Below are 64,887 nucleotides of genomic sequence, written 5' to 3' on the forward strand. Positions count from 1 at the left end.
GTGGGGGTGGGGAGAAAGTAGCATAGAGTATAATAGGTGAATGGGGATGGGGATGGAGGTGATAGGTCAGGGAGGAGGGTGGAGTGGATAGGTGGAAAAGAAGATAGGCAGGTAGGTCAGGTCATGAGGTCAGTGCTGAGCTGGAAGGTTGGAACTGGGATGAGGTGGGAGAAGGAGAAATGAGGAAACTGGTGAAGTCCACATTGATGCCCTGGGGTTGAAGTGTTCCAAGGCAGAAGATGAGGCATTCTTCCTCCAGGCATCAGGTAGTGATGGAGCGGCAGTGGAGGAGGCCCAGGACATGCATGTCCTCGGCTGAGTGGGAGGGAGTGTTGAAATGTTGGGCCACGGGGCGGTGTGGTTGATTGGTGCGGGTGACCCGGAGATGTTCTCTAAAGTGCTCTGCTAGCAGGTGCCCAGTCTTCCCAATGTAGAGGAGACCGCATCGGGAGCAACAGATACAATAAATGATATTGGTGGATGTGCAGATAAAACTTTGATGGATGTGGAAGGTTCCTTTGGAGTCTTGGATGGAGGTGAGGGAGGAGGTGTGGGCACAGGTTTTGCAATTCCTTTGCTGGCAGGGGAACGTGGCAGGACAGGAGGGTGGGTTGTAGGGGGGGCGTGGACCTGACCAGGTAGTCATGGAGGGAATGGTCTTTGCGGAAGGTGGAAAGGGGTGGGGAGGGAAATATATCCCTGGTGGTGGGGTCCGTTTGGAGATGGCGGAAATGTCGTCAGATGATTTGGTTTATGCGAAGGTTGGTCAGGTGGAAGGTGAGCACCAGGGGCGTTCTGTCCTTGTTACAGTTGGAGGGGTGGGGTCTGAGGGCGGGGGTGCAGGATGTGGATGAGATGCGTTGGAGAGCATCTTTAACCACGTGAGAATGGAAATTGCAGTCTCTAAAGAAGGAGGCCCTCTGGTGTGTTCTGTGGTGGAACTGGTCTTCCTGGGAGCAGATACGGCGGAGGCAGAGGAATTGGGAATATGGGATGGTAATTTTGCAGGAGGTTGGGTGGGAAGAGGTATAATCCAGGTAGCTGTGGGTGTCGGTGGGTTTGTAAAAAATGTCAATGTCAAGTCGGTCATCATTACTAGAGATGGGGAGGTCCAGGAAGGGGAGGGAGGTGTCAGAGATGGTCCAGGTGAATTTAAGGTCGGGGTGGAATGTGTTGGTGAAGTTGATGAATTGCTCAATGTCCTCACGGGAGCACGAGGTGGTGCCAATGCAGTCATTAATGTAGCGGAGGAAGAGGTGGGGAGTGGTGCGGGTAGAATTACGGAAGATGGACTGTTCTATGTAGCCAACGAAGAGGCAGGCATAGCTGGGGCCCATACGGGTGCCCATGGCTATCTTTGGTCTGGAGGAAGTGGGAAGATACGAAGGAGAAATTGTTAAGGGTGAGGACTAGTTCGGCCAGACGAATGAGAGTGTCGGTGGAAGGGTACTGTTGGGGATGTCGGGAGAGGAAGAAACAGAGGGCTTGGAGGCCCTGGTCATGGCGGATGGAGGTGTAGAGGGATTGGATATCCATGGTGAAGATGAGGCGTTGGGGGCCGGGGAAACTGAAGTCTTGGAGGAGGTGGAGGGCATGGGTAGTGTCTCAAATGTATGTGGGGAGTTCCTGGACTAGGGGGGATAGGACAGTGTCGAGGTAGGTAGAGATGAGTTCAGTGGGGCAGGAGCATACTGAGACAATGGGTTGGCCAGGGTGGTCAGGCTAGTGGATCTTGGGAAGGAGGTAGAACCGGGCAGTGCGGGGTTCCCGGACTATGAGATTGGAAGCTGTGAGTGTGAGATCTCCTGAGGTGATGAGGTTCTGTATGGTCTGGGAGATGGGGTGGGAGATGGAGGGGTGATGGAGGGGTGGGGTCATGGTCGAGGGGGCAGTAGGAGGAGGTGTCATCGGGTTGGCATCTGGCTTCAGCGGTGTAGAGGTCAGTGCGCCAGACTACCACTGCGCCCCCTTTATCTGCTGGCTTGATGCAGAGGGCCAAATGACCTACTTCCACATTGCAGGGATTCATTAATAAAGCATATATTGGTTATAATGCGATTCCAGCCCCATGAGTTTAAATGGGGACGCTCTTACACGATTTTCTTATAACCCAGGAATTACCCAAGAATGGAACAATTGCAATATAGCTGAAAATGTGTTCTGGAAAAGCTCAGCAGGTCAGGCAGCATCCAAGGAACAGGAAATTCGACTTTTCAGGCATAAGCCCTTCTTCAAGAATCCTGAAGAAGGGCTTATGCCCGAAATGTCGAATTTCCTGTTCCTTGGATGCTGCCTGACCTGCTGCGCTTTTCCAGCAACACATTTTCAGCTCTGCTCTCCAGCATCTGCAGACCTCAATTACTCCTCGAAGACAATTGCAATATAGCAGAATGGACAGTATCCCTTTTGTAAAATGTCACTACGTTGCATCTCCATGGCTGATATAGATAGTTATTAACAATCATCTTGCTGCTTTAAGTCTGCTTTTTGCAGTCAGATGTGTTCCATTCTCACCTATCTTCCCAAAGGATCTCAGCAGAAGATGGTTGCTGACATGTGTGGTTCAGCTGAGGACAATGAGAAGCTTTAACAGAAACAAGTTAGAGTTGGCACTCTGAAGGTTAAGATGAACAGATCTTCTTCATCTGATGCTATCTGGCAAACTTGTGAAGTTTCATACTTGTAAGGGCCAGCAATCTAATATCAGTGGCTCATGCTGCTGCCTTATTTCTCACATGCTCACCAGTTTCGAGGACGTAAAAACCCTGTTTACAGCTTTCGTCTGTTTGCACATTGCACAATCAGCATCTTCATTCATTGTTTCAGCCAGCAATACAGAAACATCGAAAAGAGGAGTAGGCCATTCAACCCTTTGAGCCTGTTCCACCATTCATGATCAACCACCTGTTCCTGCATTTCCCCCATTCCCTTTGCTACCTTTAGCTCCAAGTTTAAAAGGGCCCTAAGGGGCAACCTTTCCACGCAGAGGGTGGTGCACGTGTGGAATGGGCTGCCAGAGCAAGTGGTGGAGGCTGGTACAATTCCAACATGAAAAAGCATCTGGGTAGGAAGGGTTTATAGGGATATGAGCCTAATGCTGGTAAATGGGACTAGATTAGGTTAGAATACCTGGTTGACATGGATGTGTCAGGCCGCAAGGTCTGTTTCTGTGCTATGCAGCTCTACGATTCTAAGTGCTTAGAAGAAGGGTCACAAATCAGCAAAACGACATAGAAATCAATCTGATTTCATCTCTAGAGGCAGGAGGAAGGGAATAGAGGAGGAGCAGGGTATGGTAGAAGGGAAAGATAAGGTGTGTTGGAGGAAAGGATGGGAGAAGGAAAGAGGGCAGGAGAGATTGTGGAACAGTATGTGGTCATTTGTGCTCTAGATCCACAAGAAGATGTTTTAATACTGTTTTAAACTTAGAAGTGATTATTGAGTTGTCATATGTAATCATATGAGTACAGAGAGAAGTTTACAAGTCACCACGTACAGCGCCATCTTAAGGACAGAAGTACTCAGGTACAGATTCTGGTACAAAATAGAAAAAATAATTTGAAAAAATGTTTAGCATAAGAATAAAACAATCTTTTTTTTTTAGAAAGTACATAGTTTGAAGTCCTTCCATCCCAGTACATGCCAGCACCTAACCTCCAGACCACACCGGGCCAAGTGCAAGACCCACATTGGGTCAAGTCTCCAGATAGCACTGGGCCAGATCTGCAGACCCAAACCAGGCCAATTCTCCAGACACACATTAGGACAAGTCTTCAGAACCGCACAAGTCCCTTGAAAGTGGAGTTGCAAGTAGATAGGATAGTGAAGAAGGCGTTTGGTATGCTTTCCTTTATTGGTCAGAGTATTAAGTACAAGAGTTGGGAGGTCATGTTACAGCTATACAGGACATTGGTTAGGCCACTGTTGGAATATTGTGTGCAATTCTGGTCTCCTTCCTATCAGAAGGATGTTGTGAAATTTGAAAGGGTTCAGAAAAGATTTACACGGATGTGGCCAGGGTTGGATGATTTGAGCTACAAGGAGAGGCTGAATAGGCTGGGGCTATTGTCGGAGGCTGAGGGATGACCTTAAAGAGGTTTATAAAATCATGAGGGGCATGGATAGGATAAATAGGCAACGTCTTTTCACTGCAGTGGGGGAGTCCAGAACTCAAGGGTTTAGGGTGAGAGGGAAAAGATATAAAAGAGACGTAAGGGGCAACTTTTTCACCCAGTGGAAGGTGCGTGTATGGAATGAGTTGCCAGAGAAAGTGGTAGAGGCTGGTAAAATTCCAACATTTAAAAGGAAGCTAGATGGATATATGAATAGGAAGGGTTTGGAGGGATTTGGGCCAGGTGCAAGCAAGTGGGACTGGATTAGGTTGGGATATCTGGTCAGCGTGGACATGTTGGACCAAAGTGTCTGTTTCTGTGCTGTACATCTCTGTAACTCTATCACTCTAAGTCTCCAGATCGAACCAGGCCAAGTCTCCAGACCCATAGCAGGCCAAGATTCCAGACCCACACTGGGCCAAATCTCCCGGGATTTGCAAGCTATATAGATTAACCATAGTTGGTGCAGGGTAGGGTGGGGGATTTTGTATGGGTGGGATGCTTTTCAGACAATCAGTGCAAACTGAATGGGCTGAATGGCCACCATCTGCATTGTAGGGATTCTTTGAACATGGCATGGAAGTTATACAACACATCATTCACCTCCTCAGATTTATATTTAACCTCTTTCAACGTCTTTCTATTCCTTTCTCTCTTCCTGAGATCACCCTTAAATGCACCTATACTCTTATCATGGAAATGTGTTCTACATTTGAAACACTGTCTGGTTAAATTGGTTCTGAATTTCATACCATATTTATTGTTGATGATCGCACATTGATGGAGCATAGCTTTGTGGAAATATCTTCTCCATATCTATCCTAATAAATCCTTTGTTTTTATTCATTAATGAGATGTGGGTGATACTTGCTCGGCCTGAATTTATTGCCAATCCCTAATTGTCCAGGGGGCAGTTAGGAATCAACCACATTGGGCTGGACTCAAATTTAGGCCAGACCAGATATGGATGGCAGATTTCCTTCTCTAAAGAACAGATGCATTTTTCCTGACAATGTTTTCATAGTCATCATTAAAATCTCATTCCCAAATTATTATTGGATTCAAACTTCATGGTGGGATTCTTCTGGATTAATAGTTTATCAATGATATCATTAGGTCATTGCCTATCCTACCCATAATCCTAAATACTGCTACAGAATCATCCATTTTCAAAAAGGAAGGCTGTCCACTATCACAGCAGCTTGAGAAGGAATGAAGGGGAAATCTAAAGTGACTTGTCTTCTCTTGAGGTGACAGTACTGCAACTAGAACCATAGAGTTCCTATATTGTGGAACCAGGCCGCTCAGCTCATTGAATCCACACCGACCGTCTGAAGAGCACCCTACCCAACGCTGCATTTCCCATGGCTATTCCATCTCACCCTCACACTGTGGGCAATTTAGCACAGCCAATCCATCTAACCTGCACATCTTTGGATTATGGGAGGGAACCGGAGCACCCAGAGAAAACCCATGCACACACAGAGAAGTCATCTGGGTGGAGTTTGCACAGTTGACCAAGGTGGGGGGGGGCATTGAACCTGGGTACTTGGCAGTATGAGGTAGCAGAGCTATTCATTGAGCCACTGCACCCAGGTAATGAAATGCAGTAACTAGTAAAACCAAATGAAATCAATTGATTACAAGAGTATAGGAGAGTTTGACAGCTTCTTCCAAGCAACAAGTCAAACCAGTACTCCAATACATTGTGGTACTATCAGTTTGATCTAAATCCAACTTGTGAATCAAACTGTTAAGTGTTGTGCCCCTGACCATGGAGGATTCTCCCTTTATATCCATGTCAAATGAAACACAGCTGCCTGGGATTTCCCCAGGGGAATGCCCCAAATAAAAATTTTTTAGAATATCGGAAGAAATCCAAGAATTTCTTCAGGGTTCCCTGCTGATGTTCCTTGTGTGGAAGATCCTTACTCACCCTCCTCATCAACATCAGCAAAATACTGTGGATACTGCAAATCTGAATTAAAAGTAGAAAATGTCATGAAAACATAACTTTTCACATTTCACAGATCCTAGCATGTTCTGTTTATATTTCTGTCCATAAATGTACTGCATGTTTGATGTATTTCCCATTGCCTGACATAGGCATAAGCTGACACCTAGTGGGTGAAAATGGAATTGCTCCTGCGAAGGCTGCTGGAGGATCTTTCCAAATTAATCCAAATATACTACAGATTTATTCCTTAAAGCATTTAAATTAAATAAATAGACTTTAATAAATCACCCAGAGCAATAGAAAGATAATAGAAAAATTTGAAAATCATTTCCAGAAATAACCAGATGGCACAGGGTGGAACTAGAACCAATTTTTATATAGTTACAAAGTACAATCAAGGCCGTGGCACAAATGCTCAAAAGAGGAAATAGTGTAGATGTGGTGCCACAGACTCAATGGGCTGAAGGGCCTCTTCTGTACTGGAATCTCTACAGTGTGGAAACAAGCCATTCAGTCCATCAAGTCCAACATCCCACCCACACCCCTACCCTATCTCTGCACATCATGGCCAATTTAGCACAGCCAATTCATCTAGTCTGTGCAGTTTTGTAACATGGGAGGAAACTAGAGCACTCAGCGGGGACCTACATATACACAGAGAGATTGTATGAACTCTGGACAGTCACACAGAGTCAGAAACAAACTAATGTGCCTGGTGCTGTGAGGCAGCAGCGCTAACCATCATGCCATATGACTCTATTCTACAATCTATACAAACAAGAAACTCCTCACCCAAAACCCACAGTCTACTCCTTTACAAAATAAAATTCAACCAACCCAGTTAGATATATTTTTCACATCCCAGTACAGGTGAAATTTGAACTAGGGACACTACCACTGCACTACATGACCTTCCTGTTCCTTTCTGAAGGGCCAAATCATAATATCAGTTGCCTGTAAACAGTTGAATACAATTAATATAAAAATCAGAACTGTATGCCCACATTAAAAGTTAATATTATGGTGATTTACAAAGAAAGACTGTGTTTTGTTCTCCTTTCCTCCTGTTCGCCCTTTATTGAAGATGAAATCCCAAAATAAATGTTTTTTAAATTCATTTTGGCATATGACTATCAATAGTAAGGCAACGTTTATTATCCAACCATGCAGTGAGGACAGGAGTTGCAGGAGTTTGATTCAGGGACAGTGAAGGAACGGTGATATAGTTTGAACAATAATCAATAAACATCAATCAAATGCAGAGTGCAGTAGGTGATCAGTTTTGTCCTTTAAATTTAAGGTGGCCTGCACTGTGCAATGTATTAACACTTTGGTCAGTTTCTCTGTGAAATGTGAAACATAGTGTGGAAGCACAGTCTCTGAGCTGTGGTACACCCGACCATACAGTCTCTGAGCTGTGGTACACCCGACAATACAGTCTCCGAGCTGTGGTACACCCAACCATACAGTCTCTGAGCTGTGATACACCCGACAATACAGTCTCTGAGCTGTGGTACACCCAACAATACAGTCTCTGAGCTGTGGTACACCTGACAATACAGTCTCCGAGCTGTGGTACACCCAACAGTACTGTCTCTGAGCTGTGATACACCCAACAATACAGTCTCTGAGCTGTGGTACACCCAACAGTACTGTCTCTGAGCTGTGATACACCCAACAATACAGTCTCTGAGCTGTGGTACACCCGACAATACAGTCTCTGAGCTGTGGTACACCCAACAATACAGCAGTGACATTGTTCAGTACTGGTTGCTGCTGACTATAGTGCTCATTTGGTCATTGCCATGCAGTTTACTGGCAAGAATTTTCACAAATGGTGTAGAAGGCAACTGTGTGGATTCACAATGGAAAACATTTCAGCAACATCAGCAGCTGAAATATATTTACATCTCACCGTGCTCACACAGCAGGGGAGGTGATGGCCTGGTGGGGTTATTACTGCACTGTTAGTCTAGAGACCCAGGCAATGTGGGCGGCACGGTGGCACAGTGGTTAGCACTGCTGTCTCACAGCGCCTGAGACCCGGGTTCAATTCCTGACTCAGGCGACTGACTGTGTGGAGTTTGCACGTTCTCCCCGTGTCTGCGTGGGTTTCCTCCGGGTGCTCCGGTTTCCTCCCACAGTACAAAGATGTGCGGGTCAGGTGAATTGGCCATGCTAAATTGCCCGTAGTGTTAGGAAAGGGGTAAATGTAGGGGTGGGTGGGTTGCGCTTCGGCGGGTCGGTGTGGACTTGTTGGGCCGAAGGGCCTGTTTCCACACTGTAAGTAATCTAATGCTCTGGGCAGCTGTGTTCTAATCTTGTCAGAGTAATAGAGATATACAGCCCAGAAACAGACCCTTCGGTCCAACTCGTCCATGCTGACCAAATATCCCAACCCTAATCTAATCCCACCTGCCAGCACCCAGCTCCAAACCCTTCCTATTCATATAACCATTCGGATGCTTTTTAAATGTTGCAATTGTACCAGCCTCCACCACTTCCTCTGGCAGCTCATTCCATACATGTACCACCCTCTGAGTACAAAAGTTGTCCCTTAGGTTTCTTTTATCTTTCCCCTCTCACTCTAAACCTATGCCCTCTAGTTCTGGACTCTCCGACCCCAGGGAAAAGACTTTGTCTATTATCCTATCCATGCCCCTCATAATTTTATAAACTTCTTTAAGGTCACCCCTCAACTTCTGTCGCTCCAGGGAAAACAGCCCCAGCCTTTTCAACCTCTCCCTGTAGCTCAAATCCTCCAACCCTGGCAACATCCTTGTAAATCTATTCTGAACCCTTTCAAGTTTCACAACATCTTTCCGATAGGAAGGAGACCAGAATTGCACGCAATATTCCAACAGTGGCCTAACCAATATCCTGTACAGCTGCAACATGACCTCCCAATTCCTGTACTCAATACCCTGGCCATTAAGGGAAAGCATACCAAATGCTTTCTCCACTATTCTATCTACCTGTGACTCCATTTTCAAGGACCTATAAACCTGTACTCCAAGGTCTCTTTGTTCAGTAACACTCCCTAGGACCTTACCATTAAGTGTATAAGTCCTGTTAAGATTTGCTGTCCCAAAATGCAGCACCTCGCATTTATCTGAATTAAACTCCATCTGCTACTTCTCAGCCCATTGGCCCATCTGAACAAGATCCCGTTGTAATCTGAGATAACATGCTTCGCTGTCCACTACACCTCTAATTTTGGTGTCATCAGCAAACTTACTAACGATACCTCTTATGCTCACATTCAAATCATTTATATAAATGATGAAAAGTAGTGGAACCAGCACCATCCTTGTGGCACTCCACTGGTCACAGGCCTCCAATCTGAAAAACAACTCTCCACCACCACCCTCTGTCTTCGACCTTTGAGCCAGTTCTGTATCCAAATGGTGCGTCCTACCTGTATTCCGTGAGATCTAACCTTGCTAACCAGTCTCCCATAGTGAACCTTGTTGAATGCCTTACTGAAGTCCATGTAGATCACATCTACCACACTGTCCTCATCAATCCTCTTTGTTACTTCTTCATAAAACTCAATCAAGTTTGTGAGACATGATTTCCCACGCACAAAGCCATGTTGACTATCCCTAATCAGTCTTTGACTTTCCAAATACATGTACATCCTGTCCCTCAGGATTCCCTCCAACGGCTTGCCCGCCACTGACATCAAGCTCACTGGTCTATAGTTCCCTGACTTGTCCTTATCATCTTTCTTAAATAGTGGCACCACTTTAGCCAACCTCCAGTCTTCTGGCACCTCACCTGTGACTATCGATGATACAAATATCTCAGTAAAAGGCCCAGCGATCACTTCTCTAGCTTCCCACAGAGTTCTAGGATACACCTGATCAGGTCCTGGGGATTTATCCACCTTTAATCATTTCAAGACATCCAGCATTTCTTCCTCTGTAATCTGGACATTTTTCAAGATGTCACCGTCTATTTCCCGACATTCTATATCTTCCATATATTTTTCTACAGTAAATACTGATGCAAAATATTCATTTAGTATCTGCCCCCATCTCCTGTGACTCCACACAAAGGCTGTCTTGCTGATCTTTGTGCAGCCCTAGTCTCTCCCTAGCTACCCTTTCATCCTTAATGTATTTGTAAAAACCAGTTGGATTCTCTTTAACTCTATTGCCAAAAATATCTCATGCCTTTTGCTCTCCTGATTTCTCTCTTAAGTATACTCCTACTGCCTTTATACTCTTCTAAGGATTCACTTGATCTATCCTGTCAAAGCTAACATATGCTTCCTTCTTTTTCTTAACCAAACCCTCAGTTTCTTTAGTCATTCAGCATTTACTATACCTAACAGGAATATACTTTCTCTGGACTCTCTTTACCTCATTTCTGAAGGCTTCCCATTTTCCAGCCATCCCTATACCTGTCATCATCTGTGCCCAAACAGCTCTTGAAAGTTCTTGCCTAATACCGTTAAAATTGGCCTTCCTCCAATTTAGAACTTTAACTGTTAGATCTGGTCTATCCTTTTCCATCACTATTGCAAAGCTAACAGAATTATGGTCACTGGCCCCAAAGTGCTCCCCCATTGACACGGCTGATGGTGGAATATGAATCCAAATTTAAAACTGCTGTTCTGGACCAGGCCAGACCCCCTCAAAGCATTTCAAGAAAGTAGCCCACACCCTAACTATGTGAGTTGTTTCTAGCAGATGTAATGCGGCTGTTCCAGAAGTGATGCAGCTGGTCAAACCACTTAGTTTTAAACAAAACAGACTTTATTTACAAGATTACCAAATGAAATACAAACAAAAGAGAACAGAATACTGAATAACTTAACCTCTCCGAAAACCCAACAGATTATCCCAAATTAATGATGCTGTTCCGATATTTGCAACATTCCCCATAAACACGCCTTGGCACAAAAGGTAAAATCAGACACAGGGCCTTACAGGAGAGATGTCAGAGAGACAGGACCAGCCTGGACCTGATTCTTTGGGTCCAACAGCTTCAAAGACTTTACTGTGCTAAAACCAATTCAAACCAAACCAGAGAAAAGCTGAACTGGGAGCACTGGCCACTCTCCTTTCATTGTACAACTTTTATTTAGAAAACTTGAAAGCCTTTTGTCTGAGGCAATATCTGTGAGCTATAATCAAACTGGCCCCCACACCCATCCAAACCCAGACTTTTCAGAGTCTGTGTCTTTTACAACATCTCTGAAAAGAAACCTAAGAACAACACAACCTTGTACAAAGAGCAGCCTCATCATTCCTCCCCCCTTAAAAAATGAATCATCAATTAAAAATGAAGAATGGCTTCATTTTAAAACCTCCTAATCCTAAATTGTTAGTACACTACAACACATGTACACATTACATTGATTATAAACATGCAAACACGCACAACCACAATACACCTCAGTATGTTGTACCCCGCCACTAAATTTCTCATTCAAGTCTCGACAATGCGTCAGCAATCACATTTTCTTGTCTTGTTACATGCACAATTTTCACATTGACTGGCTGTAACAACAAGCTCCACCTGAACAGTCTGACATTTTTGTCCTTAACTTTCTCCACAAACTTCAATGGGTTATGGTCAGTGTATATGATTGTCTGAGATATGTTAGTGGTAACATAAACATTGAAATGTTGTAATTCCAACTCCAAGCTCAAAGTCTGCTTCTCAACTGTCAAATATTTCAGCTATTGAATGTTCATTTTCCTGAAGAAATAGGCCTGTCTATCTTCTCGTCATCTTCCTGCAGGAGCACAGCACCCACACCCACATCACTTACATTGATAGCCACGTTGAATGGCTTTGTGTAATTAGGTGTGGCTAATTATGTGGCAGTGGTTAACCAGCTTTCAGGCTGTCAAATGCTTTCTGACCATCTACTGTCCATCTTTTTTTAGCAATTCAGTGAATAAAGTAGCCACACTGCTAAGATTTGGTACAAATTTCCAATAAAATCCACTCATTCCCAGGAATTGTAGTACTGCTTGTTTTGTCAATGATGTATGAAACTCCCAATTACCTTTGTTTTTGCATTCCCTGGGGCCATTTGTCCATGTCCAATAACATGGGCCAGGAAGGTAACTTCTGAAGTTGATCAGACAAGTCTGATAAACGTTGCAAATGTTCCTTCCATGTGTGACTAAAAATCATGATGTCATTGATATATGCGACACAGTTGGGTAATCGGACAATGACCTTGTTGGCTAGTGTCTGAAATGTGACTGCTGCATTTTTCATTCCAAATGGCATGACTTTAAACTGATACGAAAGCTGAAATTGCCTTTGCTCTTTCTGACAAAGGTGCCTGCCAGTATCATCTGAGCAAGACCACTTTAGAAATGTAAGTTGTTTCTCCCACATCCTCAACACAGTCTTTGTAACAGCATTGACTTGGCGATAGTCTACACAAAACCGTTGGGTACCATCTGGTTTGGTACGATTACTTCAGGTGAGCTCCAGTCACTGTAACTCACTTTGATTATGTCTTTTTGGAGCATGTGTTCAATCTTGTTTTGAACCTGTGCCAAGTTTAGAGGGTTATGCCTGTAAGGTTGTTGCTTAATTGGTACAGCATCTCCTTTATCTACATCCTGCATAATTAGGTTCATACTTCCCAGTTTATTTCCATATATCTCCCTATATGATGGTAATAACTCTTTCAGGTCATTTCAATTTTCCTCTGGAAGGTAACTCAATAAATTATCCCAATTTTGACAACTTCCTCATTGTCCAATTTAATTTGAGGAATGCCTAATTCAGAATCTTCTGGATTTGGTTCTTCCCTCTGTGTTGTAATCAATAATACATTCCCTTTCGGCTTTCCTTCTTAGTCAAAATACGTTTTGAGCATATTCACATGGCACACTCTGTGAGATTTTTTTTCTGTCTGGAGTCCTTATCAAATAGTTCACCTCACCAATTTCCTTTTGTCTTGATGAGGTCCACTCAACCTTGCTTTTAAAGGTTCACCTGTTACCAGAAGTAACACAAACACCTTACCTGCGATAACAAAATGGTGAATTTTTGATTTCTTGTCGGCCTCCTGTTTCATTGTATGCTGTGATACTTTTAAATGCTGTCTAGCCAACTCTATTTACTCATTCCTGAAAATTTGACACATAGTCCAAATATGTGGGTCTCTGAATTCTGACCAATTTCTCCTTAATCAATTGTAGCATCCTCTCACTTTATGCCCATAAACTAATTCAAATGGACTGAATTTTGTCAACTCCTTTGGTGCATTTCCAATTGCAAAAAGCACAATTGGATTTCCTTATCCCAATCATCTGGATAGTCCTGAGTGTAAGCCCTCAACATGGTCTTTAAAGTCTGATGCCACTTTTCTAGCAATCAATGTGATTCTGGATGGTGCGCAGTAGATTTGAGTTCTTTTATTCCTAAACTATCCATAACTTCCTTGAATAATTCAATGTGCAATTTGACCCTTGATCTGATTGTATTTCTGTGGGAAATCTGTATCTAGTGAAAAATCTGATTAATTCCTCTACAATCCTTTCAGGTGGGATATTGCATAATGAGATAGCCTCTGGAAATCTAGTCGGCACATCTATTATTGTTGATAAATACTGATACCCACTTTTCCTTTGAGGTAAGGAACCTACACAATAGGTCTTGTAAAAGGTTCCTGAAATGCAGAAATAAGTGTTAATGATGCATGTTTTATTACTACCTGTGGTTTCCAATTACCTGATGTGTATGACATGTCTGGCAAAATTCAATTACATCCTTGTGCAGCCAAGGCCAGTAAAAATGTTTTATATTTTAGCTCCTAAATAACCCCTTAGTGGTAGCTCATACGCTACTTGCAACATTTATACTCCACTGGTGATACTATTTGATGAACTTCTGTCCATGTCTCGCCTACCTGTATGTGTGATGGTCTCCATTTCCTCATTCAGACATCATTTTTTAAGATAACACCATTCAGGAAAATATTTGGATTCTTTTTCTGTGTATGCCTTTTGATAAAATTGCGTTAAATTTTTATCTTTCTGCTGTAACTCAATTAATTTGTCTGAACTAAAGATGTCTTTATTGTCATCCATCTGCTCATGCTTCGTCTCCACGATCTGATCAATAGGGTCTCTGCTAATTCCACTTCAACTTCCTTATCTATACTCTTTGATCTTTACTGTTTCAACTAGTGACTTTGTAACCTCATTACCACACAGTCCAGAAAAGTCCCAGGATATGAGTCCTGCAGTGGTTCAGTTGCCTGGGTTTCCACTGGCTTTTCAACCACAGTAGGCAGCACTCCTACCTGTAAACCAGCTGTATTCCTGGAGCTGAGAGTTTGTCCAGTACTCCTACCATGAATTCTCCACTCTTACTGAACACTCTAACCTCACTTTACATAACTGAGTGCTTCTTGTCTCACCGTGAATTCCCATTACTCATAACTTTTCTGGCAATAATCCTTCAGAGGGGCACGTCTCCTCATCTTTGAGCATCACCAATTCAAAGGATCTTGTGTCTCTTAATGTTGGAACCTCTTTACCTGCTGCTCCTGGCCTATGCGAGGAAACTTTACCTTCGGAGGTTTCTGGTTTAAGATCTGGCACTTGCTCCATAACCAACCTTCAACTAGCTTGTACATTCTGATGCAGCTTTCTAGCCTCCACATGCTTTCTCTTACCACTCCAACAAAATTCGCTGGTTTATCCTATTTTCCTACATCTGGCCTCCCAGTGCTTTTCCTAACCTACCAACACTGTGATTTCATGTGGCCTACTTTATTGCAGTGAAAACACCGGAGCTTTTTAACTTCTCTGGTCCCTTCAAGGGTTTCCTTTTTACCCTGTGGCACATTTTCCATATGATCTACATTTCCCTTTCCATGTGAGAATTTCTCTTTTCCCTCGTAATTATCCCTCATGGATTGAAATTGATTGTGGAAACCAGATGTTGATTTATGGTCCAATTCATAATCATCAGCAATTTCAGCTGCTAATCTTGATGGTTTAACTCTGTTCTTCCACAAGAGTTCTCACTACTTCAGGAAGTGGACGCTTGAACTCCTGTCTAAGTGTCAAAATCTGAAGTTCAAACTCCCTTTCTTTCTTCCTTTCTTCTCTCTCTCTCTCTCTCCTTTTTGACCTGTGAAAGCAATTTGTTCTTTTTCTCTTTCCTCACAATTCAAACTGTTTCATTTCTGTTGTATTTTCCTTGTCTTTTGCCTCTAACTCAAGCTACTTAATTTTGAACTGAATTTTAGACCACTCTAAAGATTCTGATGGCATTTTCAGCAACTTTAAGTGCTGAGCTATTGCTGAAATTATCTCTCCTTTCCTCTCGGAAGGAGGCAGCTCCAGCCTGGCTGCTATCTCCAGCAGCTTGGCCTTAATCACCTTTTGTAAAACCCCCAAGGTCATTTCTTCCACCCCCATAAAACTCCTGGTGGCTGAAAGAGCCATTGCTATCTCAAGCACTGTTTAAACCAACCACATTCAACACCCAGAATAAAAGAAACTAATACCTACCACTTGTTGCCTTTGAGTCAAACAACCTAACCCCAATTTGTAACTATAGAACAAATCCCACAAAGAGCTCCCTATCTGTTATGGACCAGGCCAGACCCCCTCAAAACATTTCAAGAAAGTAGCCCAGACTCTATTTTTACAGTTGCTTTAAGCAGGTGTAATGCGGATAATCCAGGAGTGATGCACCTGGTCAAGCCATTTAGTTTTGTCACAAAGCTGGTCTTTTTTTTCTAAAAGCTGTTCCTTTTCTCAAGGATACTGTGTCCTTTGTTCTCCACAGAGGGGTTGTAAACAGGCCGGGCTCCTATATGGATGCGTTTGGTACAGAGGTGAAAAGTCTTTTGATTTTCCATAAACAGATGAGTCTTTAGGCCAAAGCTTTTATGTTTTTAGAAGTAACCTGTCTCAGTTAAGGGGATGTGAACAGCTTTCTAACTGAGCAGGTGAAAATGGGTACTGCAGATGCTGGAGATTAGAGACAAGATTAGAGTATTGCTGGAAAAGCACAGCAGGTCAGGCAGCATCCAAGATGCAGGAAAAGGTACTGGTAACAGGAATTCATGGTGAGACAAAAAGTGCTCAGTTATGTAAAGTGAGGCTAGATAGGTCAGAAAAGAGTGGACAATTTGTGATAGGAAAACTGGACAAACTCTCAGCTCCAGGAATACAATTTGTCCTCAGTAATGATATAGCTGGTTCACAGGGAGTCGTGCTGCCTACTTTAGTTGAAAAGCCAGTGGAGACTCAAGCAACTGAAGAAATGCAGGGCGTTTATTCAGGGATCTTCTCAGATTGTGTGGTCAAAAGATGACAGAGTCACAAACTGAAGCAGGAGAAAACCAAAAGACACATATAAGGAAGCTGAAATAGCTTTATCAGAGACTTTCTTTGATCAGATAAGTGGTAGAGAGAAGGAGCAAATAGGTAAACATGCACGTATCTTTAGCTCTGCTAAGCTTATTGAGCTACAGAGGAAATATGAGAGCTTAAAACATTTGTATCAAAGGGCATATACAGAAAAGGAGAGTGAATACATCCCTATGTGTTAATAAATGATGTCTTAATGAGGATATGGAGACCATCACACATTCAAGCAGATGAGAAATGGGCAGAGATTCACCAAATTGCTTTGTCAGTGGAGTATAGAAAGGAGGTGCTGCGAGTAGCACATGAGCTATCACATGGAGGTAATTTAGGGGTGAGGAAACCACAGGCTAAAATACAAATCTATTTTTGCTGGCCTGGACTACACACGGATGTGGTTGAATTTTGCCAGACATGTCATACATGTTAGCTAATCGGAAAACCACAGGCAATAATAAAACTTGCACCTTTAATATTTATTCCTGCATTGGAGGAACCTTTCACAAGAGTGTTGATTGATTGCGAAGGCCCCCTACCTCCATCAAAAAGTGGGAATAAGTATTTATTAGCAGTAATGGATGGATTGACCAGATTTCTAGAGGCAATCCCATTACAGTTCGGGAGTTCAGCAGTGGGACTGTGTTGAAACAGGCTGCTAGACTCTCTCCCCTTCTGCCCTTCTAACATCAACCTGTAAGCCTTTGTTTCATTGTTGCTCTGTTTAAGGGGTTTGTTTACTGGGACTGTTGTGTATGTTCACAACAGCATAATTAAGTCCAGTTTGGATAGACTGAATTCTGTAGGGGTTCTTTATTCTGTTCTTTGATTTTCATTGCGTAATTTTGTGAATAAATTTTTGTCTGTTTTAAAACCTGGTAGTCAACCTAGCTAACTTACTCTGAGTAATTTTTAATGGACACTTATGAAACAAATTGCAAAGTTATGGTCTGGGCTGCCTGCTTAAGAATAGTTTGAGTGGTCTGGCCTAGTCCATAACAGTTTTAAACAGATTAAATTAGATTAGATTCCAGACAGTGTGGAAGCAGGTGCTTCGACCCACCAAGTCCACACCGACCCTCCGAAGAGTAACCAACTCAGACCCATTTTCCTCTGACTAATGCACCTAACACTTTGGGCAATTTAGAATGCCCAATTCACTTGACCTGCACATCTTTGGACTGTGGGAGGAAACCGGAGCACCCAGAGGTAACCCATGCAGACACAGGGAGAATGTGCAAACTCCACACCGACAGTTGCCCGAGGATGGAATCGAACCAGGCTCCCTGGTGCTGTGAGACAACAGTGCTAACCACTGAGCTACTGTGCCGCACAAAACAGAATTTATTTACCAGATTACACAAACAAAAGAGACTAGAATACAGAATAATTTATCCTGTCTGAAACCCAACAGATCAACATAACTTAATGATGCTGTTCCAATATTTGCAACAATCCCCATAAACACCCCTTTGCACAAAATGTTAAATCAAATATGGGGTCTTAAAGAAGAATGTCAGAGAGAGAGTACAGCATGGACTTGTTTCTTTGGGTCCAGCATCTTCAAAATCATTGCTGTACTAAAAACCAAACCAAATCAGAGAAAAGCTGAGTTGGGAACATTGGCCACTCCCCTTTCAAAAGAACTTGAAAGTCATTTCCATGAGGCAGTATTTGTTAGATATAATCAACCTGGCCCTGAAACCCATCCAAGCCCAGACATTTTTGGAGTCTGTGTCTTTTACGACCTCTCTGAAAAAAAAAATCCAAGGACAACCTAGCTTTGTACAAGGAGCATCTTCATCACAGAGTCTGTTGGCAACCTTGAGCTGATTGTTGGAAAAAAACCATCTGGTTCACTAATGCCCTTACAGAGAAGAAAACTGCCATCTTTACCTGGTCTGGCCTACGTTTGACTCCAACCACACAGCAATGTGGTTGACTCTTAACTGCCCCCTGGGCTACAAATGCTAGTCCCTCAATGAATGTAGAAAAACAACCTTACTTCAAAGTTGATTCACAGGGAGGGTAGTTAATACTTTGAATGGACATGGTGATTTTTATCTCTTCACCCTTCAGGCATTCTGCCTGTATTCCTGATGAAGGGTTTCTGCCCGAAATGTCGATTTTCCTGCTCCTCGGATGCTGCCTGAACTGCTGTGCTTTTCCAGCACCACTCTAATCTAGAATGTGGTTTCCATCATTTGCAGTCATTGTTTTTACCATAATGATTTTCGAATAAATTTTGGAAGACATAGTCTTGTACCCACTGACATTCAGAAGAGAAAGAGGCAATTTAATTAAAATATAAGTTTCTGAGGAGCCTTCACAGGGTGGATGTGGACAAGGTGTCTCCTCTTATCAGAGAGTTAAGAATATTTGTCTAAACATGTTTGTTCAATTAAATCAAAGATGAGGCATAATTCTTTGGAACTCTCCTCCTCAAAAACCTTTTAATATTTCTCAGTCTGAAGTAGGTAGATTCTTGATAAGCACAGGGAAAGATAATAGGAGGGTTTTAAAATCATTTCCAGAGAAAGCCAGGTGTAATGGATAGAACTTGAGCCAATTTTTGTGCAGTTTTACAAGCGTCTTTTATATAGTCACAAAGTACATTCGAGGCTTTGGGCTATGTGAAAGGTTGTTGAGTGTGGAGGGAATTGGGGAGTAATCAGGTCAACCGTGATCTCATTAAATGGCGAAGACAACTTGAGGGGCCTTCACCCAGCATAAGAGATTGTTTGAACTAGAGTTGTCATGAGATGCAGTGGAAATTGTCAATCTTAGTGAGCTGATTAAATTCAGTCTAGGCAGGTGGATTCTGACCTTGCAGCTGAATGTGTTCTTATCCACCTACCAAAGGATCTGAGGAGATAGCAGGAATCGGGTACTGATTGGATGATCAGCTCTTGTCATATTGAAAGATGGAGCAGAGTCGAATAGCCTTCTCTCGCATCTATTTTCTATGTTTCTGTTTTTAAATTCAAATTTATTCTGCCTGAAAACCTTCAATGTAGTAAGTGCACTGCTATGACATAGTTAATAATAGTTTCAAACATTTTCTGTCTGATAAATCTGCAGTTTCCTACTTTCTGCCTCCCTGTCTTTTGTTTGAAAAAAATTAGATTTACTATCTTCCAATCTAATGAATCCCTGAATCTGGAGAATTTTGAGAAGTTAATTCAATCCATCAACTGTCTTGCTATCCAGTCACCTTATCCAATGTTCCCATCCTGGGGGGGTGTAGACCATGTGCATAAAGTGGAGAAATTACATTGTCCATTACCTGATCTGCTGCAGAGTCAGTAGTTTGGTCTCTAGTTCATAAACTCTGATACCCATAGCCATGTCCGTGACTTGGAGAAAGAGACTGAGCTAAGGGAAACTTTGTTCAAAGGAAGAACAAGCTCAGGCAAAGGAGAGTAATGGCAGATGAAGAAGAGGTGGCTCGGGTTAAGAAACTGGAAATTGTGGAACTGATGTAAATCATCGGAAGAATAAGTGGGAAGTGAAATAACTCCGACAGGGGGCCAGCAACCCATCACCAAGATATCCTTTATTTTACATATGCATGGTATTTGACACTGGCCTGGCTTCCTCAGAGCCTGCTCCTAGAGTGAACAGAACCTCTGACAGCCCGGACTCCCCTCTTGGACCAGCCCAACAGCCTAATCAGGGAACTCTTACTCTATGAGGCCCACCTGGCTGACCACATTACAATCACTACACCCCTACCGCTCTAAGTCTGTTGGCATGGGCTGTTCTTTTCCTGTAGCATCTCCTGGGGTGTCTTTGCATCAGGTCCATTTCTTCTGACTCAGCCAGGGATACAGGCAGTGTATAGAGGACTGTAGCCCTCCTCTTGTGCCCTTTTGCGTCTTGGAGAAAATTTATCCTCTTCTCCAGGCAGTAAAGGCCCCGAGGCTGTGGCATACGCTGTGTCCATCTCAAACTTCAACGCTTCTTCGATACTAGATGGAGGGAGCTGGTCAATAGGTTCCAACAATGTTCCTGGCTGTTCTGAGAGGCCAGGTATGTTTTGCTATTGCACCATTTGCGAGTTTGCCATTTTCATGTGGTCAACGTGCTTGTTTTGAACCACCGCATCTACCCCAACGTTGCATGTCATGGGACCTGACCATGTCACTTACCCATGCAGGGTCATTGCCATGGTTTCAGACTAAACTTCATCCCCTGAGGTGAACTGTCAGTCTCGCTCAGAGGAGTGTTGTGTCCAGCATTGGTGATCCTGATGCTGTTTTACCATCCCCAGCCCCAGGTCTCAGAAGATATATCTGGTGCAGAGTCTTCTCCCCATTAGCAACTCCTCTGGAGGTATCCCTGTAGTTATGTGAGAGGTGGTCTGATAATCAACTAGGATCTGGGACATGGAGGCAGTAAGGACTGCAGATGTTGAAAACCAAAGTAAATAGGTGTGAAGCTGGAAAAGCACGGCAGGTCAGACAGCATCTGAGAAGCAGGAAACCTGCCAAGACATTGAATAATCTGCTTCTCTGATGCTGCCTGACCTGCTGAAGTTTTCCAGTTTCACGTCCATTGAGTCAAGAATTGGGACAGTTTGGTATCGAGTGAAGCTCTCGGCTGTTTCTTTAAACCTACCTTCAAAATTGCAACTGCTCTTTCACCAGACCATTGGATGATGGATGGTGTGGACCTGTCCTTACATGCTGAATGCCATTCAACTTTAGGAAATACTCAAATTCCCTGCTGATAAGATTAGACACCCTACAGTATGGAAACAGGGCCTTTGGCTCAACAAGTCCACCCGCACCCATTCCTCTACTCTAGTGCACCTAACAATATGGGCAATATAACATGGCCAATTCACCTAACCTGCACATCTTTGGATTGTAGGAGGAAACCCACGCAGACACACTGGGAGAACATACAAATCCCACACAGACAGTCGCCCGAGGTGGGAATCAAACCCAGGTCCCTGGCACTGTGAGGCAGAAATGCTAACCACTGGGCTACCGTGCCACCCAAGTGACACTTCTAGGAGACTGCATGCTGCAAACGTTGCTTGCAGCTTTCCTATTGTCATCCGAGTTTGACAAATGAACCGTATGCTCATCCAACCACTGTGAGTGTGCATCCACGATGGTTAAGAACATTGGGTCAATGAAAGGGTCGGCATAGTCCTGGCAATCTGGATTAGTGGTGCTGGAAGAGCACAGCAGTTCAGGCAGCATCCAAGGAGCAGCGAAATCGACATTTCGGGCAAAAGCCCTTCATCAGGAATAAAGGCAGTGAGCCTGAACGTGGAGAGATAAGCTAGAGGAGGGTGGGAGTAGGGAGAAAGTAGCATAGAGTACAATGGGTGAGTGGGGGAGGGGATAAAGGTAATAGGTCAGGGAGGAGAGGGTGGAATGGATTGGTGGAAAAGGAGATAGGCAGGTAGGACAAATCCGGACAAGTCATGGGGACAGTGCTGAGCTGGAAGTTTGGAACTAGGGTGAGGTGGGGGAAGGGGAAATGAGGAAACTTTTGAAGTCCACATTGATGCCCTGGGGTTGAAGTGTTCCGAGGCAGAAGATGAGGCATTCTTCCTCCAGGCGTCTGGTGGTGAGGGAATGGCGGTGAAGGAGGCCCAGGACCTCCATGTCCTTGGCAGAATGGGAGGGGGAGTTGAAATGTTGGGCTACGGGGCGGTGTGGTTGATTTGTGCGGGTGCCCCGGAGATGTTCCCTAAAGCCCTCTGCTAGGAGGCACCCAGTCTCCCCAATGTAGAGGAGACTGTATCGGGAGCAACAGATACAATAAATGATATTAGTGGATGTGCAGGTAAAAGTTTGATGGATGTGGAAGGCTCCTTTAGGGCTTTGGATAGAGGTGAGGGAGAAGGTGTGGGCGCAGGTTTTATAGTTCCTGAGGTGGCAGGGGAAAGTGCCAGGATGGGAGGGTGGGTTGTAGGGGGGTGTGGACCTGACCAGGTAGTCATGGAGGGAAGGGTCTTTGCGGAAGGCGGAAAGGGGTGGGGAGGGAAATATATCCCTGGTGGTGAGGTCTTTTTGGAGTAGGCGGAAATGTCGGCAGATGATTTGGTTTATGCGAAGGCTTGTAGGGTGTAAGGTGAGCACCAGGGGCGTTCTGTCCTTGGTACGGTTGGAGGGGTGGGGTCTGAGGGCAGAGGTGCGGGATGTGGACGAGATGCATTGGAGGACATCTTTAACCACGTGGGAAGGGAAATTGCGGTCTCTAAAGAAGGAGGCCATCTGGTGTGTTCTGTGGTGGAACTGGTCCTCCTGGGAGCAGATACGGTGGAGGCAGAGGATTTGGGAATACGGGATGGCATTTTTGCAAGAGGTAGGGTGGGAAGAGGTGTAATCCAGCAATGTCAACCAATGTCCATTAGAACTAGGCAGCCATTTAACAAGATATTTATTTTGATTGATTCTGACTTGGATATTGCTAAGCAATTTAACTTTGGGTGTGCACTCTCCTGGATATCAGCCTATGAGATCTCTTACTCAATTCAGGCCTAGTGGGACTTTTTGGCTGCTTGGGTCCGCATACCAGCAGCAACTACAATGGCTCACTGGCCCAGATCCTGAAGAAAATGTGAACTGGTTGGCTGAGGCTTGAGTTTGTTTTAGGGTTTGCTGTGGGCCCTGACTGAGGCTATGCAATTGCCTTTACTCAAGTGGTGTTCCCCAAGCTCAATTAGACAAAGGGGAAGCTCACAAAGGCAGATGCTGGAGATTAGAGTTGTGAGTGTGGTGCTGGAAAAGCACAGCAGGTCAGGCAGCATCCGAGGAGCAACGGAATCAATGTTTCAAGCAAAAGCTCTTCATCAGGATGAAGAGTTTTGACCAAAACGTCAATTCTCCTTTTCCTTGAATGCTGCCTGACCTGCTGTACTTTTCCAGCATCACACTCTCGACCCCAAACTCAATTAGCCTGGCGAGGGTGTCCACTTCCATCCGCATACCCTCTAATGCACATGCTCCACTTGCTGCAATTTCTAATAACAAAGCCAGTTGTAGTGCTTGTTCAAAGTCCAGTGGAGTTTTAAGAATAGGTGCTTTTGCATGGTTACATCATTAATCCCACATAGCAAATACTCTGTCACATCTCATTAAGGGTTAAACCAAAGTCACATGCCTCTGCCAGTCACCTTAATCTAGTCAAAAATCCCAGGATTTCCTTGATTCTCGAATTGCTGAGTAAAACTGATAGCATATTAGAATTAGCAGAGGCTTGAGGTCACAATATTCTGTAACTAAATCTGTCAACTCTTGAAAGGTTTTGAATCTGGTGCTTCAAGTCTCCTAATAACCAAAAAAGCTATGGGTCCACAAGCTGTCAGGAGATTTATCACAGCACCCCTGCAGTGTGGAAACAGGCCTTTCTACCCAACAAGCCCATACTGACCCTCCAAAAAGTAACCCACCCAGACCCTACCTTATTACTCTACATTTACCCCTGACTAATGCACCTAATCTACACATCCCTGAACACCATGGGACATGAGCATGGCCAATTCACCTAACCTGCACGTCTTTGGACTGCGGGAAGAAACTGAAACACCCAGAGGAAACGCACGCAGACAGGAGGAGAATGAGTAAACTCCACACAGACAGTTGCCCAAGGCTGGAATTGAACCTTGGTTCCAGGTGCTATGAGGCAGCAGTGGTAACCACTGAACCACCATGCCACTCCTACTCAGTGTTTTCATCTGCCCCAAAGTCACTTGTCTGGAAAAAGTATTACATTCTTTCCACATAAGAGGTCCAATCTTCAATGGCAGGTTTCAATGAGTCAAGTTTCTCAAATAATAGCATAATGCTAAAAATGATTATCCCAACTCAAAGATAACTTTTATGAGTGAATTTCTTCATGTGCAATTTTTTTCTCTCATGTCGCCACTGAAATGATTCCATAAAGGCTGGTAGCCTGTCACCAAGTCACAATTTTTTTACATGTACATATTACTTGACACTAATCCTGTTCACTCAGAGTCAGCAGACTCCTGTTTGTATCTGTCAGCCAGGGCTCCCTGATTAGACCAGATTAACAGACCCAATCAGAGAAACACGTACTTTATGAGGTTCACCTCGACCCTGTCACCGGTAGACACTGAATAAGGAGGGAAAATGGAATAAAAATAGCAAGAAATACGTTCAGTGGAACATTGCTACCCTGATTAGCAAGTTTGATAATAAAGATGTGCAGGTTAGGTGAATTTGCAAAACTCAGTGGGAGACAGGTTTACTTTAGCTACTTTACTCATTTTACATACTGTAGCTACTGTAATTTAGATTGAATTGAACTTTGTTAAAGTTTAAATAAAACTGTAGCGAGCCGCCTTGTGATTTTGTTTTAGTTTTGTGTTGTGTGGAAGATCTCTGCTGGTTTTAGGATTGGAAACATGTTGGCCACATGTTCTTATTCACCTGATGTCAACACTCGGGTATGATCGGGCACCTTCGTGTCTTTTCGGCGACATCACCGCCCCTCATAAAGATGGCGCCAATGGGTGGTTGATCGCGAATACGCATGCGTATAGTCCATACGCCCCTCAGCTCAGATAGGCCCCCCCTCACACTGACAGGATTTTTGGCTGTCTGACAAAACCGCCTTGTGAAACGCGACGGTCCCGGGTCAGGCGGAACGACTGCCCTCTCGGGATCCTCTTTATTCGGGCACACGCGAGAGGAAGATCTCCAAGAAATGGGGTCGGGGGCGCGATGTTGCGGTGTCGAATGGATCAGGCGCGCTCTGGGGTTGCTTGTTTCTGGGGTCCCTCCTGAGGCCGGTCGCGGCGGCGGTGGCTGCTGACAGGAGAGGCCTCCAGCAGGTTGCCGGCTCCCGGCCTGAGGTTACCCACCCTGCCCCAGCTTCATGATACGGTAGGTCGTCAGAAAGCAGCTTCCCATGGAGGCCCTGAAGGCATTGGCTTCCTGTATCTCGCAGCTCCCGCGGCGTTCTGTAGAATCAGTTGGAGATTTCTGCCCGAGTTACAGCGTCGCAGGTTTTAACCACATAATGTTTGTGTTTTGATAGAGTTTTTTTTATTGTTATTCAACCGAGAGACGTGGGCATTGCTGGCTGGGCCCCACACTTTGTTGCCTCTCTGAGTTCTGAAGAAGGAGCGCTGAATACCCAAATATTATAACTGTGCTCTCCTTTTCTCTCTGCACAGATGCTGCCTGACCTGTTGAGTTTCTCCAGCAATTTGTTTTTGTTTCTGAATTCCAGCATTCGCAGCTTTTCTGTTAAACTCCATTGCATTCCATAGCTACCCTTGCTAAGCTGCCTTCTTTAAGCACTGCAGTCCACATGATGTAGGTAGATTGCAACACCCTGAAGGGGGGGGGGGGGGGGGGACTTCTGGATTTTGACCCAGTGATACAGAAGGGTTACACCTAAAACTTTGACTTCTGCATCTTCTGATGTTGCCTGGCTTGCTGTGTTCTTCCAGCCACCTCCTTGTTTACACAATTCACCTGACCCGCACATCTTTGGACTGTGGGAGGAAACCGGAGCACCCGGAGGAAACCCACGCAGACACGGGGAGAACGTGCAAACTCCACACAGACAGTCGCCTGAGGTGGGAATTGAACCCGGGTCTCTGGCACTGTGAGGCAGCAGTGCTAACCACCGTGCCGCCCATGTATCTGATGCTCTTGGCTTTCCAGAAGTTTGTGGGTTTGAAGAGGTTGTCTAAAAATAAGAGACAAAAAAATAGATATTGCTGAACAAACTCAACAGGTCTGGCAGAGCCAGTGGAGAGAGAAAGATGTAGAGATGGTGCCAGACCTACTCAGTTTCTCCAGCAATTTTTGTTTCAGATCTCTGACATCCACAGTTCTTTGTTTTATAATAGAGTATTGAGATTGGGGTATGTGCACATAGATTTGAATGAACAGCAAAATACTGCGGATGCTAGCAATCTGAATTTTAAAAACAAATTGAAAATGTTAGGGAAGCTTAGCAGACCAGATAGCAACTGTGGAAAGAGAAACAGAATTAATGTTTCAAGTCCAGTATGATAATTCTTCTGAATTGATAGGGGTTGGAAAATTAGTTGAGTATGACAGGATGTGTTCTTCTCCAAGCGACACATCATTCTGACTTGAAAGTATATCACTGTTCCTCCACAGTCAATATGTTAAAATTCTGCAGCTCTCTCTCTAGCAACATTGTGGATCTATCTGTATCAAATGGACTGCAGCGATTCAAGAAATTCAGCTCACTGCCATTTCTACAATGGCAATTATGGATTGGAAATAAACGTTGACTTGGCCAGTAGAGTCTACACCCCCTGCATGAAATTAAAAATGTATTTCATTATAGATTTCTAAGTACCACGTGGACTGAAGGCTCAAGAAAATACCCCACTGCTCCCTTCTCCATGTTAAAGTGGAAATGGGCGATGAATGCTGGGCTAACCTGCTGCATCAATATCCCAAAAACAAAATTAACTTTTAACAAGTTGAGAAGGCTACTTAAATGCCAGCTGACTTCCCTTGGCTTGAGTTAAAGGATTTGGAAGCAAGGGATTAATAGTAAACCTTTACAATCACTTGCCTCAGTTTGTGTTGCGTCTGTTCCGTGGATGTGCACACACTACATGGATTGTACACGGCAGCTCACCACTGTCTTCTCTAAGCCAGTTAGGTATGGGTAATAAATGATGGCCTAGCCAGTGATGCCCATATCCTGTGAAGGAATATTTTAAAAATTTATCTGGTCACTAGATTTATTGGAAGGATGCCAAGACCTTAAAGAATGATCTGAGAAAGTTTATTGGAGTGATATTGGGAGTAAGGTATTTAAATTATGCAGAAGAAATGAAGAAACTTGTGTTACTCCCTTTATTGCAGGGAAAGATAAGTGGGGCTTCAATAGAGGGTTTCAAAATTGAGTAATTTTGATAGATTAGATCTGGAGGAACTACAGGAGAGTTGAGAGCCAGAAGAAGTACTGATTTTGTACTTATGTGAGTGACAGTAAAAGAGCTAGTGGGAGATGAGTTTTTTTACATGATCTGTGTGTGTCATCTGGAATTCACAGCTTGTCAGCAATTTAAAAGATATTTAACAGTAACTTTCAACAAGGAATTGGATGTATATTTGAAATCAAGAAAAATTGAGCAAAGAGCAAGGAAATTCAATGAATTGACTAACTCTTTCAAAGAGCCAAATTTTTCCTTCTGTGATGTATGATTCTGTGGTGCAAAGCAGAACTGAAATTATTCATATCTTTAATAATTTACAAATGCTCAATTGTTGATGATACAGTATTTTTATTTGGGTGCCACCAACATCCGATGCAGTTCACCTGCAGAGATCTGCCATTTTAGATGGAACTTTTACAACTTGTCAACCGCTCACCCATAGCTCCAATCATTTCCTGAAGAAGGGCTTATGCCCGAAACGTCGAATCTCCTGTTCCTTGGATGCTGCCTAACCTGCGCTTTTCCAGCAACACATTTTCAGCTCTGATCTCCAGCATATGCAGACCACACTTGCTCCTCATAGCTCCAATCTCCCAGGTGCACTAAACGAAAAGTTCCTGAGTACTCTCTCCATGGGCAAAGCTCAAGAACATGCACTAATGTGGATGGAGGTTTGCTCGCTGAGCTTGAAGGTTCATTTCCAGATGTTACGTCACCCTACTAGGTAACATCCTCGGTGGGCCTCAGGCGAAGTTCTGCTGATAATTCCTGCTTTCTATTTATATGTTTGGGTTGATTATGTCATTTCTCATGCGTGCCTTTGTTTGGCTTGTCCTTGCTCGGTATAAACAAACTAATGTCATTTACAAAATGCCATGCAAGGACTGTAACAAACACTACATTGGACAAACAGGCAGAAAACTAGCCACCAGGATACATGAACACCAACTAGCCACAAAAAGACATGACCCTCTCTCACTAGTATCCTTATATACAGATGAGGAAGGACACCACTTCGACTGGGACAACACATCCACCTTAGGACAAGCCAAACAAAAACACGCACGAGAATTCCTAGAAGCATGGCATTCCAACCGGAACTCTGTCAACAAACACATAGAGTTAGACCCCATCTGCCACCCTCTGAGAAAAGGAACAGGAAGTGACTTCATCACAGGAAATGACATCAGAAAACCAAACACGCAAATAGAAAGCAGGAATTTCCAGCAGTGCTTTTTGCCTGTGGCTCATTGAAGATGTTACCTAGTAGGGTGATGAAACGTCTGGAAATGAACCTTCCAGCTCAGCGAGCAAACCTATATCCAAAGTCTCAACCTGAGCTACAAAACTTCTCAAAACTCGCTAAAATCCACTATATGACAATGTTAAATATTTTGAAGAATCTCTAGTAAATTATTCAAAGTATTGTTTTTGGTAAATTGGATACCACGAATACAAACATGCAATGATGAGAGTATTTTACCAAAACCTGCATTGTATTTTTCTGTTAGAAAGAAAGAAAAGATACAATTCAATATCATTCCGTTTACTAGCTGTATAGGCAGGATTTCTTTCCAGATTGGATTTCAGTGCATGGTCTCGATGAGGTTTTGTTTTTTTTCTGCTGGTCATCTGCTAACCTCTGTTCATTAATCTTGGGTGTAGAATGTGATGCACATTCTGTTTCTCTCTGGGGAAGAAAACTGAAGGGTAAATGACATTGACCCACTCTGACACAGAGTGAAAATAGTATTTTGGAAGAAACTAGGGTCCCTTGTGCTTTGCATTCCAAAATGTAATTACAACTGTTAAATTCGTGGTATTTTAATTAATGGTATTCAACTGCATCGATGAAAGGAGATTTGCATTTATCTAGCGTTTTCCTTGATTATGGGACATTTCACAGCATTTTATGGTGTAATCTCATGTGTTGCAGGAAGTATAGTAGCTAATTTATGCATAGTGTTGATTTTTGTTTGGTTTCATGATCCCAGTTACCTAATATAGCAAGTGAAAGATTCATTGCAATCTTCAGAGAGTTTGAGAAGCAGCAGTTTAGACATGATACATTTGTTAATTAAACAAAGAAAGAACTCTTGACTAATGAGAATGCTTTACCAACGCTGGAGCCATTCTGTGGAAGGAGGAATGGAGATAGCGCCCTCCCACGTCCCAATTGACCTACCATCTTTTTGTGATGGTCTGGGTACTCAATGGGCTTTGCTCTTCCCTCTTGCTGATGCTGCAGAGCTCCAGGTTTTCCCCTAACATGGTGTGTCTCTTCCCCCTGTCTCCCTGCCTGTCCCTGTTAATCAACCTTTCTTTGGGGGCTGGCTATAAATGTATGTCAGTCACCTGTTTGACCCCTCTTGGCCCAACAGTCATGCGATAGATACTCATGAGTCAGGTGACTTGTCCCCCTGTCATTGAAAGTTAGTTTTAATTCCTTCCAATAGCAAAATCATCTTATTTTCAACATGCTACATAGATAATTGTGTAGGGTGAGGCATGAGTCAAGACCTTCCTAATTCTTACGACCTCTCATCTGATTTCATGGAGAAATTTGTTTACATTTTCAGAAGACTAGTTACTAATGTGACACTCTTAGTGACATCCCAAACTCTCAGGAAATATAAGTATTGTGTGCTGTAAGGGGGCTTCTTGACAGCAAACTCCCTGAAGCAGCAGTGCCACAATAATCAAGGAAAATGTTTGTGATTCTCAAATCATGATACTGGCAATGACTCCTGTTCTTTGCTGCACTGAGATCACTTGTGTCCACCAGAGAAAGCAGGAAATTCCAAACAGTCTTGATCATTGGAGAGGAAAAAAAATGTTTGTCTTAAATGGACGTCCCCATATTTTGTAAACTCTGACCCCTCATTCTAGATTGTCTCCCAAGAGGAAATGTTCTTTCAAAATCTACCAGGGGCACTAAAAGAAAAGTTCCTGAGTACTCTCACCATGGGCAAAGCTCGAGAACAAGCACTAATATGGATGGAGGATTGCTCGCTGAGCTTGAAGGTTCACTTCCAGATGTTTCGTCACCCTACTAGGTAACATCCTTAGTGGGTGTCTCCCTCTCCCTCTCCCTCTCCCTCCTCTTCTGTGAAGCTGTTGCACTTTATTCCACAGTCTCGCCTGCTGTCCTGGTGCCATTTGTATGGTACAATCTGTCTGTATAGCATGCATTTGTGACAAGAATAAGTCAATTAATTAATTATTGTCCATGTCCCATGAGTAAATATATATTTGAAGTTGAGAAAATTTATTCACAATAATGAGGACTTAACGAAGGGTCTTTCGGCCTCTGTGCTGGGTTGGTGAAGGGCATTCTCTGGTATTTGACTATTATGCCGGGATGCTGTTGGGGTTAATTGGGTTGTATTTTTAGTGTTTCAAAATATTTAAACATATTACATGTAAATAATTATATAATCATTCAGTTTATTTTATCTTAATTTATTTTGTGTCGTAAACTTCTATTTTGTTGATAAATCAGAATCTGCTGCATTGCTTCAGTGAAAGAACATCTTATTAAAACTGAAAAAACAAAACATGACCTGTCAAGTGAGACTTCAGTCTGGGATCTGACTTGCCTGATCGTAGCAACTGCTGGGATCATAATACTTGCTTTAGTTGCAGACTTCATGTTCAGTGGATCTCTCTTGTTCTACCCAAACAATTGTTTCTTCTGCTCTACTTAAATTAGCTGTATCGTCTTCAACCACAAATAGAGACAGCAACTGATCCGTCAAGAGGTCAGAAGAATTGAAAGGAAAGGAGGAACTCAAAAAAAATTCCAACAAACAGGGAGGTAGAACTGAGTAAATTGTTGGAACTGAAATTTGACAATGTCTCCATGTTCTAACTGAATTCATCTCGGGTCTTCAAAGAAGTAGCTAATGAGATGGTTGATGCGTTGATTTAATTTTCTAAAACTCTTCAGTTTCAGGAAAAGTTACTTAAGATTGGTAAATTGTTACTGAAACATTTAATTCAAAAAGAGAGGAAAGCAGGAAATTGCAGGTCAGTTAGCTTAATGTTTGTCCTAGAGAAACATTATTCGAAGCTATTGAAGAAGTTATATCAGGGCGCTTGAACAGGTTCAAGGTGATTAGGCAGAGTCAGTGTAGTTTTGTCAAAGGGAAATCAAGTCTAATTTATTGGAGTTCTTTGAAGTTGTAACTTGTGCTGTAGTTAAAGGGGAACCAGGGGGTGTTTTGGCCTTGAATTTCCAGAAGGCATTTGATCAGGTGCCACAAAGGTAACTGCAGAAAAATCAAAGCTCATGGTGAGGGCTTACTACATTGGCATGAATAGAAGATTTGGCTATTTAACAGAAAACAGAGCAGGAATAGATGTGTTTTTGTCAGGCTGGCAGGATGTCACAAGCGGTGTGCCACAGGCTTCAATGTTGGGATCTCAACTCTTTGCAGCTTATAAAAATGTTTTGGATGAAGAGACCAAAGGTTCGATAGGTATATTTGCTGGCAGTACAAGCAAAGGAAGGAAAGTAGTTGTGAAGAGGACATGAGTCTGCATAAAGGTATAAATAAGTTCACTGAGTGGGCAAAGATCTGGCAAGAGTAGTGTAATGTGGAAGTGTGAAATGGTCCATTTTGGCAGAAAGAATTTTAAAAAAAACATATTTAAATGGTGAGAGATCGCAGAGCTCTGACTTGCAAAGAGATTTGGTGTCCTAGTATATGAATTGCAGAAGGTTAATATGTAGGTGCAGCCAGTAATCAGGAAAGCTAACAGAATATCATTGCGAGGCCAAATGAATGCAATAATAGGGAGCCTAGGTTCAATTATACAGGGCACTGGGGAGACTGCTTCTGGAATGTTTTGTACAGTACTGGTCACTGAAATTTTTATTCTCAAGCTTTCATTTCAATGAAAGAAAACATTTGGCTCTCAGTAGTATTGCATCATGCATGGGGAGTTACCAGTGTGGCATGAATGCTGCTGGAAGAATCGAGCCTATAATCTAAATGTATCAGAAGAAACACATTGGCATTTTATAGTGACATGATTTGTGCCTGATACAGAATACTGCTCAAAGGTAGTGACAAACAGAATGACCAGTAGCAGCACAGAATACAGGGAAGCTGACTTCTTATGGTGCTGCGCTTTAAATTGATAGCATGCTTATCGATAAAGGAAAAGTGGAACTCTCAGCTAGTGCTGTCTGTCTTTGAGCATCAGATTGGTATGACATGGGCAGAGGATGTGAAACAATAGATCATAATCCTTGAGCAAGTGGAGGCAACCTATTATCTATGAACTTGTTGCCAGAATCCCTTTCACTTCGGCCGTCAGCTGTCCTAAGTGAATTGACTGCTTAGCTACACTAAATGTTAGAAAAAGGGAGTAGCAGTATGCTAAGATCAATTCTGTTTCTAGAGGTTAGAGTAAACTCAGTTATTCAGTATATTCAAGGCTAACGCTGATAGATTTTTGTGTATTAAGGGAATTAGAGATATGGAGAGTGCACTCCAGAGTGCAGTGCGGAAGATCAGCTATGATTTGCTTGGAATGGTGGTACGGGTCCAACTCACTCCATCAGCTGTCGGCAGCAGCAGCAGCAGCAGCAAGTAGCTCCAGCAATGTCCACTGCAGAAATTAATGAGTCTTCATAGACTGTGTCTTCCAAACTGATAATCGCTTCTATCTGGAAGGACAAGGGAAACCGATGCAGGGCTGCATCATGAACTGGAAGCTCCCCTCCAAACCACACACCATCCTGACTTGCAGATTATATTGCAGTTCCTTCAGTGTCACTCTGTCAAAATCTTGGACCTCCCTCCGTGATGGCATTGTGAGTCTACGTACACTAAATGGACTGCAATGCTTCAAGAAAGCAGCTCACCAGCTCAAGAAGAACTAGCACTGGAAAATAATTGCTAGCCTAGCCGGCAATACTCCTATTCCATGAACGAATCACAAAATCAATTGTGATTATTAGACAAATGTCAATGTTTGGTATCATTAATAAACTTCATGACATCTGTCACAGCACAAACCCAGTTTTTGTGGTGTATGTTACATGAGCTAACATATAGTGCTTAATACTCAGGCCTGTCATACTGGCAGTGGTGTTTGATCCAAGAATCAACATCATTTCTTTAAGCCACACGTCAATCTTCAATTTTTCAGAGGAAGCAGACACAATCTGCCCATCCTTTTCTGGTAGATGTGACCTGATACTTCTTGTAAAACCTTTAAAAATCCTTTTTACTTCATGATTTGGCAGTACTGGTGTTGGACTGGGGTGTGCAAAGTTAAAAATCACACAACACCACGTTATAGTCCAACAGGTTTATGTGGAAGCGCTAGCTTTCGGAGCGCTGCTCCTTCAGGTGGTTGTGGAGTATAAGATTATAAGACACAGAATTTATAGCAAATGTTTACAGTGTGATGTAACTGAATTATATATTGAAAAAGACCTGGATGGTTTGTTAAGTATATCATCATATTGGTTTCAGTTCTTTTATATGTAAATCCCAGAACATTCTTAAAGTTTACTTGAGAATGTAGCAATAGGTGCCGTGTTGGCCCGGATAATGCATTGAAGGTGTGAGGTGCCCTGTGTGAGGCTGTCTGTGTCCCAATGTTCAGACTGATTCCCTTTTTAAAAGGAGTTACAGAATCTCACATGGATTCATGCAATTTTTGAGCAAATAAAATTAATTCTGCAAGGAAAAATTCACCCCACAAACCTATGCGTGTGGTGGGGGTGTGTGGTTATGAATGTCTGAGCATGTGTGTTAGTGTAATAGGGTACAAGTCTGTGAGAGGGTACGTGTGTGGATGAGAGTGTGGGAGTGTAAATGTGAACATATGAGAGAGGGTCTGCATGAGTGTGAGTCTGTAAGTGTGTGTGTGTGTGTGGTGTAGTGGGGTTACCTGTAGTGTGACACGAACCCGGTTGAGGCCATCTCCATGGCTACTGACCTTGGCTATTAGCCTCTGCCCGGCCACTTTGTGTAATTGCCTGTCCTGAAGTCTGACTGGGAGGGAACACTCCTGTCTGTTGACTGTTGTGTGGTATCCATTCATCCGTAACCATAGCCTCTGCTTGGTCTCGCCAATGTGCCATGCCTCAGGGCATTCTTGCCTGCAGTGTATGAGAGACACAAAGTTGGCCGAGTCACCTGAGTACTTGCTACGTACATAGTGGGAGGTGTCCCCACGTATAATCGTGGTATCCACGTCGACACTCTGACACGTCTTGCAATGTCTACCATGGCAAGTTGTACGGCGTTGTCATCAAAGCCAGGCTGTTTGCTACGAACATTGATCTGTTTGAGGTTTGGTAGTTATTTAAAGGCGAGACCTTCCCCATAACTCCATTTCTCGCCTTTAACCAGCCACCAAACCTCAAACAGATCATTGTTGGTAGCACACTGCCTGGCTTTGAGAACAACACCATACAGCCTTGTCACAGTAGATGCTGCAGGATGTGTCAGAGTGTCGATACGGGTACCACTATTACACATGGGGACACCTCCCACCATGTATGTGGCAGGTACTCATGTGACCGCCAACGTTGTCTATCTCATACGCTGCAAGCAAGGATGCCCTGAGGCATGGTCTCACCAATGTACCAAGTAGAGGCTACTGCAACAGATGAATGGGCACTGCACAACAATCAACAGATGGGAGTGTTCCCTCCCAGTTGCAGAACCCTTCAGCGGTATGGGACATTAGACCTCGGACCTTCGGGTGGCCATCCTCCAAAATGGACTTCGGGACAGGTAACAACGAAAAGTGGCCGAGCAGAGGCTGATAGCAAAGTTTGGTACCCGTGGGAATGGCCTCAACTGGGACCTTGGTTTCATGTCACACTACAGGTGACCCCACTGCACTACAGATGTATGCGCACATGGACACGAGCGCGCGCACACGCGCACACACACACACACACACACACACACACACACACACGCACACTCCTACAGACCCATACACTCACGCAGACCCTCTCTCACACAAGCTGTCTCTCATCTACTCACATCTATGTACCCTCTCACAGATTTATGCCCTTATACTCACGCACTCACAGACATGCATTCCCATGCGCGCACACAAGTTTGTGGGGTGAATTTGTACTTGGGGAATTACATTTTATTTTGCTCAATAACTGCATGAATCCATGTTAGATTCTGTAAATCCCTTTTTTAGAAATAGAATCAGTATGAACATTGGGGTACAAACAGCCTCACACAGGGCGCCTCATACCTTCAGTGCATTATCTGGACCAACATGGCACCTATTGTTAAAGTTCACTTGAGAAAGTAACTTAAAGGAAGTTCTGGGATCGACATATGAAAGAACTGAAACCACCCTGGTCATTCTAAAAGATGAGAAACTTAACCAACAATGCAGGTCTTTTTCAATATACAGTTTCAGTCATATCACACCTCTGCTATAAATTCTGTGTCTTACGATCTTAAACTCCACCTGATGAAGGAGCAGCACTCCAAAAGCTAGTGCTTCCAAATAAACCTGTTGGACTATAACCTGGTGTTGTGATTTTTACTTTTTTTACTCCATGCATTTCATGTAGCTTGCTTTTTCAAGATTCTCCCTGCACTAATTATGAATAGGCTTGGCATGTCTAAATCTAAATATGTATCGCAGTTTGTCACATGTTTGTGGCTATTAGTTTGGTGCTTTTATCAATGGTTGTAAGTGCCAGAATGTTTCTGGAGATGAAATCAGCTGAGTGAGATTTATTTGTTAACACTGATGGCCATATTCCTTGAGAGAAGCTTATTAAACAGACTAGAAGAGGCAAAAGGAGAGTCAAAATCTGTCCTGGAGACCATCATTAGCTGAATTATGATGGATATAAATGTTGCCCTGTACTTGAGCTGTGAGAGGAACAGCTGTTACGGTAGTTGAAGTATTAGCTGATTTTATCCTGTTTTTTTTTGGTTTTGACGTTTTTGTTAAAGAAATCAAAGCTAACAAGTACCTATAAAACCTAGATGTTTAAGCTGGCATCAGAGACTGACTTTAAAATTGCCTTGTTCCATGTTGTGAGTTTAGTGATTTTTTTTTTAAAAATAAGGGTCAAATGAATAAATGTAATTCCTAAGGTTTAGCTAATGGATCTCACTTGGGTTCACTTGCAGGCTTTTAAGCTTGCTAACAGTAATGCTAACAGCACTGTTGCTTAATCACCTCCTGACCTGGAAGCAGGGGTGTACATTTCTGGCTAAAGGTTGCACTTCCCAGCACTGAAATTGATCCGGTCCATAATCTATGATGGGGATGAGGAATGCGTCATATGCAGTTGGTTACAAATCCACTCCTACACTTTGGATAATAACATCGCAAGTTACTTTTTATTGCTGCCTTAGATTCATCTATCTCCTGTCTGCTCACTAGCTGTTGCTGATTTTCATGGTGAAACAATTTAAAATGTTGCATGCTGAACTTGAAAAGGTCAGGAAGATTTGGTAGTGGAATAAGAATTGGTCTCAGATTGAGTTGGAACAAAACCTTGCTGCTTGTTATTGAAAAGTTTCTAAGATTATTGATTTTATTCCCTAGGGTAGAGACCTTTGACCCTAGAATAGGTCATCAAATTTTACAAAATTAGCTTTAAGATTGGATTTGACATCTTCCACCTTCATTACCTTTGCCCCGTCTGTAGACTTAGCAATTGTACTGATGATTCCTAGCACTAGGACATCTATGACTATATTGAAGAACAAAGTAGTCAGGAAACAGGTAACAGTCATAGAGATATACAGCAGGGTATATGATTAGAAAGGGTTTGGAGGGATACGGGCCGTGTGCTGCCAGGAAGCAGTAGTTTAGGTTGGGATATGTGGTCGGCATGGATGAGTTGGATGGAAGGGTCTGTTTCCGTGAGTTCTGTCTGGTTTGTAGGGAGGAAGAGGAGACTGAGGGTGACATTGATCGGTTTAAGCCGCTTAAGAAGCACATAGTTTTGTTAGCAGCAGCAGGTCTTTAGTAGTCACATGTAGGGACTTGTTGGTCACAGAGGTGCATTCGTAATGTGGCCCAACAGATTGATTGCTTGCCAGCCTGTAAATCCTTCCAATACACCTGACGAGAGGCAGTAAGAGCAGAGTTTCCTGATCGGCCATCCTGCAGAAAGTAAAGGGAAACCAGAGCTGTACTTTCGTCTGCAAGTGTGGACCAATGCAGTGGAAGTCCATGACCCCCCCTCCAAGAGAGATGGTCGGAAGAAAAGACTAGTAACAAATGATCCCCGTGCGCCTCCAGCATAGCCTTGATCTCATTCTCTCACTATATTTTGTTTTAATATTTCCATATGGCCCTGCCAAACTCAGAAACTTTGTTCCAGCACAGTAATGCTCTGAAGAAATAGGGAATGTGTGGGTTGGTATCTTATTTACTTGGAAGAAGAGCTGACTGGAGCCAGCAAACTCCTCTTTTTTGCGGAGGAAGGTGATAGTGGCCTTGAAAGGGAGGAAGACTGTTTTGGAAGAGAGGAAGTCATTGAAAACCTCAGCTGGCACTCGGACCAAGAAGTGAAGTGGGATGGTTAATTTTTAAGGTAAAAATGGAGTGAGGAGTTAATATGAAGGTAAAAAAAATCAAGGTATGTCTTCATGGAGGAAGAGATTAAAGGAGAAAAGGGAAAACAGTGCAAGAAAGTAGAGAGGGCAATACAATTCAGTAGCGATTCAGATCCTTATATAACAATTTGTTACAAATCCCATAACATTTTGTACAAGTAAAGAGTAACTTAGTTATACAGTGTGTTTCTGTATCTTGGTTCCTTTTGAAGTTTCCTGTGCAGTGGTACATAAAGTATCAGCGATAAGTTATGCAGGTCCATTTCACTTGGGTAGTTTGCAGAGTAATTTTGGTTGAGATATTACTGCAGTTTGGTCCAGTTTCCTTCCCTTCATGCAACCTAGGTGTGTGCAGAATGATTATTTCCTGGCTCTGGCTTGGCTAAATGTGAAGAATAAATTTAAATTAAAACTTACTTTCTGTGCTTACAAACTAGATATTAATTTCATACTTGAATACTTTTTTGCTGACCTTGCCCAAGTGTTAAATTGATAATAAAAGACAAGCAGGTTATTTGACTGTGTGGCGATTTTCTCTACTTAGCCCAGTGCTGTTGCTGTCCCTCATCCATGCATGAGCACTTTTCATGTGGATAAGTTTTGGAAATTCTGACTAATTTATTTTTTTTCTCTTTCTGCTCCCTTATCTTGAGGTCAGCTTGGATCAATTATCCAATGCTTTTTGTAGTAAGATTGAGGAAAGGCTATTAAAAAAAAGAAAAACAAGCTTCAGAATTGTACCGTCTATTTTATATACTGTTTCAGTGATGAGAAAGTGTTCTCAGGGCTTCAACAGGAAGAGGTGGGTAGAGTAACTATTATAGTTGGGCTCCTGCACAACAACCATTTAGAGTCTATACAAGGCTAAAAGTAAACTTGGATCCTCTATCTTTGACTCTCAGTACCCCAATGATAGAAATGGAGTTGGGTATATTAAACATAGTCTCAATAAAGTCCAGAGTGTGGTGCTGGAAAAGCATAGCAGGTCAGGCAGCATCCGAGAAGCAGGAGAATCGATATTTCAGGCATAAGCCCTTCGTCAGGATGTGAAGTAAACGATGAAGATAATAGCAGACTTTAGGAGGACGAAGGCATAGACATGCTATTTAATATTTAACAGCAAAAAGTCCAAGGTGATTCATTTTTGGCAAGGAGAATGAAGGCAGAAACTAGGGGAAAGCATGTACGCATCTTTGAAAGTAGCAGGGCAAGCTGATAAGGCAGCTGTTTATTTTTTAGTAATCTTTGTTAAATTTTCAGAACAGATTTACAAGGATGTTGCTGAGTTTGGGGAAATTTTTGAGCTACAGGGAAAGGCTGAATAGGATGGGGTTTTTGTTTCCTGGAGCATCCGAGGTTGAGGGGTGACCTTACAAAATCATGAGGGGAATGAATAGGGTGAACAGCCAAAGCCTTTTCCCCTGGGTAGGGAAGTCCAAAACTAGAGGGCATAAGTTTAAAGTGAGAGGGGGAAGATTTAAAAGGGACCTGAGGGGCAACCTTCTCACGCATACGGTGGTGCATGTTGGAATAGGCAGGCTGGTACAATTACAATATTTAAAAGGCATATGGATGGGTATACAAATACGAAGGGTTTAGAGGGATATGGGCCAAATGCTGGCAAATGGGATGTGATTAATTTAGGATATCTGGTCGGCATGGACGCATTGGACCAAAGGATCTGTTTCCATGCTGTACATCTCATTGAGTCTATGAAAAAGCAAATGAGAAATTGATTAAACACATCTACCTTTGGGCTTGGCACAGCTCTGGAGTAGGTGAATGGAATATATACTGAGCCTTTATCGATCACTAGTTAGGTCTCTGCTGATTTCACTCACCCACATGAGCGGACAAACTGGATGGAGTTTTCCAAATGTGGGTCGAGTGTATTGCTGGTAAAACACAGCTGGTCAGGCAGCATCCGAGGAGCAGGAGAATCTATGTTTCGAGCATAAGCTTTTCATCAGGAATCCAAATATGATCCAGTCAAAGTGTTGTTTGAGAGCAAAAACTATTATATTAATAGTTTTATTGATGTAACTGAGTACACTGATGGTGTAACTATAGCTTCTCAGAACTAGCCATGACCTGTTAGGCGAAATCTGTCTACAGTTCAAAGATTTTTTTTCATTTAGTCGATTTCAGTTCAGAAGCCTGCAAAGTGTAAGTAAACTTGGTCCTGTGCAAATGATTAACGCACAACTGATCTAGTATAAATACCTTTTGCACAGTTATTCATTCTCCCAGAGTATTATCTGCTTGCAGCAATCTCTTCCGTGATTGCATAATACTCACACACTGTCTGTGACCCTGCAGCTGGTTCCTTCAACATCTCTCTGGCCTGTATCCAAAAGCATTTGGAAAATTGAGAAGTGATATTGTTGAACATGTAAGATCCTGAGGGGACTTAAGGGTAGATGCTGAAAGTATGTTTTCTCTGTGGGAATTGATAGAGCTGGTTGATAGATTTAAAAATCAATGGTCTGGCTCCCATTTAATATAGAGATCGGAAATGTTTCCTTCCAGAGGTTGTGATTATGGATCTTATGAAATCGTGAAGCAAGTCTTAACATTTTGGAGGCGTAATATGTGGAAGCTTTGGAAAGGGTGCAGAAGAGGTTTACCAGGATGAGAGGGAATGAGCTGTAAGGCGATTCTAGATAAACTTGAGTTGTTTTCTTTGGAGCAGTGGAGGCTGAGGGGAGATTTAATAGAAGTCCATAAAATTATGAGCTGCATAGTTAGGGTTGATAGTTAAAATCTTTTCCCCAGAGTTGAAATGTCTATTACTAATGGGATAGCATTTACGGTAAGGGGAATAGTTCTTTGTTTACGCAGTGGAATATGTCTGTAATGCACCCCAGGGCTAGTGGTCGAGGTAGATACAAAAGGAGCATTTAAGGCAAGGAATGGAGGAATATGGACAAAGGGCAGGCAGAAGAGATTACCTTAATTTGGTGTCATTGTTAGCCTGATGAAGGAGCGTCGCTCCGAAAGCTAGTGTGCTTCCAATTAAACCTGTTGGACTATAACCTGGTGTTGTGTGATTTTTAACTTTGTACACCCCAGTCCAACACCGGCATCTTCAAAAGTTGATAGTGGTTTATTGCTCAGGACAGTGCTAACAATTTCAAGCTGTCAGGCTTACCTATTAAGAGAGCTTGTATCAAAACCATATCCATGTACATGAACAGTGTCTGCTTCATAACATTGAACATTAAGGTCAACTGGTCGGGCAATTCTTACAAGTTAGTAAGATGTGGCTTTCATTTCCAGAAGCTATTTTGAGTACCTCTGATCACTGCTTTATTTGGCCAACAAGCAATGCTATGATCTTTTCGCAACTGATGAATGTACTGAGTGTGCAATCCTCTGGATCCGAGTTATTAGCCTTTTAAAATCAGAGCTTCTTGAACAACCTATAAGAATGCTCCTACACTCTAGTAACCAGGTGTAGAAATGGGCAAGGATCATGTTATCTCTTAACTGCAGCAAAGTGCTGTTTTACTCCAATTAACACACACTGTTTCCTTTTCCCAGGTACATTTCTGACCACTATTAAGATGGCTGCTACAATAGTGCATGATACCTCAGAGGCCGTGGAACTATTTGCCCCACAGGGCTTATTTCTGAAGCCGATTGCTAAGCTGACTCTTAGCGTATCACTCCCCCAGCTGAAGCAACCAGGTAAGTCCATATCAAACTGGGAGGTGATGGAGAGACTGAAGTACATGGTTCACCCTGAGCAGTTTGCTACACTCCGTGTGTCCAAGAGCACAATGGATTTTGTTCGCTTTGAAGGGGAAGTCGAAAACAAGAACATGGTGAAAACCTTCCTGTCCAAACTGGACAGTAAGACTATTAAGCTCAGTGGCTTCACAGATACCTTAAAAGTACGAGCAGCTGAGGTGAAAATAGACTTTCCAACCCGCCATGACTGGGATTCATTCTTTCGGGATGCCAAAGATATAAATGAGACTTTACCAGGTGAGAGGCCGGATACCATTCATTTGGAGGGACTGCCATGCAAGTGGTTTGCTCTGAAAAACTCCAGTTCGGAGAAGCCAAGTGATTTCATCCTGCGCAAGGTATTTGAAACATTTGGGGAGATCCGAAATGTGGACATCCCAATGCTCGACCCTTACAGAGAAGAGATGACTGGGAAAAACTTCCATACCTTCAGCTTTGGAGGTCACTTGAACTTTGAAGCGTACGTGCAGTACCAGGAGTACATAGGATTTGTGAAGGCAATGGACGCCCTGAGGGGCATGAAACTGCTGTACAAAGGGGACGATGCAAAGGCAGTGGCCTGCAGCATAAAGGTGAGTGCTTCCTACATTCTGTGCTGTTTGTGCACTCTGCTGGAACAAATACATGAGTAATGGATAAAGTATGTCATAGATGATGCATAGGATGTAGCAAATAAGGGATCCTTTTCTAAAACAACTTATATTTTTTGTTGTGTTTTTTATGACAGTGACTGAACTTTCAGAAAGCTAAACTTTTTAAGGAGAATCCTGAGGAAAGCGGGGTACAGATGTGTCAGAAATGAAGTCCAGACCGTTATTTTGTTGGCAGTACACCATGAACAGTTACAAGTCTAGGATTAGCTGTGTATGTAGAGATGTAGTATTGGAAGCGATCAGAATTAAGGAGAGACAAAACCATGAAACAATTTGAAAACGAGGATGAGGATATATAAATTAAATTTTTTGTTCATTCACTGGATGAGGGTGTTGCTGGATAGGCCATCATTTATTGCCCATCCCTAATTGCCCAGTGGGCAGTTGAGAGTCAACCACATTGGGTGGCACGGTGGCACAGTGATTAGCACTGCTGCCTCACAGTGCCAGAGACCTGGGTTCAATTCCCGCCTCAGGCGACTGACTGTGTGGAGTTTGCACATTCTCCATGTGTCTGAGTGGGTTTCCTCCGGGTGCTCCGGTTTCCTCCCACGGTCCAAAGATGTGCGGGTTAGGTGAATTGGCCATGCTAAATTGCCCGTAGTGTTAGGTGCATGTCGAGGAATGGGTCTGGGTGGGTGCGCTTCGCTGGGTCGGTGTGGACTTGTTGGGCCGAAGCGCCTGTTTCCACACTGTAAGTAATCTAATCACATTGTTGAAGGTCTGGAGTCACATGTAGGCCAGACCAGATAAGGATGGCAGCTTCCTTCCCTAAAGGACATTAGTGAAGCCGATGGGCTTTTCCAACAATTGGCAGTGGATTCATGGTCCTCATTAGACTCTTGATTCCAGATTTTCATCTGCCATGGTTGGATTTCATCCTGGGTCCCCAAAACATTATCTGGGTTTCCAGATTAACAGTTCAACAATAATACCACAAGGCCACTGCCTCCAAATATTGTTGCATGGTCAAGAGCTAATGTATATTTCTGATCACTGACAAGGTGGGTATGTAGGACTTGGTGTGAATTAAGAATTTTTTACCTCGTTTCCGAAAACTCTGTTCTCTTGTTCCGCATTGCCCTACGTGACAAACTATCTTCTTTGCTTGCTTTGTCACCTTCTTTAGCAATTTATATATCTCAATTAGTCTCCTTTCTTTCATCCTAAAACCTAAACTGTTCAATCTCTCCTCTTCGGACAAATCTCTCATCTCGGGAATCAATCTAGTGAACCTCCTCTGAACTGTCTCCAAAGCAATCACATTCCTCCTCAAATAAGAAGCATTTATATCGGATGCAATATTCCAGCTACTGTCCAGCTAATGTCTTGTACAGTTGCAGCACCACTTCCCTACTCTTATATTCTATTCCTTTAGCACGGCGAGGTGGCTCAGTGGGTGATAGGGTAGGTTGGTGGTTAGCACTGCTGCCTCACAGCGCCAGGAACCCGGCTTCGATTCCAGCTTCTGGCTGTGTAGGGTTTGCATATTCTCCACATGTCTGTGTGGGTTTTCTCTGGGGGCTCCAGTTTCCTCCCGCAGTCCAAAGATCTCCACGTTAGGTGAATTGGCCATGCTAAATTGCCCATCGTGTTCAGGAGTATGTAGGTTAGGTGCATTAGTTAGAGGAAAATTTCAGATAATAGGGTAGGGGAATGGGTCTGGGTGGGTTATTCTTTGGAGGGTCAGGGACTTGTTGGGCTGAAGGGCCTGTTTCACACAGTAGGGATGTTATAAATGCCAAAAGTCTGTTTGTCTGATTTATTATCAGTTGTATCTGCATACTAGTCTTCTGTGATTTATGCACATGGACATTCAGATCCCTCTGCACAGTAAAGTTGCTGTCTACTTATATCAAGATTGGAGAAGTTTAGAACTTAGCGAAGGAGAAACAAGGGAATGGTTAACATGGAGAAAAAGTGAGAGTAAACTGGCAGGGAGCAAAATGATGGGGTGTAAATGCTTCAATAAATATGTAAAATAAGAAAATATTGAAGGTCAGTATAGACCCTGACAGTCTGTAATAGCAACTTGAAAATAGAGAACAAGGAAATGCCAGTGCATTTAAGCAACTGTTAGGTTTTCTTTCATGAAGACTGAATAACATGCTAGCAATGCTAAGAAATCAATATTCTGATGAGAGAGAATTGAAATTAACAGGTCTGAAAGCTAACTAATAATCAATTAACAGGTCTGATAATCTACGCACTGGGGTGCTCAGGGAAGTGGCCATGGAAATAGAGAATTTTTTGGTTGTCATCTTCCATAGCTCAGTAGATTTTGCAACTGCCCTGACAGATTGGAGGATGGGAAACATAACCTCATTTTAAATGAAAAAGGGAGATCTGGATAAAACGGAATTACAGACCAGTTAGGCTAATGTCAGAAGGAGGGGAAAATGCTACAACCTATTATGTATAGGGTATAATAGCAGAGCACTAGATCTCAACTGAATTAGACAAAGTTAACATTAGATTCATAGAAAATATATCGTTTTTGGCAAACTTGCTAGTGCTTTTCTTTGAGAATGTAACCAGTAAAATAGATAATACTATTCACTATGGTGCATTTGGATTTTCTGAAAGCTTATGATGAAGTCCCACGCAAGTGGTTAGTGAGTAAAATTAAAGCACACAGGACTGCGGGTAATAAGCTGTCATAAATTGAGAATTAGGGTAAAAAAGTGTGGTGCTGGAAAAGCACAGCAGGTCAGGCAGCATCCTAGGAGCAGGAGAATCGACATTTCAGACCTTTCCCCTCGTCAGGAATGCTGACGTTAGTGATGAAGGGCTTATGCCCAAAACATCAACTTGAATGCTGCCTGACCAACTGTGCTTGTCCAGTGCCACACTTTTCGACTCGCTCTCCAGCATGCGCAGTCCTCACTTTCTCCTATAAATTGAGAATTGATTATCAGGCAGGAAACAGCAGGAATAGATACATCTTTTTCACAGTGGAAGGTGTTAAATTGTGGGTTATAGTAGGAATCATTGCTTGGGCCTCAGCTGTTTGTAACATACATCAATGACGTGTAGGAGAGAATCAAATGCAATATCTCAAAGTTTGCTAATGACGCAGAACTTGCTGGGATTGCGGGTATTGTAGATGGATCTCAAGATCCCTCAAGGCAAGTTAGACAAACTGAGTGAGTGTAGAAATGCATACTGCATGAAATATAACAAGTGTGAAATTGTCCACATCTGAAGAATAGAATGACAAAGTGTTATTTAAGTAGTGATGGATTGGGAAGTGTTGATGAATGCAGGGACCTGAGTATCCTTGTACATTAGCCACTGAAAGCCAGCATGCAGGCTCAGTAATCATTTCTGAAAGCATATCGTAAATTAGCCTTTATTTCAAGAGGGTATGCGTACAGGAGCAAGGATCGCTGACAGCAACTGTACAGTGCCTCGGTGAGACCACACCTGGAGTATTGTGCAGTTTTGATCTTTGAATCTTAGAAAAGATGTACTTACCATTGTTGGAATACCGCAAAGGTTCACCAGGCTGATTCCTGAGATGGCAGGTTTGTTAAATGACGATGGATTGGTTCGAGTAAGCCTGTATTAGTTGAAGTTACTGAAAAATGAGAGGGAATCTCATTGAAACATTTCAACAAGACTAGGAAGACTAGATGCAGGAATAAAGCGTCAAAGTCCCAGGATACAGAGTAGGCCGCTACAGACTGAGATGAGAAGAAATTTGTTCACTCAGGGTGCTGCTCCTGTGGAACTACTGACTACATAAGGCTGTTGAGACCAAGCTTAAGAAATAGATTTCTAGAGCTGTCAAGCAGTATGGAGAGGGAAGAGGAAAATTATGTTGAGATAAAGGATCTGCCATGAAGGGTGGGGCAAAGGCTGATGGGTCAAAGGCCTGCTCCTGCTCTGAATTTCCCTGAGAGGTGGTAATAAGTTAGAGCTGAGTATGTGAATGGTGAACAGTGAATGTGTGAAAATTAATGCTGTATTTTCAGTTTATGTGGGTGGCATATAGATGGGAAATGGAATGTTACCAAGGATAAAAAGTCATCACACCTCAGGCAAGTGGAGAGGTTGCAAAAGAGAGGCCTCAGCTGGAACTGAGCCTGCGCTGTTGGCATACTCTGCATCATACACCAGCCATCCAATCCACTTAGCTAGTGACCCCCTGCATCAAGAATGGGCGCTTAGGAGATGCCAGAGGTCGAAATACAGATAAATACATAGCAAGTGAGAGTCTAGTTATGATCATTTTCTAACCAACCTGTTCACAGCTGTGGTCATACTGCTCCTTTTCGAGCAAGTTGGATTTGGACCCAGACCTCCAGGGTCAGAGCTAGGGAAACTACCACTTGACCATAAGAATCTGGCTATGATTTTGTAGGCATGAATAGAATCAGGTGTGAACTGGATGACCGTGAGGAGGTGTTGAAGAGGAAGCAGTGTCAAAAGCTGCAAATAAGAAAAAGCAGGGATAAACAACATTGTCACTTGAGTCTGATAGGAACTGATTAAATCCTGTGACAGGAGAATAAATCTGATTAGAGGGATTCAATCATGGAATTCTAGGAACGAGGAACAGATTTGGGAGATAAGATGCTGAGGAATTTTAGAGAGAGAAAAGAAGTTGGCAGTTTTGATTGGTAGTTTTGGGGTTTTTTTGGGGGCGAGGTCAGTGAGTTGATTATGTCATTTCCTAGAAACAACCATAAGCAATATTGGCTAACACGGATACAAGCGAGTGAAGTAGGGCAGCAATCAGTTTAGTTTGAGTAGGGATGGGGGGAAGGAGATTGATATTATGAACAGCAGGAGGAAGATAGGAGAGAAGTGAGAGAAAATAACATTGTTAACTGGGTGAGCAAACCTTACAGGAACATTCAAAAAGTAGATTTAGAATTAGGTAATTGTTCTAATCAGGGCTACAGCAACTGTCATTACTTTTAATTTGGGGTCTGTCTGTGCTGATAGGAGTGCCAGGTGGGCTGGGCAAGCTGTTTTCTTGTAGATTGTCTGAGTCATGGTAACATTTGTTTTTCCCAAGCATTTGGAGGCTACCATGCCCCAACAAGAGCAGGATGGGAAGATTGACCTAATTTCAAGCCAGTCTTGATCTGAAAAGATTTCTCTCTTGTCTCTTTCCTTCAGCATCTTTTTGAAGTGGTCACTTCTGATGTAGCACGGGGAAGCACCCTGGTTGCTATAGCATTTTGAGTTCTCAGTGATCTTTGTCAATGAGCTAACTTAATTTGGGAGATGTAGCTATGTTTGATGTGGGGCAGGCACTGGGCCCTTCAGTTGATGATCCACAGAGTTGGGGTGTAGCACATATTCGTTGGAAAGATAATAGAGCTTGCTTTTTTAAGCCCCTTTGTGTCAGCTATCATGATGAATAATAATAATCATTTGGCTGAGTTAATGCAAGGCTGCCAGATAGTGTGGAGGAGCCAGTGTCCCACACAAAGGGAAATAAAGCAGCGGATGTAAAGGAAGAATTCAAACATACTTGTCTTTCAGGTTACCTTTGACACAACAAAGCACCTAAGTGATGCTTCCATCAGGCGGAGACAGATGGAGAGACAGAAGCTACAGGAGCTGGAACTGCAGCGAGAAGAGCAAAAACGTCGGGAGAAAGAGGAAGAAGAGCGAAGAAAGGAGGAAGAAAGGTATGATGGAGAAAACTGGTGCTTAAATAGCATCTTGCTCCAGACGAGCAATGGTGCTGTGTCAAAGGGTCAAGAAGCCTGATCTGTTTAATGTAGAACAGGATAATTAATACGGTATAAACAATGATTGCAGATGCTGGAAACCAGACTCTAGATTAGAGTGGTGCTGGAAAAGCACAGCAGTTCAGGCAGCATCCGAGGAGCGGTAAAATCAGCGTTTCGGACAAAAGCCCTTCATCAGGATAATTATTAATCTCCAATGATTACCACCTAGCTGGATTCAGATATGAGCAATAGAACTTTGCTATTTCCTTACATTCTACTCCTGATCTCACAGGCTCTAAATTCACTGTCACATCCATCATTCCATCTAACTTGGCATAGTGTGCAGCCAACACTATTGGGTATTTGGAAATTGATGTGGTCTCTTTCCTTTAATATAAACGATTTTCAACAATATATCTCCCATTTCTTTCATGGGGAAATACAATACAATGTCTAGGACTTTCTGGCTCCCTAGAAATAGCAGGAAGTAATGACCACTTAGGGGCCTCAATCTGTCACCCTTTGATCTTTGTTTCTGACTGGTGAGAAAAGTGGCAGTCTTGCCAGCAGCTGCGTCAGATGCTCTACCTGTGAGGTAGTTTGTGTGGCGAGCATATGTCACTTGATTTGACCCAATATTGAGGGGGTGCACTTAGGGGCTTGGATGGGGTTGGAGGCAGGTGGCCACAACTGCAAGCTAGACCCCCAACCTTGCTTCTGACCCACTTTTAGCAATGAGCTCCCTGCCCACCTCATTCCGTACGCATAATAAAAATCATGCTGCTGCTGGTCTTATCTCCAGTGCTGCTGTGCAGCCAGCACCCTGGGCCATCGATGTAGCACTACTCCTTACAAAGGCTGTCAGTCTCTGATTGCCAGCAGCTTCAGCCAATGCACGACATCACAGTCTTGGGAACTGCTTAGTTGAGATCACCACTTAAGAGCTTACGATTGGAATTTTATCTTGTGGGCTTTCTCATTGATGGGTGTGCAGTTTGACACAGTCTTAAAGATACCTGCTCCCAGACTTGGATGAAAAGGCAAACTTCCAGCCAGAGAACTTAGAAAGCACAGAGGCAAAGGCTAATTCCTCCTGTTTGTGAATATCCTTCACCTGTCGTTTTGACTACTGGTTACTCCACTGAATGAAGTCACACTACTCAAAATTGCTTATTTATAGACATTTACAGCACAGAAGGTGGCTAGTTGGCACATCATATCCACATGGGTACCAAACATCTAACAGCACTAGACTGGGAGGAAACAACAGCACCCGGAGGAAACCCACACAGACACGGGGAGAATGTGCACATGTCACACTGTCGCCTGAGGGTGGAATCGAACCCAGGTCCCAGCGATGTGAGGTGGCATTGCTAACCACTGAGCTGCCATGCCATTTTGGCAGCTTTTCTTTGGCATCTTTTTGTTATCTAAGTGAAGAGGTCATTATTCAAGTCTGGTGGCTTTGCCTTCCATGGCATTACTAACTTAAGGACATATTTTACTTTAAAATATCACATTGTGCTCCCATCCACTTTAAAATTCTCTAAAACCTGGTAATTGCTGTTAGTAGTATGAGTCCTAAACCATATTTATCTGTTTGTATGATATTTGTCTATTTGTTTTAATTGACTTGGGCCCATTTACAATAAACTTCTAAGTTTTAATAGCATTAAGCCACATTAACTGAGCTTTTGTTTCATTGATTTTAACTTGAGTTGTAAAAGTGTTGCCGTATTTATTGAAGCATTTTAACTGCTTCCACATGGATCACAGTATGCTGTGTTCAATAAGTTTGGTGGTTTGTAATAATGGGAATAACCCATTTAACAATAAAAGAAAACAACTTCAATTTGTCATTCACATTTTTATCTCTTGTTTTCAATCAAAGTTTGGCAGTCCCTCCTCTCTCTGCATGGATCTTAATATTTGCCAACTCATTAGCCCACATATCATTCCTGAAATGACAGGTCCAGTGGTCTTAGCTACTAATTGGGTTCTTTCTCGGTTCTGTCCAGGAAGCAGAGAGAGCTGGAAGAGCAGGAGCGGGAGAAGAAGAGAGAAGAAAAGGTTAGGAAGAGGGAGCAGAAGCAGAAGGAGCGTGAAGAGCGGCGAAATGTGCGCAAGCTGCAACGGGAGGAGCAGAAAAGACTGCAGGAAAAAATCGCTCTGGAGGAACGAAGGCTCCTTTTAGCGCAGAGGAACCTGCAATCTATCCGCCTTATTGCAGAGCTGCTGAGCAGAGCCAAGGTGAGAGTGCAGATCAGCAGGTTAAGATGACGCACCCATGTGGCTGACCATGCTGTAATGATGATCAAAGTGTCATGTTGTTTTGACATCATGAGCTGTGACTCCTGAGCCTCACTTTCTTATTTTGGACATGTTTTCAAGGCCTTGAGATTAAGCAACTTGTTACCCTTACAAACACTTCCGATGTGGTGCTCAGAATATAGCAACAAAGACATCAATCCAGTTTGATTCTGTAACTCTTAATACATTTGCTTCACTAACATAGTTTTGGTGTAGTCTCCACTCATTTGAAAAAAGTATTTCAAATTGGAGAAACGTTTAGTGCAGATAATTTTGATAAACTAAGTCTCAGCTCTGCAGGGAGGGGATAGTGTGATAGTAATGTCACTGGACCAGCAATTCCACATTATCAGCCAGTGTTCTGGGGACGAGTGCGAATTCCACTATAACACAGTGAAATTTCAGTTCAGTAAAAAGCAGGTCTAATGGCAACTGCATTTCTGATTTTATAGATACGTAGAATCCCGACAGTGTGGAAACAGGTTATTAGGCCCAACAGGTCCACACTGACCCTCCAAAGAGGATTCCACCCAGACCCATCCCTCAACCCTATCACTCTACATTCCCCTGGCTAATGCATCTAGTTTACACATCCCTGGACACTATGGGCAATTTAGCATGGCCAATTCACCTAACCAGGACTGTGGGAGGAAACCCACGCAGACACTGGGAGAATGTGCAAACTCCACACTGTCGCCCGAGGCTGGAATTGAACCAGGGTTCCTAGTGCTGTGAGGTGGCAGTGCTAACCACTGAACACCTGCTGTAAAATCCCATCAGTTTCACTGAGGTCCTTCAGGGAAGGAAATCTACCATTCTTACCTATGCTGGCCTATATGTGACTCCCCACTCTCAGCATTATGGTTGACTTCTAACAGCCATCTAGCCAAATAGGAATGGGCAATAAATGCTGGCCTAGCCAGCGACACCCACATACCCTGAATAAGTAAAAAGAAACAGGGTTTCAGCTGTCCCTGGAACTTCTAATGCTAAGTTGTGGTATGGTAATACTGGCCGAGGCAGATTGCAGAATGAAACCAGGCATGACAGGTGATATATTTAATATTTGTATTTGGTTAATATCGTGATTAGTCACTGAAGCATATTTACATGGCGCTGTAGATTTTGGTTAAGAACATACATTTATTGCACAAACTGTGGAGAACAAAGCTGTTCATATTTATAATTTTTATTCCGCAGTTAGGTCTTAGCTCAGTCTTCAAAATAAAGTTTCATCCTGTTTACAAACAACATATATTTCAAATCGCAGTCCCAGAAAAATATTGCTCCAACCTCAACTTTTCAAATCTTCAGTTTAACTGAAGCATTCCACTTTCTTTCCATTGGGCCTTTTTGAGACTATTTTGTACAATTTAGTTTTGTGTTTGATTACAAGAATCTTGCACAATTCTGTGTGCCTAAACTTTCTCAACTTGAAGATTTCTATATCAACCATCTTGGCTTGGAAACTCTGAACTGAACTTTCTACTTTCTGTTCTTGTAAAAAAACTAAACTAATTACCTAATCTGTTTACTCTAATAAAGATCCAACAGTATAAATTTTGCCTATTAACATTACAAGTCAGTGTTCTAAATTGGCTTTCTGATCCTATTTAAAAGAAAGCTTTCACAGAACTAACCCATATTTATCTGACTTCATATTGAGTCCAATTCCAAAACTGTAGTGTATTATACATATTTATCAAATGCTATGCACAACAGATTTAGACATTCAGAGGATTTTTTGTTAGTTAGGATGGGAACCACACCAGTATTTCAGGGATTCCCTGATTTGTGAACATCTGACTGACCAGTGTGATCCCATACATGGGTGTATTAATGTTACTTTTAAAAATCTAACATAGAAGTGTTTCTTCACAATAGCAAATGGCTATTTTACATTGTCCTGCATTGTGTCCAACTTGTGTATAAATCAACTTGCAAACAGACTCAAGAACAGAACCACTCACAGCCCAGGGACTGTCTGTACATGATTATGTTGTTTAATGTTTAAAAAATTGTTTTAGTGGATAATGCATGTTGATTTTGAAAGTTCAGCATCATGTGCTTGCAAAACATTAACAATATCAGGTCAGGAGATCAAGGCTGAATTAGGTGAACTATTTTCAGGAAGTTTCTCATCCTCCTGAGGAAGTCGACGCTTTTTTTAAAAAAATGTATGGATTCATCTAGTTTTTGTTTGTGGAATTTCCACAGGAAGTTTGTACATGTTGTCATACCAGCATTGTCCTAATCCCCTACATAGATCCTTGCCGTGAGCTGACCGGTCTGAAACTGAGTGTGATTCAGTGCATGATCCCTTGGATTTCTCACCATAAGCAGAGGATCAGTGAACTCTGTGAAGTGTTCAAAGGAACAAAAAGATTTAAAATTACCAAAAAGTTTCAATAGAGAGTCTATTTTCAGACAGACAGCCCTTGTGCTATCAGTGTGGAAAATAGTGAATTTGTGTTTAATAATACTCACAGCAAGTTGCCATTGAATCTCTCCTGTCAGTTTGGTGGTTTTACTTAGTAATTTTAAAAGATAAATTCTGTAATTGTGGGGTCACTGGCAAAATCTGTTATTTACTTCTCATCCCTGAATGCCCATGGGCAAATAACATTGTGGACAAATATCATGTAACTTCTCTTGAGATGCAATAGTACATATGTACAGAAAGATACAGTGGAGACACTGAAAGCTGCATAAAATACAGTTCATTTGTTAAGTACTTTAAACAAATAAAACACACTTCCTTTCACTGCCCTGATTTCTGTAATTAAACCCAAACATTCTTACCCGGGAGAGTTGGCCAGGCTGAAATTCTGCTCGATGTCTTCACCACAATTCCTGACGTAGGGTACCTTCTTACAACGTGCTGCTGAACAAAGGGATTTCTTCAGGCTCGTTATACAGAAGTCTCTGTGCCAAGTGTGCATCTTATTTGGAATTATCCGTGTAAGTGTCCAATCCTGAATGTTTTATCCAAATGCACCCCTTTTTTGGAAGAAACAGCAGTTAACGATTTCCTGCAGTTTCAAATCTCAGCAGACATGAATGGCTCAGTCTAATTCTATTCACGTGGTAAGGCCTTTTCTCAGTTTCTCTTATCTTCAGCCTTATCCAGCAGTCTGTATGGTGCATATACCCTCGCAGGGCTGGTAGAAAATTCAAATTTCTCAAACAACAAATTTTTAAATGTAATATTTCCTAATGGGCAGCATGGTGGCTCAGTGGTTAGTACTGCTGCCTCACAGGGGTTCGATTCCATCCTTGGCGACTGGCTGTGTGAAGTTTGCACACGGGGTGGAGAATTTCAGAGTTTCAACGTAGCATTATCAAATAGCCTAGTTGGTCCAAATTGACATAGCTCTGGACCCCTATAGTTTGCCTTGGGTTCAAGATGACAAACCCATGCAGGTTTGATTACCAAGTAGGTGGGGTGGATACAGGAGCAAGCTGACCTTGATATGTCTCTGCAGCGAAAAATCTCTGCCTGGGTTAAATAATGCACTGCATCCTGGAGATATACTGCAGCCAGAGAGTCTACTTATGGACAATGTCATGAAGAGTAGAAGCAAAACAATACCACTTGCTGGCAACTCCTTTCTGAGCTTCGCCGTTTTTTTCCCCAGCTTCACACATCGGCATCTTTTGCTTTTTGTCTTCAGTATCCCTGCCATTGTACATGTCTGCCTAGTTTATAGTAATAAATACATAGTGGCGCTCTCTGCCTGTGTAAAACATATTGCTCATCCCTTGGAGTAACTTGTTTTTCTCAATTCTGCTGTTTTTAAAGGCTGGCATACTGCTTACATTTAATGTCGCAGAAAGAGAGGTTGATGCAGGTATAGAATCCCTACAGTGTCAAAGTAGCAGGCCATTTGGCCCATCGTGTTCACATTGACCCTCCAAAGATAATCCCTCCCAGAGCCGTCTCCCCAGTCTTGTAAGCCTTCACTTCACATGGCCAATCCACCTAAACTGCACATCTTTGGACTGTGGGAGGAAACCAGAGCACCCGGGGGAGTCCCCGTGCAGTCACAGGCGGAATGTGCAAACTTCACACAGCAAGTTGCCAAGGGTGGAATCGAACCTCTGTGACACAGCAGTGCTAACCACTGAGCCACCATGCTACCCATTAGGAAATACTGCATTAAAAAAATTGTTTTTTGAGACATTTGAACTTTATACTAGCAGTTCACTACTTGAGTTTTAATGATGTGCCTTGGAAATATGCCAGGGAATAGGATAGAAAAACATTTTTTTGACATTTAATTCATGATTTATGGTTTATTTGTGCTAATTCGTAGTCTTAACCTGCTGAACCAATTAATTGTTTGCTAATTTAAATTATCCCGAGCAAGAAACCCATGCTGTTGATTTGAATCACAAATGCAAGGTTTTGCAACGCAAAATATTTAATTAAAATTGAATTAATAGGAATTAAAATAGAAAATGGTAGCGACATTCTGGTCCGACAGCATATGTAGAAAGTGTGAAAGAGTCATTGTTTCAAACCTATGGAATGACCTTTTATCAGAACTGGTCACAATGTTAAGGTTGGGTCTAAGTGAATAGCGTGCTGCAAGTTCACAGTGAAATGGATCACAATGAATAGCCAAGCGCACAAATTGAGACAGCTGATGTCACAGCAACACCAGGATCATGCTGGTTTGGTGGTAACATCACTGGACCACCAGTCCAGATGCTCTCGGCCCATGGTTCAAATCCCGCCGTAGCAACTGGTGAAATTTAAAGTTAATGAGCAAGTTAAATTCTGAAATTAAAAGCTAGCCTTGGTCGTGGTTACTATTGATTTGTCATAGTGGATCATGTAATTTGCTAAAGTCCTTGAGGGAAGGAAATCCGTCCTGACCTGGTCTGGCACACATGTGACTCCAAACCCACAGCAATGTTGTTCATTACTAACCGCCCTCTGTCATGGCCGAGTAAGCCATCCTAGTCAAGGACAACAGGAAACAGGAAGAGCTTATTAAAAGGTTTTATTGCGATGGTTAACAATGGGGAAAAGGTCAGTGGGAAGAATTCAGATGAAGGGAAAATGCTGAAGATGGGGAAAATGGTCCACTGAGCTGAGAAAATGCGCCTGCCCATAGAAGTGGATAATGAGACAAAGCTGATGGAAGCCTTGCTCAAATTTCTCGTGAGGGGATGGGGCTGATACCTTTGTTGAGGCAAGATCAGTTATTTTCCCAAAGGGGCAGATCAGAGCATATTGTGAATGGAAGACTAGCTGAGAGATGGAAAGGGAAGGACAGTTCTTGGTATCCAAGAGTTGTTGTAGCTTGTGTTCCTCAACACCTGAGATGAAAATAAAGTCATTTGTGTTAAATCGCTGGAGGAGTAGAAGGTTGAAATGTACCTACGAACCAGAACAATTTTGAGGTAGTTGGACTTGATACTGCTAAGAGAACAAGCATGTCAAGGTTCATGGTAATAAAAGTGGATTTTAAGATGCGACACAAATGGTGGTTTGAAGAATTCTGAACATGAAATGAACATCTGTCAATGTGGGTGGGTCCATAGCATGAAGGGTGGAATTTCTATTGGAATTGGTTCAGTTGGTCACTTATCTAATATGTGAAGGCCCGATGCTAAGTTGGGCAGCATCTCTCTCCACAGATGCTGCTCATCTGAGTGTTTCCAGCATTTTCTGTTTATATTCCGGTGTTGCAGCATCCACAATATTTTGCGTTTTGAATTAATAGGTTTAAGTCTGTTTGTGGCCTGAAGGTGCTTGGTATTTAAAAGCTCCATTCACTGGCACACCTGGGAGGTCTAAAACAGAAATATTTTCACAAGTCTTGTGTGAAAATTGATCTCGAATATAAAGCATGCAACTCCTTTTTCTTGATCGCTTTTAAAGGGACTGTTTTTGATGACTTTTAATCACTTTGGTACTCTCTGCAGGTTGGGAAGCAGCAGGAACTGGAAGCACGTGAAGCAGAGGCGGCCCGACTGCATCAGCTGGAAGAGAAGAGGCGGCAGCAAGAGGCGGAGCTCCGGCGAGTGGAGGAAGAGAAGGAGCGTGTGGTGGAGCTGCAGCAGAAGGAGAAGGAGCTGAGGGAGAAGCTGCTGGAGAACCTGAAGCGGAAGGAAGAAAGTGAGAGCCATCAATGTAGAGCGGAGCTGAAGGTGGGCCTCGGAGACCGGACAGCTGGGAATGTGTGCCCAGTGTTGGGTGCAGCCCCCACACAGGCCGCTACCTGTCTGCTCGCATGTCCTGGTACTCTCAGCCATGGCAAGAAAGTGCCACTTGCTCAGGAAGTCAATGGAAAACCGGATGCAGCCGAAAGATTCACCGGTGGTTTGAGCCAGATTCAGACACAAAGCGATATCGTTCCTATTCCGCTTCCAGGTGAATGTAAGTCTGTGCAGAGCAAGGAGCACATAACAACATTACCTAATAGTAAAGGCTGCTCCCTGCAGGAGTGCACTGGGAAAAAAGGTAAATACCAAAATGGCCCCAGTCATGCAGAAAAAGACCTTGAAACCAATGCTGTCAAGGTGGAAGGCGGCCAAGTGCAAAAGGACTTGAAGAGGGCTCACAAATCACGTAAGAGCAGCACAAGCAGTGATCGCAGTAGAAACTGGAGGGACTCGAGTAGTGACGGCAGCTGCCATCAGAGGGAATGGAGCCGGCACCAGGGCCGCTCGAGGAAGGAAAGTACTCGACGTGGCAGGGACTCGAGCCGGGAGCAGAGCCGCAACTGGAAAGGCTCCAGCAACGAGCAAAGTTGCAGCCGACAAGACCAGAGCCGTGCGGGGAGGCGATACCGAAGGAATGCCAGCAGGGATCGGGTCCGTGTCCGGCAGGGATCCAGCAGGGAGCGGAACCGCCGTCGGTATCCGAGCAAGGAGCAGAGACAGCGGAGGGATGTGAGTGGGGAGCGGAACCGTCGTCGGAAAAGCTCAAGCAGGGAACGTAGTCGTCGTCATAGGGACACAAGCAGGGAGCGTAGCCATTATAAAGACTCCAACACAGGACACAGCCGCCATCGGAGGTAGTCAAACCCTTCACTTGGCTGGCTGTCATCACAGGGGAAACCAGAGAGCAGCAAAGTAAGCAACAAATGTGAATTCAATGGTTTATAGCGATCTACAGCATGGGAAAAGTCCCTTTGGCCCATCACGTATGTTGGTAAATATAATACAATACTGAATGCTTATTGGAACAATTCATTGTAAGCAGGGAAGAACACTGATTGAAAAGCTTGTGGAATAAGTAAAGGTAAAGTCACCATAGACCCAGAGAGCCATTGAGCTGTTGTCTCATCAAAGAGATGACTGATGTGTGGGGGTGGGGGTTTATAAAGCACTCTTCTTATTGTAAACAGAACAAGGAAAACAGTAGAAAATAAACAATCACGAGTGTTAAAAATTGGATTTTAACATTGGGCATAATCAGATGTCACAACAATTCTCAGAACTAGAGCATGAATATTCTGTTGGTTAGCACAAAATGTGTGTAAGCTTCCCTCGTTATTTTCCCAAAATAAACATTTGGATGTACACCGTAAACTTCTAATGTTTTGGTTGCTGATTAACGTTGAAAGGCAGAATTAAGAGAATGCTGGAGGTGGGTATGTTGTGATGAATAGTTTGTTATGGCAGTTACATCTTGATGGATAGTAGAGTTATACATAAGGGGGCTTCTGGCCTCTAATACTGCTGGTAATAATGCATTTCCAACTTTACCACATTTTGCAATGCAGATCCTCATTGTACTGTGAAGAACCTAAATATACAATGGGCAGGGGGAGAGGGGAGAAAATGTGAAATCCTTCTTTCAGGGAACATTTTTGTTAGAATTTTTGGCAGCTGTCTTTTGGAAGTTTTTTGGGATAATTTTGGTGCTAGAAGTTGTATAACGGGACAGTTTGCAACTCCTCAGAAAACCAGAGTCCCATTTCTCTGCGTTCCCACAGTGGTTATTGCTCTGATTTGTCAGCTTGATCTTGGTAGGTTGGCAATTCTTTAGGTGGTGCCGTTGTAGTCCCAGACACTCCCCCTTGACACAAAACCGCACGGAGGTTTTGAAAATGAATGTTCCCTGTTTTTCTTTTAGCTGAGAGAAAAAGTCAGGACATTTCTAAGTAGACTGCCTGAATAAGTGGCAGCTTCTCAGCTGTTTACCAACAACTCTGGTAAATCCATGGCTCTGTAAGTTGGTTTGGGAAGTGTCAAATCATTTTCAGAGAATGGGACATTCTCAGGTGACCGTCACTGGAGCACAATGCAATTGAGCATACATCTGTACAACACAGTGGGAGTTTGAATCATAAGCTCGAAACAACTAGCACATTAAGCACGTTTTCTGTCTTGCCAGCCAAAGCGGTTCAGTGCACGATGCAAGAGTATGTGGCTCAACTCTTAAAATATGCTATATCTTGCATGTAATGTACAGTTAGAATAACTCATTTCATTAGAACATTCAGTTGTGGTTATTTGGTACAAATTAAATGACATACCAACACAGAACAGGGAGTGCTGGAAAAATACTGAAGGTTCTGACGTAGGGTCACTGGCCTCAAAACGTTAACTCCACTTTTCTGTTTATAAATGCCAGACCTACTGCGTTTCTCCTGCACTCTCTCCCTCTCCCTCTCCCTCTCCCTCTCCGTATCCTTCTCCGTCTCCCTCTCTACGTCTCCCTCTCCCTCTCCCTCTCGCCCCCCTCTCTCTCTCTCTCTCTCTCTCTGTTTCTTTGTGCTTATTGTGCCAGCACTGAGAAAACAGATTACCCTTGCAGGGCATGCCAGTGAACCACACTGGCAGGTCCGCTCTGCTGCCTCAGTTTGCTGGAGGATTCTCTCTGCCGTATGTGTCATTCTGAGACAAACTTTGCTCCCAAGAAAACTCGCTTCCAATCCCAAAATACTGAGTGAATTAAGAACATTGCAGGTTTATGATGTAAACTTGAGTGACATCGCCTATAATGTGATTTAATTACCCCCCCCACTTCACTTCACAACACATTGATATCCATCTGTTAAATCAGTCTGACCATATTTATTCCCCTGATGTCAACACTTGGATATTAAAAGCTATCTGCAGAGTTCACAGATGGTACTTGTAATATTAGTGCATGTGCACTTCTTTGTTTTTAAAAAGGCAATTATTTAGGTTTATGCCCTCTTCTCAACAAATGCTCCCAACCTCCTTTACTATGACATTGACAGAGGTCCAGCCATACAAGTTGCAGCTAGATTTTAGAAAGTATATAAATGGCAAAAGCTACAAAGGATTTGAGGTTAAGAGAAGTGGATTCTAGGCAATTGAGCTCCAGCAGGCCATTTACCATTAATAACATCTCTCAAGAATCCAAACTTGAACTTATAATCTCATCTGAATTAAAATTAAGCATATTTGAGTTCTATCAATACAAAAATTATACAAAAACTTCTCAATTTAAATAATTTATTTGATATTACTGGAAAATTTTTATTTTCTATAAAAATAAAACTTTGCATTGAAAGGAGTGAGGTTTAAAAAAAGTTCTTAATATATTATCTTAAATCATTTTATGATTTGACCAAATGAATGCTAATAAGGATTCAAATAGTAACCAGAAGTGATCACTCTGACGTATCATGCCATTAAATAAGATCATCGCTAATCTTCCACTTCAGGCCCACTATTTTGCCTTACCCTGATAGACTTCTGATTTCCATCTCAGTTTGAATACACTTGACCAAAACTCTGACAGGCAGCAAATTCTAAAGAATTGCAACTTTCATCATTTTTTTAAATGATTGACCCTTTATCCTGAGGACTTGTCTCCTTGTTCTGGACTTGCCAGCTAAGAGAAGCAGCCTCTTAACATCTAGGAAGGAATTGATGAGATACTGAAAGAATTAGATTTCAAGGAGGCTTCAGAACATTGAAAGATAAATAGGAAAGATGAGAGATTTAGTAAATTCGGGAATATGATGGTAAGATGGCCAACAAATCTGCTACCAATCATAGGATGGATGTTTTTGGGTGGAATGCAGTGCACCGGAATTGTTAAAAGGGCTCATATGGGAAGGAAAAGGAACTGAAGAAGGTTATAAAGGTAGGAAAGAAAGTGACCACCAGGAATTGTGTAGAGGTTTCACAGTTGACTGAGGGATTGGAGCTAGTTCTTTGTGTGAAGAAAAGAGACAAGTGTGACTTAAAGGGATAGGTTGCAGTTATGTAGTTCCGAATGAATTGACATTCCTGTACAATGGATAGATGAGTGGGTTCAGCATAGTGGAAATAGCCATATCTTGCTGCTTTCACCTTTGTATTTTCAGTGCTAGCAACTGCTGGAGAGATTGAGGTTCTGATAAATCTGAAACAATAAAATGAACTTTTGCTCTTTGCTTCCAGTTAAGTCCAGCATGAACTCAATGTGCCAATGGTCACCTTCTGTGCTGTAATGACTCCATGATTCAATAACATTAAAATGCACAGCAACCTCAAGAAACCAGTATTTAAAGGCACGGGGATTATGCAAATGCAAGGTTACATTTGAGGACTCTTGAATTTTGCAAGCTATGGTGATGTATTAATTACAAACCTAGTCTAGTACATTAATCTACCCAATTCTGCTAAATAAAAATCTAAACTTTAGTTATATGTTTAATAGAAATTAATCTCTGTTCTCTGTAATTTTGAAAAAATAATTTTAATGAAACTCTCCAGTTCTAAATTAAAGAAACCAAACCCATTGGGTATCCTCTTTAAGGTGTCTATTTCATGCAAGTAGAGGCAAACACAAGTCAGTCGCAAAGCGTGCCCTGTTTTTTGGTGCAGTTGATTTGTTCCATCTGATGTCTCCATGTGATCTAATGCCTTAGCTTTATGTTGTACACAGTGTGATCCCATGGAATAGCCCAAAACCTTTTAATATTGTCATGCAAGCATGGAGCAAGCAATTTTGAATATATCATCCAAGAAAGTGGGTTCTCCTTCTGCCTAATAGTTTTCACTTCCATATGAAACATCTGTTTTATGGTATATGGTGATCAATGGACAAGTACTGGTAGGTGTGTCATGAGACTGGTGTTAGCATCAGCAAAATGGGCCCATAGCATGGCATAAACATATTTCAGCCAAAAAGGACTGCAATTGGTCATGGGGCATTTAAACTGCAAGAATGGAGAGATGTGGTAAACTGATCGTAGATGCTCTTTTTAAGGTTTTCTTTGTCTTCTGTCACCTTGATCTTCCCATCCTCAAGATGTTATCCATGATGGGCAGTCATCTCTGTGAACATGGGCAGTTTGAGGGATGAGGCATTGTAAGAGTTAAAATAACTTCATTTTTCTGCAAAGACTCAATCGCCCCCACCATTGGTTTCTTGAACTTGTAAATTAAGGCAAGATTTTAAAATGCTGTTCTCCAATTCTAACAAGTACAACAAAACTAATAGATCTGGGCCAGCTTGTTTAATATCAGTTGGCAATTCAGCAAAATTTAATGCTGAAAGTAGTAAAACAAAAAAAGTTGTTTGATTATATTTCAAAACCTTGCATAAGTTTGTTTACTCCCATAGACTTAGAGTTAAGAATGTAGTCAGTTTAACCTTTCCCTATTTTTCAACCAAAGTGATCGGTTTTTGCAGTTCTAATAGGTGCACAAGGTTGTCACAAGGCTGCAGACAGACGAAAGCAGTTGATTTTTGCAGTATGGTTACTTCAGGGTAATGCTTAAGGTGCTTCAATTCTTGTGATGCCTAATTCCCCTTAGACAATCACATAAGCCCATATGCTTACATCTGGTGAGATTCAGCCAATACTTACCTACAAATCAGCCCCAGGAGCTGTACAAGAATGGACCTGAACTGGTTTTCGCAGCTTTTCCTCACCTTCTTCCTTCCCCACTGGTGAATTCTATTACTGCACACAGTGCAGTAGATGAAGCAGAAGACACGAGCAGGAATGTGCCTCTGTTGTTTACCTGCTTTGCCCAAATTGCTTGTTTATTTAAAAATGTGAATTCCTGTGCTTCAGTTGTTGTAATGCTTCTTTAATTCCCTTTCTGGTAATTGGAGACCAATTTCATCACAGAACAAGACGACCTGTATTTTGGAGAAGTTGAACTCTCTGTCCTTAAATAGTTTTGATATTTTGACCACTGTATTTATTTGAAAGTAAGGATTTCGAACTATCGATGACGTTAAATTGAAATCAAATCATTTTGAGAGATCAGTATTTTTCAAAAAGCGTAAATAAACCACAAATTACTGTGTCTTCTGGCAGAACATAGAAAATTGCAGCACATGAGACATGCAAAAGAAAAACAATTTGTTTTGTGCATTTCTTCTCTCGAGAAGAGAACAACACATTTCCTGACTGTCATGGGCCACAGTCGAATCAGAGATTGCACTTTAAAAGTATTTTCAATAGTTTGTTAGTAACAAATAACACAATGAGCAACGGGAGGTTTTTTTTTAAGTCCCCTGTCCCTGATTTTTGTTTTGTATGGCATCCTCAGCAGACACAAGTGCGCCATCTCATTTGCAGTGTTCTGCATGTTCTGTCCTGTACAAGACTGTTCCTTTTGACATTGTGCAAATAAATACGCTTTTGTTTCCATTTGACTCTTTAATGTCATTTCCAAATGTATGCCCTTTTTGGTTCCACCAAATTGCTTGAAATTGTTCTGTATTTATTTTGTACTTCTTTCTTCCAGACATGTTTGTGAATTGTTTGTAATCTTCAGTAAACAAAGTTTTTTTGAAATGTCTTTTCCTGGTTGTCTTTTTTTCTTAAATTGAGAAACGTCGATGAAAGGCCAAGTATACATAACTTAGTTTTTGTCTTTATTCCAGCGTAATTGGCTGCCATCTTTAAAATGTTCAGACTACTTATTGATTAAAAATTCATATATCCAAAATGGGCTGTTTACATTATCCCGCATGTTTAGGTTGCAGAATTTGCATTATTTCCATTTTAAGACTTTAGATCTTGTAAATGCATTGTCATTTTTTATATTTTCTCACAGGATATGGGTATTGTGAGAAATGCCAGCAGTTATTACTCATCCTTTTGCCTTCAAGATGGTGTTGAATCACCTTCCTGAATACAACTGTGAGTGCCTTGCAAGGCAATTTATGAGTATATGTGAATCAGTCGTATGGCAGTACATTTGAAAGTCAAATGCACACCAGACCAGGTAGGGTCAGCAGGTTTCCTTCCCCAGTTGGCATTAATGATCCAGATGGTGTGTTTCCCAACAATTGGACAGCGTTGGTTACCATACCGATGCACTGCAACCTCTTCAATCCTAATGCTTGAAACCAAGTAATTTCTGTAATTTTCAGGATTATAGAATGACTTGGGCTTGCCTGAGTGCAAGCATGTGAACTAGAAAACATACATACCAGATACATACCTGAAACACAAGACAATGATAAAATATTATGAAGTAGTAATAAATGTTTATTTTTATTGAGCACATGCAGTAGGTGAAATGGTGAACCTGAGACATTAGCTGGGACTACTGTAGTGTTAAAAGTTTGGACAGTGAAGAATTTGTTAAATAAATATTTCTTTAACAATGTGTAAATGGAGAAGGAGCAAAACTTGACATTCTGTTGGGTAAGAAGGCAGGGCAAGTGATAGGGTAACACTTTGGGTCCAGTCATGATTTATTTCTAAAATAATTGTGGAAAAGGATAAGTCAATGAAAGTTAAAGTTTTTAATTGGAGTCAGGCAAATACTAATGGTAAGAGACGAGTTTTCAAACGTTTAATGAAGTAGACAGTTTGCAGGACATCTGATAAGAGGGAGGCTTTCAAAAGTTTGAGTCAGAGTTCAGATTCAAGTTCCTGTTAGAGTGAAAGGTAAGGCTGATAGAATGATGAAACAATGGATGAATAAAGATCTTGAAGTTCTAGTCAAGAATTTAAAAAATCATAAATATAGATAACAGTTCAAATGAATCTCTTGAACAGGACAGAGTATAGCAGCCTTCTTAATAGGGACACCAGAAACAAGTGAAATATGAGTTGGCTTTGGCAGATAGGGTAAGGATAATCCAAAGACGTTCTAAAAGTGCATTAAAACAATGCAGCAACTAGAGAGAGAGTTGGGCCCCTTAAAGATCACATAATTCATCTTTGTGTTAAATCTCAGAGGTGGGGGAGATATTAAATTAATATTTTGCATCAGTTTTTACTGTGGCAAACAAAAATGAAGCTAGAGAACTTAAGAATAAATATTGATGTTTTGAAAACAGTTCTCATCACAGAAGAGGAAGGGCTGGAGGTCTGAGAAAATAAAAAGATGGACAATCTCCAGGGCATGACCTGGTGTATGCCAGGACATTGTGGAAAGTTAGGGAGGAAATTGCGGGGCCCTCTGCAGAAATATTTGTATCATCTATAATTGGGTGAGGTGACAGATGACTGGAGAGTAGCTTTTGTTTAAGGAGGGGTAGAAGAGAAGCCTGGAACTATAGACCTGTGAATCTAACTTCAGTGGTGTGTAGGTTATTGGTGATCCTGAAAGATAGGATTTACATGCATTTGG

The 64,887-nt window shown here is 42.5% G+C and overlaps 1 protein-coding gene across 1 annotated transcript; it reads left to right on the plus strand.

Moving 5' to 3' along the window:
• The first annotated feature begins 25,202 nt into the window (after nucleotides 1–25,202).
• Nucleotides 25,203–58,998, plus strand: LOC132816874 (A-kinase anchor protein 17A-like). The gene is made up of 5 exons (XM_060826866.1): nucleotides 25,203–25,309; nucleotides 41,490–42,271; nucleotides 47,852–48,000; nucleotides 50,064–50,295; nucleotides 56,293–58,998. Exons 2-5 carry the CDS (start codon nucleotides 41,513–41,515, stop codon nucleotides 57,388–57,390), a joined length of 2,238 nt encoding a protein of 745 aa, XP_060682849.1. The 5' UTR covers nucleotides 25,203–25,309; nucleotides 41,490–41,512; the 3' UTR covers nucleotides 57,391–58,998.
• The last annotated feature ends 5,889 nt before the right edge of the window (nucleotides 58,999–64,887 follow it).

Source organism: Hemiscyllium ocellatum, chromosome 6, assembly GCF_020745735.1.
Source record: "Hemiscyllium ocellatum isolate sHemOce1 chromosome 6, sHemOce1.pat.X.cur, whole genome shotgun sequence".
NCBI classification, from domain to species: domain Eukaryota; kingdom Metazoa; phylum Chordata; class Chondrichthyes; order Orectolobiformes; family Hemiscylliidae; genus Hemiscyllium; species Hemiscyllium ocellatum.

What these genes read in the sequence shown, in the direction of transcription:
- LOC132816874 (XM_060826866.1), top strand. Translation starts at nt 41,513, where the DNA reads ATGGCTGCTACAATAGTGCATGATACCTCAGAGGCCGTGGAACTATTT. An exon ending in CAGTGGCCTGCAGCATAAAG is followed by an intron (nt 42,272 to 47,851) that starts GTGAGTGCTTCC and finishes CTTGTCTTTCAG; the next exon opens with GTTACCTTTGACACAACAAA. An exon ending in AGCTGCTGAGCAGAGCCAAG is followed by an intron (nt 50,296 to 56,292) that starts GTGAGAGTGCAG and finishes TACTCTCTGCAG; the next exon opens with GTTGGGAAGCAGCAGGAACT.